The sequence below is a fragment of the Rhinolophus ferrumequinum genome, chromosome 2, assembly GCF_004115265.2.
Source record: "Rhinolophus ferrumequinum isolate MPI-CBG mRhiFer1 chromosome 2, mRhiFer1_v1.p, whole genome shotgun sequence".
In the NCBI taxonomy this organism is placed as follows: domain Eukaryota; kingdom Metazoa; phylum Chordata; class Mammalia; order Chiroptera; family Rhinolophidae; genus Rhinolophus; species Rhinolophus ferrumequinum.
Genome location: NC_046285.1, coordinates 75,877,754 through 75,949,842, shown reverse-complemented (window position 1 = coordinate 75,949,842; position 72,089 = coordinate 75,877,754). Strand labels below are relative to the sequence as shown.

At 33.5% G+C, this 72,089-nt stretch overlaps 1 long non-coding RNA gene across 1 annotated transcript; it reads left to right on the top strand.

Annotated features, from left to right (window-relative positions):
* Positions 1–12,626: 12,626 nt before the first annotated feature.
* Positions 12,627–60,287, top strand: LOC117032003 (uncharacterized). The gene is made up of 3 exons (XR_004424669.1): positions 12,627–12,709; positions 15,303–15,465; positions 60,184–60,287. It is a non-coding gene; the product is annotated as an uncharacterized LOC117032003 (long non-coding RNA).
* Positions 60,288–72,089: the final 11,802 nt, after the last annotated feature.

The window sequence follows — 72,089 nt, the reverse complement described above, 5'->3', positions numbered from 1 at the left end:
AGCCAGAAATATGAATAACCATAGTGTTAGAATTTTTGACAGCTCTGGAGGTGAACACAGAATTCTTTAGTATAACCATTTTCCACCTTAACTTTTGCACATGAATGAAATATGTCAAGAATCTTGCTTTTCTTTTTTTTCTTTTTACCACTTTATTGAGCTATGATTGACAGGTAAAAACTTATTCATATTTAATGTATACAACTAGATGAATTTAGGAGTAAATATACACTCATGAAACCATCACTACCATTGACATAGACATAGATATATGCATCATGTCTCAAATTTTCCTCTTGCCTTTTTATTATTTTTATTATTTGTGTATGCATGTATGTGTGTGTGTGATAAGAACACAACATATGTTCAACCCTATTTTAGGTATACAATACAGTATTGTTAGTTATAGACACTATGCTGTATAGGAGATCTCCAAAATTTATTTATTTTGAATAATTGAAACATTCTATCCTTTGACCATCACCTCCCTATGGCCCCTGGTAACCATGATTCTATTCTCTGCTTCTATGAGTTTGACTATTTTAGATTTCACATGTACGTGAGCTCATACAATATTTACCTTTTATTTCTGGCTTATTTCACTTAGTATGATGTCCTCCAGGTCCATCCATGTTATTGCAGATGGCAGGATTACGCTTTTTGGAATATATATAGATATAGATATAGATATATATAGATATATATCCCTGCATTTTCTTTATCCATTCATCCATTGACAGAAACTTCTGTTGTTTTTATTTCTTGACCATTGTTGAGTAATGCTACCATGAACATGGGAATGCATGTTCATTGGGAGTGCAAACTCTTCAAGATTCTAATTTTAATTTCTTTGCATAAATACGCAGAAGTGGAATTTCTATGAGTGTATATCATAAGGTAGTTCTATTTTTAAATAGAACTATTTATTTTTATATTTTTAAACTTTTGTATTGTTTTTTATAATGGCTGCAACAATTTACATTCTCACCACCAGTGTGCCAGGGTTCCCTTTTCTCCACATCCTTGTCAACACTTATAATTGTTTTGTTTTTTGAATAATAACCTCCTAAAAGTTGTGAGATGATATCTCATTGTGGTTTTGAGTTGCATTTCTCTGATGATTAGTGACATTAAGCACCTTTTCATATACATGTTGGCTATTTGTATATCTTTTTCTGTGACATGTCTATTCGGGTCCTTTGTCCATTTTTCAATTAGATTATCTTTTTTCTATTGAGTTATAATAGTTCTTTATTTATTTTGGACGTTAACCTATTATCAGATATATGGTTTATAAATATTTTCTCTCATTCTGTGGGTTGCCTTTGACTTTGTTGATAGTTTTGCTGTGCTGAATTTTTTTTTAATTTGATGTAATCTCAATTATTTTTGTTTTTGCCATGCTTTTAATTTTGTACCATATATACATATATATATATGTGTATATATATATATATATATGGTACAAATATATATGGTACAAATATATATGGTTCATATATATGTGTGTATATATATGGGAACAATGTCAAGGAGATTTTTTGTGTTTTCTTCTAAAAGTTTCACTGTTTCAGGTCTTTAATTCATTTTGAGTTGATTTTTGTATATAGTGAGATGTAGGTCCAATTTCATTCTTTTGCATATAGATATCCAGTTTTCCTAATATCATTTATTGAAGAGAGTGTACTTTCCCTATTTTATATTCATGGAGCCTTTGCGGAAGATCAGTTAGCCATATATGCGTGGTTTTTCTGTGAGGTCTCTATTTTGTCCCCATGGTCTATATATCTGTTTTGATGCCAGCACAATATTATTTGCAATACAAAAGCTTTGTAATAGAATTTGAAACCAGGAAATGCATTCTGGTCCTCTTTCTTTTTCTTTCTCAAAATTGCTTTGGCACTTTGGAATCTTTTGTGGGTCCATATATATTTTAGGATTTTTTTTTCTGTTTCTGTGAAAAATGCCATTACAATTTTGATAAGGATTGAATTGAATCTCTAAATCGCTATGCATAGTATGGACATTGTAACAATATTAATTCTTCCAATCCATGAGCATGAGATATCTTTCCACTTAGTTGTGTTTTCTTCAAATTATTTCATAAGTGATTTACAGTTTTCAATGTATAGATCTTTAACAACCTTAATGAAATCTATTCTTAAATATTTTGCTATTTTTGATGTTATTATAATGTGATTATTTTCTTAATTTCTTTTTTGAGCATTTGTTGCTAGTGTACAGAAACAACTAATTTTTGTATGTTGATTTTGTATCTTGCAACTTCACTGAATTTGTTTATTACTTCTAACAGTTTTTTAGAGGCTTCTTTAGCTTTTTTTAATTTAAAATAATTTAGTCTCCAAACAGACAATTTTATACCTTTATTCTGATTTGGATGACTTTTATTTCCTATTCTTGTCTAACTGCTCTGGCTAGGACTTCCAGTACTACACTGAATAGGAGTGGTAAAAGTGGGCATCCTTGTCTTGTTCATGATCTTAGAGAAAAAATTTTCTGCTTTTCCCGGTTGAGTGTGACGTGAGCTGTGAGCTCATCATATATAGCTTTTATTATGTTTAAATATATTCCTTCTATACCGAATTTGTTGAAAGTTTTTAATCAAGAACTAATGTTGAAGTTTGTCAAATGCTCTGTTTGCATCTATTGAGATAATTATATAATTTTTATCTTTCATTATGTTCATGTGGTGTATCCTATTTATTGATTTGTAAATGAAGAGCCACCCTTGCATCTAAGGGATAAACCCCAATTGAGCAGGGTATCTGATCCTTTTAATGTGCTGTTAAATTCAGTTTTCTTATAATTTGTTGAGTACTTTTGCATGTATGTTTATCAGAGAAATTGGCCTGCATTTTTCTTTTCTTGTAATGTCCTTGTTTAGCTTTGGTATCAAGATAATGCTTGTCTCATAAAATGAAATTGGAAATGTTCTCTCTTTTCCCCCTTGCTACAGGCCCTCTCCCCTTTCCCTTCCTTCTATCTACCCCCACTGATTAAACTATTCTGATTCCCTCAGTGTACTGGGTGGGGTGAGACAAAAGTGGGCCTCCTGGGCAGTGCTTCACAATGCTAGGAAAGCCAGACATTCACTTAGCTCTCTTCTCCATGGGATAAATCACTGGCTGGGGGAGTCTCCTTTGGCACTGAGTTGTGTCACCTTGGGGGAGGGGAACATAAATAAAGTGAAACTTCTTTTTACCTTCTTCCTGTATCTTTTCTTGGATGTTTTGCTCTATTGACATGCTTGAACTCCCAGATGGACTCCTGAACCCCCAGAAAGTTATTCTTGTCTGTGAGTTATTGTTCAAATCGTTGTGTCTGTGAGTGTGTGTATGGAGGGGTGAGACCAGAACTTCCTCTTCTACTATCTTGTGATGTGACTCTGAGTTTTTCTGTGCCTTTCATATTTTATTAATTGTTATCTATTTATTTAGTAATGATCTATAAAATATTTTTAAACTGCAGTGTAATTCCAGTTCTGTCAGAATTACATTTCCCTGTAATTTTATTTTATTTTTTTAAAATTTTTATTGGTTTCAGGAATACAAAACAACATAGTGGTCAGATATTTACATAACTCCCAACGTGATAACCCCAACAGGTCTACTACCAACCTGACACTGTGCGTAGTTATTAGAACATTATAGACTATATCCCCAATGCTGCACTACACATCCCCGTGACTATTTTTTTAATTGTAGTTGACATTCAATATTATTTTATATTAGTTTCAGGTGTATAGCATAGTGGATAGACATTGATATAGTTTATGAAGTGATCCCCCCAATTAGTCTACTACCCATCTGACACTATACATAGATTTTACAATACTGTTGACTATATTCCCCATACTGTACTTTATATTTTGGTGACTCTCCTGTAACTACCAATTTGTAATTCTTAATCCCTTCATTCTCACCCAAAGCCCATCCCCTCTCCTATCTAGTAACCAGTCTGTTCTTTGTATCCATGCGTCTGTTTCTGTTTTGTTTGTTCGTTTACTTTGTTCTTTACATTACACATATAAGTGAGATCATATGGAATTTGTCTTTCTCAGTCTGATTTATTTCACTAAGCATAATACCCTCTAAATCTATCCATGTTGTTGCAAGTGGTAATATGTCATTCTTTTTATGGCAGAGTAATACTCCATTGTATAAATGTACCGCAATATCTTTATCCAATCATCTATTGATGAGCATTTTGGTTGTTTCCATATCTTGGCTATTGTAAATAGTGCTGCAGTGACAATAGTGTTGCATATATCTTTTCAAATTACCATTTTGGATTTCTTTGGATAAATACATAGGACTGAAATTGCTTGGTCATAAGGTATCTCTATTTTTAATATTTTGAGGAACCTCCACACTGTTTTTCATAATGGCCGCACCAATTTGTAATCACACCAACAGTGCACAGGGTTCCCATTTCTCCACAACCTTGCCAACACTTATCATTTGTTGATTTATTGAGGATGGCCATTCTGATATGTGAGGTGATAGCTCATTGTAGGTTTAATATTTCCCTATAATTTTAATTTGTGTTTCAAACCAAGTTGCAAGCTGCTTGAGAGCAGGACCGTTGTTTGTTATTGCTCACAACCCCAAATTACCTCAAATGGTGCTATGCCTAATGAAGTGTTGAAAATGTATTGTGATTTTATTTATAAACATTAAAGTAACGTAGATAAGATTAAAAATTATAAGCATAAGAATTAAATTTATGTTTTTATATATAATGATATAACACAGCTTTTAAGTATTTTTGTATAATGAGCTATTAAAAATGTCTAATAGCAAATGATTATGCATTGCATTAAAGAAGAAAAAGTGAAAATGTGGAGCTGATGCAGTGTGTGTCATTTGAGAATGCTGATAAAATCAAGTAAATGTTTCTTTATATCTTTTTATAACTCTTTTTGTAGAAAAATCCCCTTTTTACCACAGCAACTGATATTCTAACGAGCTATACCTTCAAACCAAGTTTAAGCAGTTATTGGTGATAATTTATTCCCTTTCTATTGACCTGCTTCAATGATTCAGATCATTTGAGTCTCAGTTTTAGTACTGTTTTCCTCTGCTTCCTTACTTTTCACTACCACTATGTTAGGTCATTGTTCAAAAGAATAATCATAGTTGAGTTTATCTAATCTAAAGCAGATTTAGATGATAAATAAGAGTCTACTACAATTTGTAAACACTCCCCGGTTCCAGAAATTCAGTTTCATTTGTAAACCCCCACAGCTATGGCTGTGCAATCTATCATAATCTATAGTATGCAAAGCCAGAATGTGATTACACATATTTTATAAAATAGGAACTGCTGAACACTGAATCCACTAGTTATTTCCTAGTGAAAAAACATCCGTGTGTGTGTGTAGATATATATATTATATATGATACTGTTATACATGTAGTAGTTTCTTAATGACTGACTAAATATAGTGTTTTTTTTCTTACAACACAATCTTCAATTTCTCCAAGTTATGCTAATTAGGTAGATTTTAAAATAGAATCACTCATTATACTTCTGTTTTAGTTGTCTTGGAAACAACATAATAACACTAGTAAGATGTTTTCTTCTAGAAATGAAAAATAAAACATTTTGAGATGTTTAAACTGTTTATAATTCAAATTTGGAGGACAATATAAACCGACAATTGATTATAGATAATATAACAATTCATCAGGTGATAAAAAGATTAGATAGATAGCTGATATATGACAGATAGATTGATTGATTGATAGATAGATAGATAGATAGATAGATGACCGATGCTGATGAATTTCATTATTGTGGATCTAATGATTTTCCATTCAATTGTTTTAACTGCTGAAACAGATTTTCGGGTTGGAACTCATCAAATGTATGCATGGCAATAATAGCAGCATTTTCAAAGAAGTCCTTAAATTCCCTATGGCAATGAAACATCTATTCTACTAGATCTCTTAATGCAAAATTTTGCTTAGTGCATGGTCTGGATAACTTTGCTGCATTTCCTACTCTTGGAATAGTACTAATGGTGTTTCAGTTCTGCTCTCAGAAAATCAACTGTTATGTCTTAATATATCAGAAATTTTATGGGGATTCTTTATAGAAAACAATCGGGGGGACAGAACATACCAGTTGTACTTCCTCTGAATGATGTGACTTCAAATTTTTGCTCTCACAGAGTTAACTACTTTAATTAAGGACATAATTCCAATATATGTTTTTGGTCTGATCTGTTAGTTTTTTTTCTTTGATTTCCACAGAACTGTGATCTGTATATTCTCAGAGGATACTGAAGCTCCCTGGATATGCCCACTTCTCGAGACATAAAGTAATTTAGATATTTATAAACTTAAAATTTTCAAAATATATGTATCTTCCAGGGTTTGGTCCTAGGTCAGCCATTATTCCCTATCAACTTTGTTCCTGTACGTGACCTAACCAGTGCCATAACTTCTAATGCCATCTATACTAAACACTTGCCAGCCTTTATCTCTCTTCTCAGCCTCAAACTTATATGTCTAAATGTCTATTTGATCTCTCCATGTGGGTCTCAAAACATAGTTATGCTCACATCTTCCTGTAATCTTCCCATTTTCTTTCTCCAGTCTTCCTCCTATGAATAAATAACATCACATCCACTCTATTGATTAAATTGACCTAGGAATTATCATTAATTTTATTTTTCTCAGTTCCTGTACCTTACCCACCAGCAAATCTTGTTGCTTCTTTTCAAAATACACCTCATTTGCATTGCTACTATCCTAATCCAAGAAATTGTTGTTCATCTGGGCTAATTGCAATAGTCTATTTAATGGTTTATCTGTTTCTACTTTTGCTCCCTAATTAGCCATTCTGCACATAGCAGCCAGAGTGATCTTTTAAAATTCATGGCATCCTTCTGTTCTAAACCCTCCAAATGGCTTCTCATTGCACTTAGACTAAAATTCAAACTCCATACGAGCCTCTACATGATATAGTCAGTGCCTTCCTCTCCAATCCTATTGCTTCTCTCTCTCACCTCCTTACTTCCTTTGCTCTAGCCACACTACAGTTCTTTAAGTTACTGGAAAACACCAAACTTATTACCACCTTTGAAGCTTTGTTGCTTTTCCTTTTACTTGGAACTCTCTGATCTCTGATCTTCACATGTATGGCTACCTCTCATTATTCAGATCTCTGCCCAAATGTCATGTTCTCAGACCTTCCCTGACAATCCATCTAAAACTCTCAGCTCTTTCCATTTATCCACTGTTTTATTTTCTGTATAACACTCACCGTTACCTGAATTTACCTTACTTGTATGTTATTATTCTCTCTTTTAAAATAGCTCTATTTGAACAGCAATATGTTCTGCCATTTCATCACTCTATCTCCTAACCCTAGAAAAATAATTAGAGCATCCTAAACATTTATGCTGGGAAAATATGGGCGAGAGAGGAGAGAGAGAAAGAGAGAGAGAGAGAGAGAGAGAGAACGAGAATGTACAATATGATATTGAAGTGATTGACATTTAATGCACATTCCCCTTAATCTGGTTTAGGTAAATGCTGGTCTAAATGATTCTCAGACAGAAAAAGATTCTTTAGGCAAATCAGTTTGTAAGATTTTATTAGAGACTTATCATTTTTTTAGTTGATTTTTCTATGAAGTTTTGCAGTAAAGAACCTATTTAATAATATTTAATCAAATGAATCCCAAAGTTTATTGGCCCAGGAAAATTTTATCCCTGCTTTAACAAATTAACCTTTGGAAATGCTAATCTAAATCAGCATAGTATCCTACTTGGAAAATAATTAAAATCACAAGAGGGTAATATCATTTTTTCAATGATGTTTAAAATGAAGCCTCAATAAATAAAAATATATTTGCTGGGGTTTTTTTTTTGAGAATTCAATAGGGAATTAGAAATAACTGCATTGAGAAAAGAGGAAAAAATACGCTAAAGAGAAAATTTAGTACACAACACAGAAGTAACCAAGAGTAGAAATCCACAAAAAAAGAAAATAACAATGGCAAAAATGAAAAAGGAAAAAAAGGATACTTTCAAATAGTTCCAGATTTAGAAGGATGTTATTGGGAAATTTTGAACAGAAAGCAATGTAGTCAGATAAAAAAGTATAATTATCAAACTTGTTTTTTTTGTTTGTTTGTTTTTTTTGTTTTTTTTTTTAAAGATTTTATTGGGGAAGGGGAAGAGGACTTTACTGGGGAACAGTGTGTACTTCCAGGCCTTTTTTTCCAAGTCAAGTTGTTGTCCTTTCAATCTTAGTTGTGGAGGGTGCCGTTCAGCTTCAAGTTGTTGTCCTTTCAGTCTTAGTTGTGGAGGGAGCAGCTCAGCTCTAGGTCCAATTGCCATTTTTCTAGTTGCCGGGGGCGCAGCCCACCATCCCTTGTGGGGGTGGAATCAATCGGCAACCTTGTGTTTGAGAGCCCACACTCCAACCAACTGAGCCATCCAGGAGCTCAGCGGCAGCTCAGCTCAAGGTGCCGTGGTCAATCTTAGTTGCAGGGGGCGCTGCCCACCATCCCTTGCGGGACTCGAGGAATTGAACTGGGCAACCTTGTGGTTGAGAGCCCACTGGCCCATGTGGGAATCGAACCGGCAGCCTTCGGAGTTAGGAGCATGGAACTCTAACCGCCTGAGCCACCCGGCCGGCCCCCAAACTTGTTCTTTAGAAGTCTATAAAAGATGGTATAACATGAACATGAATATTCTGGTTATAGTTAGGGAAAGTGATGTAATACCAGAAATTGAAAGTTAAATAATGGAGAAATTAGGGAGGTTAAATTGTGAGGAAAGAGTCTGTGAAATGAATATTTAACCATAATATGGGGGGTTAGTTTTTAAAGCTGCTATTTAAAATAGCTGATTTTCAGCTACATAAAATGTTACCAGCATGGCTGTAGTGCTTAGAGCTTTCATCATAATATTTATACTTTGCTTTAAGGCTTAGATGAAGAGCAAATATGTGTGTTAAAAAAAGTTTGTCATAGATAGGCAATGTATTTTAACTCCCCAAAGAAAAAAATGTAAATTTGAATCCCCATGTCTCTGTATACCTATCCACAGAATCAGTTATATTTTTAAACCTTATTCCTGGAAGCACTGCAGATGTCAGATAGATTTAGAAAGCCAAAGTGTACCTCTGGGAATGACATGGCAGCAACTGAAATTGTATTTGGCCAAATTAAGAGTGTATGCCAAAGATGCCAAAAATCACAGTAATCTGGCAGGTGCGTAACTATTATTTAACTGTATGGTCATTACTGGTTTCTCTACTGAAAAAGTATTATTGGCTGTTTATGCAATGAAATCGAGCCCATTATTTAGACAGATTATCTCCTTTTAATGTCAGTACTTGCTGTTTGGAAATTGTATCCATTCACAAAATAGGATTTCTCAAGAAAACCATTTAAAAAAAAGCTTCCAACAAGGTGTGTTACCACTCAAACAAAAATGAGAGAATATCAATTTAGGAATTATTTTTGGCTACAGTTTAACATTTATATTTCATTTATATTTCTTTCAGTACCAAATAGATTGGCTTAATCTCAGTGTTTATTGAATATCTCAAATCTAGATGTTTATTCTGTAAGACAACTAATAAGATCATAACTGTTTTAAATAATTTTCTCTATATGCTCATGGTTCCTGGATCTCAGCTTCCTCATCAGCATGGCAGTCTTGTGGTCAATGTTGTAGTTTAGAAAGAATTCCATTCCCATGGTTCTTAAAATCCCAAATTAACCAAAGTTGTCCGTGTGCATGAAAATATAGCATGTGTTCTTAAATTTAGGAGAGTTAATAATATGTATAGTCTCCTTCTCTGTATCTACATTATTGTCCTCCTGATAGATAATGCTCAGTGAATTATATTATATTTTAAAGTGGGAAAATATGCTGTTTTGAAAGTGCTGGAATTTTTCTATTTTATCATTTGAGGAAGAATTTTATACAAAAAAAATTTCTTCAAAAATTAAAGAGTTTTTGAAGCTAACTGAGCTCACTGGCTGCCCCAAAGTTTATTTTTTAAGCTTCAAAAGTAAACAAATAATCCAATTAATCATATCCATATATAATGAAAAAAAGCCTTAAATTTGACCTGTGTTTGTATCCTGCCTCTTCCAGTTAGAGTACGAGTATATTTCGTCAAATCACTTCTCTTAAATTAAATTCTTTGATTAATAATGTAAGTTTAATAATACCTATCAAATGATGTTATTTGTAAAAAAAAAAATGCAAAGAATTATTACTATTATCATTGTCACTTCATCACCACAGATTTACATCATTATGATTCTCATCAAATTTTATGGAGTCCACAGAAGATTCCAGAATGTCCACACTCACAATCATACATATAAATCTTAACCCACTATTTATGGGGTTAAAAGGTATTCAGAATTAATATACCATCAAGTAGCAAATATAATTTTAGCTATTTTTACCTATTCTATACTTACAGTTGCCAACATTTCTAAATAGCTACCTTGGACAAATAAGATACAGAAAGTATAAAATTCGGAAGATGAAAATATATGATTCAAGTAAAATAAATTATTGCTTGCTTCTAGGCTGTTTTATGACGAAGTTGAAATCACAGTACAGGTTTTGGGGTACACATACACAAAAATTGATGTTTTATGTTGAAATTTAATCCCCATAGTGTGTCTTAGGTAAAAGAGTTATATAAGTTATAGAACTGAACAAAGTAATTACATTTGCTAAAGTTATAATAAAATAATACTGATCAAAATAAATGACAATATAATAGAAAAATTAGCTTTCATATGCAGAACAGTTTATGCCATTTGTGCTGAACAATGATGTAATGTAAAATTAGGTTATTAAATAATCCAGAAACTCTCTAATTAAATACACAAATGAAAGTGTTCTTGACAGAATCAATGATCAACATTATTGAAGGCAAACTTCCAAATTTAGGAAGAAAACATAAACAAACAAATAAAGCATGCACATTTGGCAAATAAAATTGTGGATCATTTATCATTCATTCAGTTTAGTTTTTGTGTTATATATTTTCTGAGTTTTGTATTGTATTGCTTTTGCATGGTTTTGTATTTCCATAAGAAACACATAACATACTATAATATAAATAACTAGGCTTGGATAGTCTGTGAATAGTCTGGTCTTTCATTTATCCATTCATCCACTAAGAAAACAAAAATGTCTGAGTATCTATTTTCAATTGGCATTGTAATACAAAAATAAATGTCATGGCTCAGTTTCTCTCCCTCTCCCTCTCCCCCTCCCTCTCCCTCTCCCTCTCCCTCTCCCTCTCCCTCTCCCTCTCCCTCTCCCCTCTCCCCTCTCCCCTCTCCCTCTCCCTCTGTCTCTCCCTGAGTGTATAGCGTCAAAGAAAAGTGTAATTTCAACTTTGATAAGAATTGATAAGAAAGGCTTTCAAGAGAAAAAAACCACCTGTTCCAGGTTTCTTGAACTAGGTGTTGAAGCTTAACAAGGGCATTCACAAGCAATTAAGATAGAGTTGTTTACTCCAAGAAGAGGAAAATAATCATGCAAAAGACCTGAGATAAGTGAGGTGTGACAAGATATATGAGTATGACGAAGACAGAAAAAGAAACTAAATCATGGGATACATTGTAATTGCATTTAAGAAGATTGGAGTTTAGACTATGGCTAATATAGTCCTCTTGATGCGAATAACTGCATTTAAATAACAAAAATAAAGATTTTCAGTTTTAAAAACTCATATGAAAGCAGTAGGTCTAATGAATTGAGAGTGTGTTAGAGTCGAAGCAGAGACTTGAACCAGGAGGTTACCACATAATTTTACAAGACTTAATGAGGACCTACATTAAGTCTATTAAATGAAGATAAACAAGAAAATGTGAAAAAAAATGGTAGGTTATAGTAGTAGTAATCTATTGCATGTGAAGTCAGGACAGTGAGAAAAAAAGACTGCCCGATGGCTCTGTGATTCCAGGTCTGAATAATAAACCTATCTAATTTTTTTTATCCAAATCAGATTTCTGAAAATGAAAGCGGGTTCTAAAATAATCAAACTTTTAAAATATGAACATTTATTTCTTAATGAATTTGTTGGATTTTATATTAGTTAATGCATAAAGTACTTTCATTCAAAAACTATTTTTAAAAAATAAAATTATTTGTACAAATAAAAATGTGTATTTGTAAGCCAGAAATATTTTTAATAAAGAAACTTTTCACTATAGAAAAACTAACTTCCAAAAGCTTTACTTAAAGTCCATGAATTAGATGAAAATATAAACCCTCATTGGGATTTAACCTTACTGACTTGCTGTTTGAAACAACTGTTAAGACTAATTTAAGACTAATTTAAGTATTTAACCATTTGCAAAGTTGTTCTTCGGAAAATAGAGCCAACCCATGAATGGTTGTTGCTACACTTTTTGTATATACACAAGAAAACTTGTGATGGAAAGCGAGCGAAATTAATTTAGGATAGTAATTTAATCTAAATGAAATGTCAAATTTCACGGTGATACATAAACCCAGTTTCAATAACTATATTAATTAAATCATGATCTACTAGAATAGGTTTTCTTTTCAAAATTTTAAACTAAATGTTGTTGCTTCTGCAGATTCATGATTTTTTTTCATGCGGTCTGCAATATCAGTATGGCCCCACATATGGTGGATGATAAACGTCAACAAGTATATTGTGTAAGTAATAGATTTTTTATTAAATTTCTACTTGGAATTTTTTTGGGGGGGTTCTTTATGGATAAAAGAGTTTATTGCAAAATGAAAATTCCAGCAATCAGTGAAATAATTAGTTGCAAATATTCAGCATAAACTATAGGACAAAAATCTTTATATATATGTACTAAATGTGTTGAGGCTACTGTATACTCTATGGCAGGTCCTTGCAGCCTCTATTTCCTACATATATTTCATGTACACTTAACCTATACTTTCCCACATTTCAAAACCCCACTAAGTGAAGGGTTAACAACTTTGTGAAATTACAGACCAGGGGACAGGACAGGCATAACTGGTAAGGACATCAAATGGCCTGCAAGGGAAATCATGTCAAATATTTCTTTCACTGCTACTTGAAACTAAAAGGAAATACCTTTCTGTTCTGTTTATGTCTAAGAACACTTTGTTTTATCATGGATATAATACTGTGTGTAGTTAACTTGTCTCTGGAAAGGATAAGGAAAAGATAGAAGTGTAAAAACTAGTTTTGTTTTGTTTTTTTCAGATTAATTACATGTTAAAGTGAATAGTCTATTTACTTAATTGATTCTCACACACTGCTAGATGACAGCAAAATAAAACCTGGAAGTAAAAAAAAAAAGATAATGGAGGTTTACCAAACCCAAATTATTTTAAGGCAATTATTAATAATCATACTTCTTAATGAAAAATATGTTGAAAAGTTGCCACAAGTAGTAAACTGAATAGGATGCAGAAACAAAGATAAACTAGTGCCGGCTTAAGCTAACCAATAGGTAAAGTCAGCCTAGATGTGGGTGACTGGTCTATTAACTGATCTAGGGAAGAGATAGTTTTAACTTTTGATGATGAGTTAGCCATGATCAGTTATTGATCACTGTAGTACATCCAGGTGCCAGTGTCCAGGAGATATTTGGAAACATTACTTTGGAATACAGGAGAGTGATGAAAGGTAGAAATAGAAAATTGGAAGTTTTGGCATATGCGTAGTAGTTGAAACCATGTGAGATGGAAGATTAGATAAAATATTTTTAGCACTAGTATTTGTTGAGCATTTTATTGGCAGTTTCTGGGAATAGTACCAATGGCCTTTGTCTAGACATTGACAACAAAGGACGGAACGTAATGTAATTACTTTACTCTAAATGACTTGTGTATGAGTTTCTTATAGCTGTTGTAACAAATTACCACAAACTTGGTGGTTTAAAACAACAGAAATGTATTCTCCAACAGTTCTGGATGCTGTAAGTCCACAATAAGTATACCTAGACCTGAGTCAAGGTGTTACTATGGCCACGTATCCTCTGGATGCTCTCAGGGGGAATTAGTTTCTTACCTCTTCCAGCTTCTGGGAGATGCTGACACTTCTTGGCCCATGGCCACATCACTCCTGTGTCTACTTCTATCATCACATTGTTTACTTTTCTTCCTCTGTGGTAAAATCTCCCTCTGCTTCCGTCATATAAGAATACATGTGGTTGCATTTAATGCCCACTCTGATAATCCAGGATAATCTCCCCATTTTAAGATCTTTAATCACATCTAAAAAGGCCTTTATTTCGATATAAGGTAACATTCACAGATTCCAGGGATTAGGACATGATTATCTTTGGGGCAGGAGGTAGAGGTTATTATCTGCCTACCACAACTTGTATTTATCTAATCAAAGTCAATCTGTGAATTATTTGTGCTATCTCTATTATCCCCCTTGTATTTGGAAGACTTGTGGCATACAGGGTATCATGAGGGGTCTCAGCTCCTGCTCCCCACATAAGAACGCAGGATATAGTGAGGCCGAAAAGGGACACCCCCGGAGCCATAGATAGGGGAGTCATACCACTATAGTCTCGCTGGGGCTGGGTTGGAGACATAGGAAGCAGGAGCCACACTATCCGCGACCTGCCATCCACTCCTCTCTGCCAACCAACCTCACTTGCTAGCTGCAATCCGCCCTGCTAACTGCAATCCACTCTTGCTAGCTCAGCCACCATCTTCTTGTTAGCCCCCATTTGCTGCTAGCATAGCCACGGCAGTTATATTAGTGGCCCATGGCTCACTCTTTACAGCTGGTGGCCAACTAGCCACAGCTGATGACCATCCAGTCACAGTTGATGGTCATTTACTACCTGAGCCAGCAGCTTTCCACGTGAGGCCGAGAGCCTGGAAACTTCACTCCTGGCTCTGTCCCCACAACTTGGTACAAAAAATGTAATGTAAAATATCTCATAACTTTTTTGATTGATTATGAATTGAAATGACATTGTGGCTATATTGTATTAAATTAAAGGTCATTAAAATAATTTCGCTTTTTAAATTTTTTCAATGTCTATTCAAAAATTATAATTGCGTATGAAATTAACATTACATTTCTATTAGCGCTGTTCTAGAACGTGTGTGAGTCTAATTAGCTTCATCTTATAGGAAAATTGATGTTTTCTTACAAATAAATAATTACAATCCTGAAAGCTGCTCGCCAAGTTAATTAAAAGCTCAATTTTATTCGATAGCTGTTCTTTGCTCCTTTGTAATCCATACGTACTCAAACTATTTACTGCTGTCTTTCTTGATTTCACAGAAACAGACCAAAAGCACTTCATGTGAAATTACTGATCACCATGGGCTCCGTTAGACACCATGAATCTAGATTCTAGGCACCTGAGAGCCAAAGCAAACCACCACGAGGCACAGGAGCTCACTCTCTGCCCTGAGGAAGCATCTCACAGAGGCAGTCTCGCATGGTGAGTGCCAGTCCAACTGGTAATCTCTTAGCACTGAGAGGAAGTAATGTAATTTTGAGGAGTTTGACATTTTCTTTCAAAAGAAGTCAGACTCTAAACGGTGATGGGTGGTGAGGAAATAAGGGGGGAATGTTTATGGTCGTGAGGGATCCAGGGAGAATTTATAGGAATGGAAAAGTCTTCCAAAGAAGGAGGCTTGAGATTTGAGAGCAGACCTGTGTGTAGGTCTGAGGGAAGAGTTGCGGAGGAGTGATCAGAGGAGAAAATCTAGGAGGTTCTCCACAGTGAAGGTCTGTTGAGAGGGAGAAGCCACTATTTGTCAAGCCTCTACTGTGTGCTGGGTAACTTCTTACATGTTAATCAAAATCCATTTATAACATTCATTATGCAGGCCAAACATTTGTGGTGCAGAAAGATTAAACGATTTTCCCAAGGTCAAAGCAATTAAGTATCAAGGCCAGATTTAGGATCCATTGATTACTGGGTGAATATTCTTTTAGAGTGTTAATGTTAGATTAAAAGGTGAAACTGTGAGGGTGAAAAACACTGAGAAAATTTAGGTGATGGGGCTGAAGGAGGGGGGTTGCAGGCCGGAGAAGTGTTTGTACTTGGAATCATTCATGTCAGCTGTAGGAGTACATCACATCCAAAGGGCTCAGAAAAAAATGGGGTATCGGTTGGCTTTTTAACTAGTCAAGGTTTTGAACTTAACCAGTTTCCTAGCATCCCACAGTATTTCTGGTAAGCATAGACCTTCAGATTTTTAGATACGTGCCTGTAAGAAATATAAACAATATTTAAACTTCAACACCTCACAGATCTGAAAGAAACATAGTCAAAAGACAGTTCAAGTTTTAGTTCATCTGTAAAAATGAAGGTATTGAAAGGACCAGTCTAGCTCATATTTACTGTATGTAATTTAAACATACCATGACTTCACCTCAGCTTCCAGAATTCCCAATTTTATACTTCCTAACTTATGCTCTTGTCATTAGAAATCATTTCATTTTCATTTTTACCCAGAACCTTCAAGGACTGAACACCTTTTCTTCAAATATTAGCATTCTCCTCATTTCAGTGGACTCTTCCAGCCATGTGTTCTGAGATAAGTTACTTTATCGATGCCTTTTCCTGGCACTGTTGGTCTATAATCACTGAAGCATTCGATCTACAGCACATATAAGTAGATGATAGAGTAAATCTTGGAGATGAAGTGGGAGAAGAAGAAAATCCTATGCTCTAACAGACTTGGTTGACCATACATTTCCAAAGTCCAAATATAACCTTTATTCTTGATACTCTTTGGCAATGTTATATTAACTGCCCAAGGTTTTCCTTATTCTGATTTCACAATATCCTTCCTTCCTTCTAGCTGTTAATCTTGCCTCTCATTTAGCCAAAATCAAGACATTTGTCTCAGGCTCTCTCATTTCACCTCATTTCAATCCATCACATAACAGAAAACAAAAAGTTGCTACATAACAGACTTTTTCATCCTTTCTTGAAGTCTGAGGGGGGAAACTGCTGTAAAGTTAATATCTTTAACTAAGCTCTATCTGAAATCCCTTTTTGTTTTTTTTAAAATGGCAACTGTAATTTTTACTTTTCTTCTGTTATCTTTAATTTCTCCTTTTGTATTGATTCTTTTTCATGTCCTGATCATGGCTTTTTTTTTTTAATTTTGGTAAATCGATAGGAAAAATAATATATCATTATTCTTTAAATTAACCTTTATGAATCATGTGAATGAAATTTTAAATATTTAGTAGTTATTTCATTTCCTACCCAGTGCATTGTCTTTTAAACATTTATACCACATTTTTATTTATAAATCAGTGTAAATTTTGCATTTTAAAAAACAAAACTTGTTTATGAGTTAACATTAAGCATTTGTCTATCATATTTGTGACAAGTACTTTTCAGTTTATTGTATCTTACTAATGTCAAAGAAATGGCAGAAATTTAAAAGTTATACAAATTTAAAAGTTAATTTTTATATATCAGATGGGTCACTATTTCCCTTTGTGATATCTTCAAATTCTTCTATACTTAAAGTGTTATGTGCTTTCTGTATTTCAGATTAATATATTTTTATATATTTTTATATTTCTGTTTTTATTTTATTTAAAGTTTTGAATTCATATAACATTGTTTCATAATATTACCAGTTTATCATAAGTGTAAAAAATAGCAAATCATCTTTAACTTGCTCAGTTCAATTCCTACTCCATGTCATTAATTTAGAAAGTACAATTTTCCAAAATTAAATAAAAATTGACAATCTTACTGATTCATTCTATTAGACAACAAGCTTAGTAAGGATAAGAATCATGTCATATTTGTATTCTCACCATATAACATAAACCTTAATATATTATTTAAGACTATTTATAATACATAATATGCTTTCAATAAATGTTTGCTGAATTGGATTACAAAATTGTGTTATCATATTAAGTCGATGTCATGGTAATTATTTTGTTAATATAATACTTTGCAGTGTCTTTTAAAAATCATACTCTTAACCAAGCCAACTTATATGTCATTCAGTTGTCATCATTCCTTATTTCTATATTCTTTCTTTTTTCTATCCAGCTTTAGATGATGTTGGCATAGTCTCGCTGCTTCTCATTCTAGAATCAGCTGCTTGATTTCAAAGGGCATGTATTTACCATGTGTCTCTTATTCTTTCTGACCACTTTGAATGACCAGCCATCTTCAATCCCTAGGACTCCCTATCCGCATGAGCTTTTCTATAGGACTGGCCTTATCCATTCACAAACATGTCAGGCTTCAGTCCCTTTATCTGCAGTAAGGAAAACACAGAGACATAGTGTCCTGGTTTTATTTTTCTTAATATTAGAAAACAGATTGATCAAACTTTCTGGATTGCAGATTGTGTTTACAAGTTTAAAATTTCCTGAAGCAAATGTAGAAGATAGAGTGGAGTGACAGACAGAGATGAATGCATGAAACTGACAAGACAATTGTATGAAAATCTTAATAGAATAAAATGAAGCACCTAGGTTGCCTTCTATAATTTTTTTAAAGAAATAGACTTGAAGAAGAAATAGATGTACATGTTGTTTTAAGGCTAGTCAGAAGAAAAATAAGTCAGAGACACATTAAAAACTTTTACATGTGGATATCTAGTTTTCCCAACACTATTTTTTGAATAGACTGTCCTTTTCCTATTGAATAGTTTCAGTATCAAATCATTTGACCATGTATGTGAGAGTTTATTTCTGGGATGCTCTATTCTGTTCCGTTGGTTTATATGTCTGCCTTCACATGAGTATCACACTGTTTTGATTATTATAGCTTTGTCATAAATTTTAATATCAGGAAATACGAGTCTTCCAAGTTTGTTTTTCTTTTTCAAGATTGTTTTGGCTATTCAGAGTCTCTTGAGATTCCACATGAATTTTAGGGTTGGCTTTTCTAAGTTTTTCAAAAAACATCATTGGGATTTTGACAGAGACTACATGAACTGTAGATCACTGTGGGTAGTATTGATATCTCAAAAATATTGAGTACTCCAATGTATAATATGGGATGTGTTTCCATTTATTTATATCTTCTTTAATGTTTTTCATCAATATTTTATAGTTCTATTTTACAACTTTATCACATCATTGCTTAAGTTAATTTCTACATATTTTATTCATTGTGATGCTATTATAAATGGAATTGTTTTTGTAATTTCCTTTTCAGATTGTTTATTGTCAGTGTTTAGAAATTCAACTGATTCTTGTGTTTTGACTTTAATCCTACTGCTGTGTTAAACTCATTTATTAGTTCTAATAGTTTTTTCTTGTGAAACATTTAGGATTTTATACATATAAGGTTTCATCATCTTCAAACAGGTATCATTTTACTTCTTCCTTTCAAATTTGGATGCATTTTTTTTTCCCCACACCTAATTGCTCTGGCTAGTACTTCCAGTACCACCTTGAATAGAAGTGGCAAAAGTGGACATCCTTGCCTTGTTACTGATCTTTGAAGAAAACTTTCAGTATTTTATAATTGAGTATGATGTTCACTGGGGTTTTTCCTACATGATTTATATTATATTGAGGTGGTTTCCTTCTCTTCATAGTTTCTTGAGTGTTTTTATTATGAAAGGTTGTTGAATTTTATTAAATGCTTTTACTGCTTCCAATGAGATGATCATGATTTGTTTTGTTATTTTTTATCTTCATTCTATTAATGTGATGTATGATGATTTTTTATGTTGGACCATCATCTCATTCCATTAACAAATCCCACTTGGTCATGTTGTACAATCCATTTAATAAGCTGCTAAATTTGGTTGGCTAATATTTTGTTGAGTACTTTTATGTTCGTGTTCATAAAGGATATTGGTCTGTAGTTTTCTTTTTTGGTAGTGTCTTTGTCTGGCTTTGGTATCAGGATAATGCGGGCCTCACAGAATGAGTTAGAAAATGTTCCCTTCTGTTTAACTTTTTTTTTTTTTTTTAAAGAATTTGAGAAGGATTGGTATTGTAGTCCCCGCTCATTTGCAGTTTTGATTTCCATAGTTTCAATTACCTACAGTCAACTGTGGTTGGAAAATATTAAATGGGAAATTCCAGTAATAAAAAATTTATAAGTTTTAAATTCTGTGTCATTCTAAGTAGCCTGATGAAATCTCCCATTATCTCATTTTGTCCCACCCACAATGTGATTTATCCCTTTGTACAGCACATCCATGCTGTGTATGCTACTGTCCCATTAGTCATTTAGTAGGAATCTTGGTTATCAGATCAGTTATAGAAAGAGAAGCAGACAACATTCAAATACATTTTATTACAGTATATTGTTACAATTGTTCTATTTTATTATTAGTTTTTACTGTTTTCCTATTACTATATCTAACTTATAAATTAAACTTTATTATAAATATGTACAAATAGGGGAAAAAACACAGTATATACAGGGTTTGGTACTATCCCTGGTTTCAGATACCCACTGTGATTTTTGGAACATATCCCCCATGGGTAAGGAGAGACTACTGTATTAGGTTTTTAAGTGTTTGGTAGATTCACCAATGAAGTCATCAGATCTTGGAGTTTTCTTTGTGAGGAGAATTTTGATTACCAATTCAATCGCTTTACTAGTTATATGTCCATTCAGATTTTCTATTTATTTATGATTTAGTTTTGGAAGTCTTTGTGTTTCTAGGAATTTATCCATTCATCTAAGTTATCTAATTTCTTGATGTGCAATTGTTTATAGTACACTCGTATATTCCTTTTTTATTTCTGTAGAATTGTTATTATTTTTCCCACTTTCATTTTTTATTTTAGTAATTTGAATGGTGTCTCTTTTTTAAATCTAACTAAAGGTCTGCCAATTTTGTTGACCTTTTCAAAGAACAAATTTTTGGTTTTATTTATTTTTCTCTTCTCTATTTTGATTATCTCTGCTCTAATTTTTATTACTTTCTTCCTTCTGCTAGCTTTGGGTTTAGTTTGTTCTTTTTCTAGTTCCTTAAGTGTAAAGTTTTGAGATCTTTCTTTTGTTTTTATATGTTTTGCATTTTTTTTCAAATTTCAGCTTTATTGGTGTATAATTGATATATAAAATTATAAGATTTAAAATATACATTGTAGTGATTTGATATACATGTACATTGTGAAAAATTCCTTCCATCTAGTTATTTAACACATCATCGCCTTACATTTTCTTTCTGTGTGTCTGTGTGAGAACATTTAATTTTTACTCTCTTACCAAATATAAATTATGCAATACAGTGTCATCAACTATGTTCACCATATTTTACATCAGATCCTTAGATAGTATTCATTTTATAGCTGAAAGTTTGTGGCTTTTACCAACCTCTTCCTATTTCCCCCACCCTCACTTGTTTTTTAATGTAAGTGCTTATACATTTCCCCCTTATTGCTTTCACTGTTTCCCATAAGTTTTGGTGTGTTGTATTTATGTTTTCATCTGTATTTTTTAATTTCCCTAGTAATTTCTTAATTTATCTCTTGATAGTTTAAGAGTGGATTATTTTTTTAATTGCCACCAATTTATGAATTTTCTTTTACCTCTATTGTTGAATTTTAGCTTCTTTGTGTGTGTGTGTGTGTGTGTGTGTGTGTGTATGTGCGCGTGCTTAGAGAAGATACTTTACATGATATTGGCACTTTGAAATCTACTGAGACTTCATTTGTTGTCTATCCTGGAAAATGTTTCATGTGCACTTGAAAACAATATGTATGCTGTTGTTGAGTAGAGTGTTCTGTGTATGTCGATTAGTAGTTTATTGTGTTGCTTAAGTCTTCTATTTCTTACAGTCTTCTGTCTAGTTGTTCTATCCATTATTGGGAGTGGGGTATTCAATAGTCTCTAACTATTATTATAAAATTGTCTATCTCTCCCTTTAATTCTGTCAGATTTTGCTTAATATATTTTGATAGTCTCTTTCTACGTATGTAAATGCTTATAACTGCTACATCTGCTTGCTGTTTTGAAGATTTTATTAATATATACTAATGTGCTGCTTTATTTCTTGCAACCTTTTTTATTTAAACTCCATTTGTCTCATATTAGGATAGTCAGTTCTTTGGTTACTATTTGCATGGAATATCTTTCCCATCTTTTAACTTTCATTCTATTTGTGTCCTTGGATCTAATATGAGTCTCTTATAGACAGAGTATAGTTTGCTTGTATTGTTAGCCCTTCTGGCCATGTCTGTGTTTTTCTTGGAAAGTAAATCAATTTACTTTTACAGGAATCTTTGATAAGGAAGTACTTACCTCTGTCATTTTGCTATTTGCTTTTTATATATCTAATAACTTTTTTTGTCCCTCACTTCTTGCATTATGTTCTCTTTTTGTGTTTAGATGATTTCTTTTTGTTTTGGTAGTGAAATGTTTAAATTAATTTCACATTTCCTTTTGTGTATATTCTATAGCTATTTTATTTATGGGGGATTACTATGGGGAATACATTTAACATCCTAAAGTTATAATACTCTCATTTGAATTTATACCATCCTAATTTCAATAACATACAAAAGCTGCTCACTTACAATAGTTTTCCTACCCCTTTTAGTTGTTGGTGTCACAAAATTACATCTTTATACATTGTGTGACCCCAAAATAAACTAATAATTCTCTTAAATTTATCTTTTAAATAACATGTGGAGTTACAAACCAAATTTACAATAATACTAACTTTTAGACTATTTTTTGTATTAGTCTCTTATATTATGTATAAAAAAATAAAGTTACAAGCCATTGTTACAATATAACACACTTTTATAATTTTCATGTATTATATTTTTTGAGACCATTATTTCGTCATATGGCTTCAAGTTACTGTGTAATGACCTTTCTTTTCCCCATGCAGGAGTCCTTTGAGCATTTCTTGCAGGACAGATATAGTGATAATCAACTCCCTCAGCTTTTGTGTATCTGGGAGTGTCTTAATTTCTTCTTCATTCTTGCAGGACAGTTTGCCAGATATAGGATTTTTTAGTTGACCGTTTTTATTTGTTTGTTTTCTATTAGCACTTTGAACATACTGGCCCACTGCCTTCCCGCTTATAAATTTCTGATAAGGAATATGCTCATATTCTTATTGAGGGTCCTTTGTATGTGATGAGTCACTTCTCTCTTTCTGCTTTCAAAATTCTCTTTGTATTTGGCTTTGGAAAGTTGATTGTAATGTGTCTTGATGTAGGTCTTATTGAGATCCTTTTGCTTGGAATTTGTTGAACTTCTCGGATATTTTTATTCACAGCTTCTATTGAGTTTGAGAATTTTTCAGTCATTGTTTCTTCAAATGTCCTCAATGCCCATTTCTCTCTCTTTTAATTTTCTGTGACTCCCAAAATGCCCAGGTTGATGTACCTGATGGTGTCCCACAGGTCCCTTAGGCTCTATTCACTTTTTATCTTTTTTTGTTTTGTTTGTGTTTTGTTTCTCAGACTCAGTTTCCATTGTCTTCAAGTTTACACATTTTCCTCTGCTTGCTCAAATCTGCCTTTAGATGTGTAATTTTATATCTAGATGGGAAGACCAATTCCTAGTGCTTTTTACTCTTCTATCTTCCGAGAACCCAACTCGCTTGATTTTTGTTTGTTTGTTTGTTTTGTTTTGTTTGTTTGTTTTTAAGATTTTATTGGGGAAGGGGAACAGGACTCTATTGGGGAACAGTGTGTATTTCCAGGACTTTTCTTTTTTTCCAAGTCAAGTTGTTGTGCTTTCAATCTTAGTTGTGGAGGGTGCCATTCAGCTTCAAGTTGTTGTCCTTTCAGTCTTAGTTGTGGAAGGTGAAGCTCAACTACAGATCAAGTTGCCGTTGCTAGTTGCAGGGGTCTCAGCACACCATCCCTTGCGGGAGTTGAAACCGGCAACCTTGTGGTTGAGAGGACGCACTTCAACCAACTGAGCCATCCGGGAGCTCAGTGGCAGCTCAGCTCAAGGTGCCATGTTCAATCTTAGTTGCAGGGGGCAGAGCCCACCATCCCTTGCGGGACTAGAAGAGTTGAACCAGCAGCCTTGTGGTTGAGAGCCCACTGGCCCATGTGGGAATCAAACCGGCAGCCTTCGGAGTTGGGAACACAGAACTTCAACCACCTGAGCCACAGGGTCGACCCTCGCTTGCTGTTTTAAAATAGCGACAGACTTACTTCAGTTACCACAGTAAAGACAACGTTTTATTGAATGCATTTTAAGTATAGTAATTATATTTATGTTCATTATATGCTCAAGAATATATATCATATCAGTAAAGGTTTTTTTATATATTATTAAAATCCACACTTCTTTTACCAGTAGTACAAGGAATTATGCATTTTTCTAATCAATGAAAAAGAAAAGATGTGTAATAAAGAAAATATTGAGTATGAATTTCTAGCCTGAAATTTTTTCTTGTCTTTTTCCTATAAAATACAAACCACTGAAGTTGGATTAATTAGAGGAAGAAACATTTAGTTTTTTGACAGTTCCCTCTGTTAATCCAGTTATTCAGTTACATCAAGTGCAATCACTTTTACCAAGTTTGCTTCTTCAAACATTTTCCTGTTGAGATGTAGAACAGTGCCATTTATCCTAATGTGCTTATAAAGTTTTAATCCTAAATCAGAAACAATGACAGTCTCAGCCTATGTTATCATACTGACAGGTTGGCAACTTTGCAACCCATAGAAGACATTTTAAAGGAATGTTTATTTTCCATTCCTCAGGTATTGAATTGCTAAAAAATGTAAGTGCCTGTCATGTATATATGTAATATTTACATATAAAATATTACATATATACATGTATATATTTACATCTTGGAGAACTATGGATGTAGAAGAGATCAAGATGTGATATCTGCCTTCATTCTAGACCAGTAGTGAGAAGTGAATTTGGCTACCAAAAAAAAAAAAAAAAGTTTATTGAAGAATCATGAATTCTTCAATAAGGATTGAAAGAGGAGCTTACATTCTAAATAGAGGGATTGAAATGGGTCAAGGCAAAGAATTAAACCACATGACAGTTAAAGGAACTGTAAGTCATTTAGAATGGCCATTAGTATAGGTTACCTAAGAGAGGAATCATGGCAAAACAAACACTATGCCTGGAGAGGTAGGCAGGGCTCAGGTCATGGCAAGCCTTGATAACAAGCTAAGGTGTTTGGGTTTTTTGTAGAGATAAATGAAAGATTTCATACATGGAAATACAATAAACATATTTGAATTCCTGGGGTTGCTAAATCTGAAACATTCTCATGCCTATTCAGAGAGTCTCTAGTGGAATCAAGCTCAGTTACCATGGAGGTAACTCAGTGGAGGTAATTGTCCACCTCAATTACCATCCTGGGATTGGGTTTCCCTCTTTGTTTCATTCTTCCCAGTTTCCTACTGTAATTCCTTTGGAAACATTTTCCCAGATAAACAGCTCCATGCAAACTTCTGTCTCAGCTTTCCTTTTTGAACCAAACTAGGCTAAGAAAAAGTATAATAATGGAAGTGCTTAACCATAACCACACAAGGAAATTATAAGATCCCTCAAATTTTCCAGAACACCTAGTGAATGTTACACCACAGCTGAAAACAATTACTTTACATGGATAGGTTTGGGAATGATATTTGCAAAGAAAATATATGTATTTTCTACATGTTGTATATGCTGTTCTAAATATGTCCTTCAGATTAAGTTTATTGATTTTGCCATTCAAATTCAGATTATCCATATTGGTGTGTCACAACAGTGATGTTGGTACCATCATTCTGAAAATATGTAGGAGAAATATCTATTTTAGTTGTTACAGCTATGGTAGGGGAGTCTTGTCCTTTTATCGGTGGAGGAGGCCACGGATGCTAAATATTATTACAATGCCTATGAGAGTGCCCAACAATAGGCAAAATGCTATATGACTAAACTTCAATCCTAACTTCCTTTGACATGCACAAAGTATTTAATTGGTGTTTTATACAACAATGAGTTTTACAAGCATACAATTACCATGAAGAAGAAGGGAAGATATAGTCAACACTGAGGAGGCAGAGAGTCAGAAACAGCTGAGTCAATGATGAACTTAAGTGTCTAATCAACTGATTAAAAATTTGTTCTCATTTGTACAACTGGCTATGTTTGCTAATATATTCCCTGATTGGTTAAGCGTGTTTGAGTTTTTTTGCTTGTTTGTTTTATATATGCAGCCAAAAGCAACCTAACATTTTGACACAAAGATTTTTATTATGAGTTGTTATAATTAGCATGAATGATCACCCCCATGATATAATCCATTAGGGGAAAAAAAAAATCTTGTCACATTTATTTTAAATCTAGGCCCTTTAATAAACTTTCTAAACAAAGTACAATCAGTTTTCTTTATTTTCCAGGTATATAATTATACACATACTGATAATTATTCACCGTTTTCAAAATCTATATTTGAAGTGAGTATTGAATTTATCAATTGCATGATGAGCCTTGAGATTATGACATTATTATTTTTAAAAGGATCTTTTGTATTTTTCTAATTTTAAAAGCATTCGTGTATTCTGGGACATTACATAATTCAGTTAATAGCTTTTTATTTGCTATTTTTAAAATCTGTTTTAATCAGGGAGTACCAAATGATTTCTTTTTTACACTTTATTTGTAACATTTTGTAATATATTAAATTGGTTTCCATGCTTTTCTATACCATAGAAAATTTATGTAGCATTTGTATTTTCAAAATTACCAGCAGAATTATATTCTTTATAATTAAGAAAGTATCCTTCTTATCTCTCATGATTTTATTATCCTATGTCTATTTCTTAATTTTATTTAATTTTCTATTTCTCTTAATTATAATGGCCAAAGTTTTGTGCATATTTTTTATTTGTTTTAAAGATCCTGCTCTTGAGTATATTTACTAATTCTGCTCTTTTATGCTTTTTAAAAAAATTCCTTAACTTCTACTATTGTTTGATTATTTTTACACAAAATGTAGTTCATATTATATTACTATTTTGTTTAACATCATTCTTAATTAGTTTATATTTGTATAAATATACCATAACTTGCTATTTACTTGTTTTGAATTATTTATGCTATTTCTAAATTTCCCCCTTTTTTGCTATTATATATAAAACATTGTGATAAATATTATTATATATACTTCCTTGAGACTTTCTTTATTTCCTGAGGATAAATTCCTATAAGAAAAATTACTATGCTAATTAATTTTTCTTTTTCCAGCTTTGTTATGCATTGGCAAATTAATTGCCTCTTAGAAAGTTTGTACAATATCCATTGTGTGCATTCATGTTTGCTTTTGAATCATATGAAAATAGATTTAAATAACATTTGAGCTTTTCATATCACTCTTCTTAAAAATATAAATGGGACTGGGTGACCCTGTATTTCTTTTTTGTAGTTTAAAAATTTTTTTGAAAAAATATCAAAGATATTTAGTTTTAGAATTCTGTTAATGAGGATAAAAACAGATATGAAAATAGTAAATTTCCATAGAGATTTTGGTGCTATCCACAGAAGTGATTTAGCACTGAATTATAAACTTTTAACTCTAACTTTTCTACAAAGTCATGCTTTTACTTTATTATGTAAGTAGGGGCAGGGAAACTTCTCTGGGGTTGTTAATGTTTTCACTAAGATAAGTAAAAGAATATCAATGGAGAGAAGCAGAATGAGACTATTCTCTGTATGTTTAATAACCTCTCCTCTGTGATTTTCAATTTCACTTTGTTTCTTGTCAAATTCTCTGAACTCTTCTCGGACACTCTAACAGTAGAAAAGCGCATTTCAACATAATTTAGAACAACAACAAAAACAACACTCCTGGCCTTCCCTGACATAAAACTTCTCCAGTTTTATGTATTGAAATGATTGCTTGGAATGAGGGGACATAAGTTTATACTGAGACCCTTAACTGTTTATATTTTTTTGGAATCTGAAGAAAGAGATGGGAGGCGTGGCCGGTTAACTCAGTTGGTTAGAGCATGGTACTAATAACACCAAGGTTGCGGGTTTGATCCCAGCATGGGCCACTGTGAGCTGCACCCTCTTTAAAAAAAATAAATAAATGTAAAATAAAATAAAACAAGGACTGCAGGGGCCACCCTCACCTCCATAATTAAAAAAAAAAAAAAAGAAAGAAAGAAAGCAATGGGAAGAAATAAGCCATTGGCTTTGGAGTTAGAAATACCTGTGTTCAAATTTGTGTTTGTTACGTATTGATTTAGTAACTTTGGGAAAGATAGTTAATATCCCTAAGTCTCAGAAAGATTTAATGATAGGATGAAAATTTATATAAATTTCCAATCTATTATTTATGATGTAAATATGTTTTCACTGTTCAATGGATGTGCATGTGTGGTGGTATGTGTGTTTGCACACACAATTTAGTAGGTTCATGAAGCATAAGCATATGTAGTAGCCATTTTTTTCTGAAGAAGAGAACTTATTGAAGGGAAATTTGTATACAAATTTCATATCTACCGTCGATTGGCTGCATGACCTTGGATAAGTTAATTGCTCTTCTGTTTTATGCACCATGCATCTTTTTTCCCTATACTGGCCAATTGAAGAAATTGCTTGGGCAAGGTGAGGCTTTTCCCCCCGCTGGAGCAGATTCTTTATCTTTTTCAGATCTTATACCCTAGCTAACCATCTCATTATACACACTTCTAAGGTTAAAGAAAGAATGTCCAACGGCAAAAACTTCTTCTGTCTTTTAATGTCATTATCACTCATGCAGTATATTGTTTACATTTACACTAAACTGCCGCTTATTTAAATGTCTTTATCTGTCAATACTGGTATAACCACGATATGGCTTTTTATTTTTATTTGTGTACTAATCTACTTAGAACATACGTCAAACTGTTCCTGCAAAACACTGGCTGAACCAATCCTCAAGAGACATCTATATTGGATCAAGAATTCCCTGGAGCTATGAACGTTTTTTGTTTTGTTTCAGTAGTTTCTTTTTCCCCTTCTTAATCTTTACTTGGGAAAATTTTGCATTCAGTTCACAATCAGGCTTATTCTGCTTTTCTCAACACAATAGTGGAAATGAAATAAAATGTATAGTTAGCATATTGTCAATACACAGTTACTGTAATGTTGCATTTACATGCCTGACAGATGTTTGCCTATGTAATTATTTAAAAGTATATTTTACATTGCTTTTATATAATGTTTATCAGCAGAAAGCCAAGAGCTAAAAATTTAACTCTGGATACGTTTTTCACTAAAAATGTATAACAGATAATGTCGCCTTTATTTCTATTATCATCAGTTCCATCTGATTGTGACATTAAGTGGCTGCCAGAAGATTGACCTCCTTACTCTCCATCACCTTCTTGAGTTCTTCACACCCTTCCTCCACTAACCGCCATTCCCAATAAAATCTTTTCTTCTTCCTCAGTAAATTACATTTTATATATAAACTGTATTCTTTACTTTCACAGTTGTTTATTGCTTATATAAATATGTTTTCACTGTTCAATTGATTTAATTTTCTGTGAAAAATTATTTAGATATGTTGGTTTGGGATGTAATGCGTCATCTTTTCCTCATTAAAATGAGTAGAGATATACACACACACACACACACACACACACATATACATACATACGCATACACACATATGTATATACAGGCAAAATTTTCAGGAACAAATAAAACTTTTCAACTAAAAAATGTGTATAAATTTATTCTCGAGAGCTTCATAAGACAGTATAACTTTTATTGCCTATAAATGTAACTTCCTTGTTAAAAATCATAAACCTTTACATTAAATGTCATTACTTGTTAAATTCCATAAGTATCATGCTACATATATAATGTTACAAACTATACATTTAAAAGACATTTGTATCACTTATAAATTTCAAATATCATCATGTAAATGACATAAGAATCTTAATATACTGTTTTAAAAATCTATACTTTAAAAATGCCAAAATTTGATAATATATCTAAGTTAAATTTTATTGTGCCAGTCTGTAGCATATTTTTTCAATTCCCATCCTCCCCACCCCGCTTTATAGCTGTGGGTCTGTTTCTGTTTCGTTTATTTTTTAATTTGTTTTTAGATTCCACATATCGGTGAGATCATATGGTACTTGTCTCTCTCTGACTTACTTCACTCAGCATAATACCCTCTAGGTTTATCCATGTTGTTGCAAATGGCAAAATTTCCTTCTTTTTATTGCTGAATATAATATTCCAGTGTGTGTGTGTGTGTGTGTGTGTGTGTGTGTCTGTGTGTACATACCTCATCTTCTTCATCCATTCATCTATTAATGGACATCTAGGTTGCTTCCATGCCTAGGCTATTACTGCTAATGCTGCAATGAACATAGGGGTGCATATATCTTTTCAAATTAGTGTTTTTATTTTCTTTCAATAAATACCCAGAAGTGGAATTGCTGGATTGTATGGCAGCTCTACTTTTAGTTTTCTGAGGAATCTCCATACTGTTTGCCATAGGGGCTGCACTAATTTACAATTCCACCAACAGGGTACAGAGTGGGGTTGTAAATTAGTGAAGCCCTTGTTATTTGTTCATTTGTTGATGGCAGCCATTCTGACAGATATGAGATGGTATCACATTATGGTTTTAATTTGCATTTCCCTGATGATTAGTGACGTTGAGCATCTTCTCGTATATCTGTTGGCCATCTGTATGTCCTCTTCGGAGAGATGTCTATTCAGGTCCTTTGACCATTTTTAAAACGGATTGTTGTTTTTTCTGTATTAATTTGTATGAGTTCTTTATATATTTTTGGATATTAACCCAGTATCAGATGTATCATTTACCAATATCTTCTCCCTTTCAGTCGGCTGTCTTTTTGTTTCATTGATGGTTTCCTTTGCTATGCAAAAACTTTTTATCTGATGTATTCCTGTTTGTTTACTCGTTTTTGTGTTTTCTATGCTCAAGAAGGTATATCCAAAAAGATATTACTAGGAGTGATATCTAAAAGTTTACTGCCTGTGTTTTCTTCTAGGAGTTTTATGGTTTCAGGTGTAACAGTTAAGTCTTTAACCCCTAAGTTTGTTTTTGTTCTAATTCTGAGAAGAATGCCATTGGTATTGTAATAGGAATTGCACTGAATCTGTATATTACTTTAACTAGTAAGGACATTTTAGAAAGTGATTTTTTTTTCTACATCCCACTTTTTACAATAATGGTACCTTCTACACAGCCTTCCTTAGAATATATATTATTTGGAGCAATACTGAAGTCTTGAAGTCTTCAGCAGCACTTGTGCCTTTGTCCTTGTAAACTTAAATAAGCCATAGTTTGGGTGGTGACTTTGTATGTCTGTCCATCCGTCCATCCATCCATCCCTACCTACTTATCTACCTAATATTTATCTACATTAGGTTTATTAATCTCATTAAGGAAATATATATATATATATATATATATATATATATATATATATATATATATTTACTTGAAGCTCATTTAAATATAATGAACTGTAATCAACCTTGCTTGAAGAAGAGCTCCATAGATCTTCCCAAATGCTTCTATACATTATTATTGCATAAGTTGTTTAATTACAACACTTTAATCTGTTGAATAAAAATAGGCATAATTTTTTTGACCAAATTGGTGACTGCATCAACATCTCAGGTAGAGGCTATGATTGTTAAAATATAAACCCTTAAAATAACCAAGTTACCAGAATCAGAGAAACATAACAAGAAATATTTAGTGATTTTGTTAACATCTGAAGGGACCATAGATTTTTTTTTCCAAACCTAGAAAATATCCACTGAAGCTAGTAAGTTAAAACTAAGATACCAATTGAATGGCTTTGGCATTAGAAGAACCTGACTCTTGCCCTGATAGTAATAATAATATTGATGAATCATAACAATATCAATGCTAATACTAATTACCATTGCTAATACCATAGCTAATGTTTGCTAAACACAAAACTGACAAAACCATTTTCCTTTAAGAATTTTATTTGATTTTGCATCCCCAGTGTAAAAAATGCTATTACCCTTTTTTTACCAATGAGGAAATAATCTTTAAAAATTAAAATAAATATACCAACAGTTTCGAGCTCATAAACTGAGAATTTGGCATTCAAAACCAGGTAGTTTTGACTATAGGATCTACCTTCTTAATCGTAATGACCTATTATCTTGAAAATAATAAACTTTTTAGCACTTTGGTTTCTTTATATGTAAAATGAGAATATTGGATTAACAATACAATTCCTATGTAAAATATGTAATTTTCTTAAATATTAAAATGTCACTGAACAGTTAAGGAGAAAAACTTTACTTAAAAAAATTATTTGTGGTGGTAGCATAGTATGTAATATAAATATTTGTGTTCAAAATACCTTATTTCTTTCCTTGATTAATGTTTATGGAATTAGAAAATCACTTTATGAATGTGTAAAGAACACTAAATGCACAAAGTAGTCTCCTCTTTTAATTCTGCTTTCATTTATTGTTTTATAATAATGTTTCTTATTTCAGTCCACTTGTTCATTTTGAGATTTATTTTTTTGCAAATAGGTTTTGTAGCCTATTATTTATTATGTTGTTATCTACCATGAAATCATATATATATTTGTATATTATTTTTTGGGGGGGGGTTTGCAATTGCTTTTTTAATTTTTCTTAAATGTATTAGGGTGACATTGGTTAGTAAAATTACATAGGTTTCAAGTGTACATTTCTATAATACATCATCTATGTATTGCATTTTGTGTTCACCACCTAGTCATTTCTCCTTTCATCTCATATATTTGACCCCCTTTACCCTCTTCTACCACCCCACTCCCTTCTGGGTGGTTTCTTCTGGTAACTGCTAAACTCTCTGTGTCTATGATTTTTTATTTGTTTATCTTATTTGTTGCTTTGTTTTATATCCTACATGTTAGTGAAGTCACATGGTTCTTGACTTTTTCTATCTAAGACCCTCAACCCAAGTCTTAGCAAGATAATCTCAAGATCCATCTATGTTAATCACAAATGGCAGTATTTCATCTTTTCTTATGGCCAAGTAATATTCCATTATATATATATATACCAGTTCCTCTTTATTCAGTCATCTAGCAATGGACACTTCGGTTGTTTCCATGTCTTGGCCACTGTAAACAATGCAGCAATGAACATAGGGGTCCCTATATCTTTATGTATAAATGTGTTCAGATTTAGATACCCAGAAGAGGGATTTCTGTGCCATAAGATAATTCTATTCTTAATTTTTTGAGGAAACTCCATATTGTTTTCCATAGTGGCTATACCCATTTACATTTCCACCATCATTGTATGAGGGTTCTTCTCTCCAACCTCTCTAGCACTTGCTATTACTTGTCTCGCTCATAATAGCCATTGTCCCAGGTGTGAGGTGGTATCTCATTGTGGTTGATTTGAAAAAAAGATGCCATCTGCGCCAACATGGATGGATCTTGAGATTATCATGCTAAGTGAAACAAGTCAGAAAAAGTTGAGAGCCATGGTTTCATTCGTATGTGGGATATAAGACTGAAAGCAACAAACGAACATGACAAACAAACAAAAACTCATAGACACAGACAACAGTTTGGTGATTACTAGAGGGTATGGGGGTAGGAGGGATGGTAGAAGAGGGTAAAGGGGGTCAAATATATGGTGATGGAAGGAGAAACGACTGGGTGGTGAACACACAATGAGATAAATAGATGATGTATTATAGAAATGTACACTTGAAACCTATATAATTTTACTAACCAATGTCATTCCAATAAATTTAATAAAAATTTTAAAAAGTGATTGTTTTAAATTTGATAAAAACGGGAATTGGTCACTATATAAGAGTTTTAAAGTAAATGTTTTGTTTTTATTTCTTCTTTCTCATTGGCTGATATAATGGCCCCTATCACTATTTGACTTACAAAATCGATTACTAGGTAAGGGATTAAAATCTGGGAGATAAATTCTAGATGATACTTTTAAAAAGTATTGTACACCTGAAATATATGTAATTTTACTAGCAATTTTCACCCCAATAAACTTTAATTTTAAAAACAAACAAACAAACAAACCAAAAAAAACAACACCCTGTGTTGAAGACTTGATCCTCTAGAGTAGCCATTCACTGTTATTAATAAAAGCTACACTTAACTATTCTATACATATGCAATTTATCTTGTTCCTTGTGTAGTACATGGTAAATCTCTGCTTTGATATTTCTGTGCTAGCAAACTTTATTTGTTAAGTGTATGTAAAGTGAGTTGGAGTTTTTATTTTCCAGCTGCTAAATAGTTAAACTGGGCAAAAAACTAAAATGTGAAACAACCTTAGTCAAGATAACATATTTCAAGTCCGGGGTTTGCTTTCCCTGATCACAGTTAAACAATGTTAGTTTTACAGCAAATAGGAACAATTTCAGTACACTCCTGTGTTTTTGTCGTTCCTCTTCAGAGTTATTTTAAACAACTGTGTTTGTAAGGGGGGCGGGGGATTAGGTAGAAGAGGGTAAAGGGGTCAAATATATGGTGATGGAAGGAGCACTGACTCTGGGTGGTGAACACACAACATAATATGTAGATGATTATAGAATTGTACATATGAAATTATATAATTTTACTAACCAATTTCATCCCTATAAATTTAGTTATAAAAAATCAGAAATGACATGTGTCTTAAATTTACTGTATCATCTTTATTACTGATAGTAGACACATTATTTAAAATATTACACATAAACATTTACTGGCTATAGTTTTTAATTAATGAATTTTATTTTTAACCATAATATATTTGTGTTAAAAACCCTCAAAAGGTAAATATAAATTCATAGGTGAATTAATATCATCTAAACTTATTGGATATAACTTGTTATTCTATTTAAATATGCTCAAGACATCATTAACTATATATTATAAATATTTTTATTAGTAGTATAGTTAAAATATAATAGAATGCAGGTTCAGATGGCCAAGTCTGTTACAATGATTACAATAACTTTATTTGGGATAATTTTTATTAGCATTGGCTAATTCAATGTGAGTAAAATTATTTCATTCTCTGAAATAAAACCTATTGGCCAAAACAATTAAGTTTATCAAATAAATGAAGCAAATTATCAGAGAACTCAAAAATACCTCTTTAGTTTTTAATACATCATGTATTTTATATTTGTTCCATGCTTGCTATCAAAAGCTTTTGAGGCGACATAAAATTAGCTTGTGTATGTCTGTTTTAAAATTGAGTCAATTTTCAAAAGTGGAGAAATAATGCAACAGATAGCTTAGGTACATTACTTAAACCCTTAGTATATTAGGGGCACTTTGAGAACAAATGAGATCATATATTCAACTCTCTCCCTATAGGTTAAGTTATAATAAATATAAGTAATTATATTCATAGATAATTCCCAAGCATGTATTTTAAGAAATATATTTTTCTGATATAAATTCCTCAGTTCCCTTTTTTACTGCTTATTTTCTTTCACTGGGAGTTCAGTGATCAGAAGATGAAATTGAATAGAGTTACAGACTCTACACTTAGAAAGATTACTCAACACAGTGAAGACTGCCTGAAGTATACATGCTGAATTCATAATCATACATCAACCAGTGGGGAGGGTGTTCAGATATGTATTCAACATGAAGGTACTGCTTTCTACAGTAGCCTGTTCATGTGAGGGACCTGGCAAGGGTGGGACTCAGATGGTTAGAGCATAGCTGGAAGAATTATAAACATGTAAATAGCAATGACATTGATGGTGGACGATTTATAGTCACAACTTTCAAATAAGAAAGAAAAGGGGGAAAAAATTAGGCTTCCTCTGCAACTTAAGCCATTGCTGGAATCCTCGCTTTTGGAGAAACTCATTTTTCTACCAGGAGGAAAAAGAGATGTCTATCAAAAATGTGAGAAGACAAACCACAGACTGGGAGAGAACATTTGCAAAATACATATCTAATAAAGGACTGTTATCTAAAATATACAAAAGGGTCTTAAAATTCAACAATAAGAAAAATGTACAACCCAATTTTTAAAATGGGCCAAAGATCTAAATAGTCATTTTCTCAATGAAGATAAACATATGGCAAGTAAGCATGTGAACTGATGCTCCACATCATATGTCATCAGGAAAATGCAAATTAAAACTACAGTGAGATAGCACTGCACACCTATTAGAATGCCCAAAATCTGGAGCACTGAAAATACCAAATGCTGGTGAGGATGTGGAGCTATGGGAACTCTGATTCACTGCTTGTGGGTTTGCAAAATAGCACTCTGGAAGAGAGTTTCCAGTTTCTTACAAAACTAAACATATGCTTACCATATGATTCAGTAATCGTGCTTCTTGGTATTTACCCAAATGAGTTAATAACTTGTGCCCACACAAAAACCTGCACACAGATGTTTAAAGAAACTTTATTCATAATTTCCAAAATTTGGAAACACAGTAGGTGAATGGATAAAACATTTTGATGTTTGCTTATACCACAGTTTGATATGCTATCAAGCCATGAAAATACATTGAACAACCTTAAGTGCATATTAATAAGTTGAAATAAATAAATCTGAAAAGATACACATGGTATGATTAACAACTATATAACATTTAGGAAAAGGCAAAACTATAGAGACAGTAAAACGATCAGTGGTTGCCAGGGTTTGAGAGAAGGAAAGCATGAACATGCAGAAAGCAGAGGATTTTTACGGCAGTGAAATTAATCTGTGTGGTAATGGTAGATACATGTCATCATACATTTGTCAAAATCCATAGAATGTGCAACACTAAGAGTGCTCTCTAGTGTAAACTATGGGTTGGGGTGAAATGATATGTCAGTGTAGGTTCATTGATTATAACATCACTCTGATTGGGGATATTGATAGTGGGAGAGGCTGTGCATGTGTGGGGTAGGGGTATATGAGAAGTCTCTGTACTTTCCACTCAATTTTGCTGTGAACCTAAAAGTGCTTTGAAAAATAACAGTCTGTAGAGACAGAGAGAGAGAGACAGCGAGAGAGAGAGAGAGAGAGAGAGAGAGAGAGACTGAGACTTTTGCAGAGTAAGGCCAACCAATTAAGACCAGAAAAATTAAATCAGAATAAACCAAGGGATTCAGAAGAGATAAAAATTCTGCCACACTTTTGAAATCAGGTTGGATACATACATGTTCTTATTGGACTAGGAAATATGAATTATTCAAACCCGATCATGAGACCCCTTAGAGACTCTTTCAAACTTTTTGGATTATCACCGACATACAAATACATTTTACATTGCAATCCATCATACGCAGACGTGCGTCATACATCTGTACACACAATTGGAGGAAAACATTTACTAAACAATTCTATACTTAATACATGCAATGCACTCTATATCTTCTTTTATTCAACATTATTAAAAATATGCTGGACATGATTTAGTTAACGGATTTTTTTTTTTCTTTTTACAACTCCAGTTTACAAAACATAGCCTGGAAGCCAGTCTAGTGTTCAGAGCAGAAACTGATAGGGTCAGTCACACAGAACGATTGCTGTATTTTTGGTGTTTTTGCAGATCCCGGAATAGATAGGCAAAACTAATTGAAAACTTTCTGTTTACCTGGACATTTAGGGGTTGACTTGAGATGAGGCACTAAGGGACACGTTGTGGTTGAATTCACACATGAAGAACAGGTCCTCATAAATATCCCATCTCCCTCCTCTGCCCAGACGCATAGTCACTAGAGACTGACAGCTTTTGAATCCTAACTTCCAACTGCTGCTTTCCTGGGTATGGATTAGATTAGCCCGAAGAGTTTCTGATGGACACACGCAGCCAAGGGAAGCCACACATCATTCCCTGGGTTATCAGAAAGGAATCCTACCCTATACACAGAAAAAGAATGAAGAGTCAGTGTTGGGCCATTGAAAAAGGACAAGTTTATGACATGTTGCCCTATATTTTAAAAAATAACTATATTGATGTTTTCTTCAGAAATTGCATTGAAGATTAAATTGCTTTCAATCCTATTTTGGTTACCAAATTGTTGTATTGTTGCGTTGTTATTTTTGTAGTAGTACCGTGTTTCCCCAAAAATAAGACCTAGCAGGACCATCAGCTCTAATGCGTCTTTTGGAGCAAAAATTAATACAAGACCCGGTTTCATATTATATTATATAAGACCCAGTCTTATATAAGACCCGGTATTATTATATTATATTATACCCTACCTTATATAATATTACATTATATTATAATGTATTAAATATTAAATGTATTTAATATTATTATATTAAAATAAGACCAGGTCTTATATTAATTTTTGCTCCAAAAGATGCATTAGCGCTGAGGGTCTGGCTAGGTCTTATTTTCGGGGAAACACGGTGGTAATAATAACAGTTACTACTGCTATCATTATTATCTTGAGAATGCTGTATGCTATGACTTACGTACAAAGTGATAGGAGTTAGCTACAAACTTAAAATTAGCATTAAAATCTCATATAGCTAAATTTTTGAATAATGTATAATACCTAGATTGTTCTTTAATCTACCTGTGGGTCTCACCTCACATTTGGAAGTTGCTGGCAAAGGGAAGGAATTAGAATACTAGTAAACCTAACTATAGCATAGGAATAAATGCCAGGAAGCTAAATTCACTTATTTAAAACACATTTTTAAATGAGTCATTTCATTTTTCTTTGTAGGAATGCAATTCAAAGTTCTAAAAGTAGTATACAATGACACTCAACAACCCTGGGAAAAGATTAAGGCTCAAATCTTTCATTAATGATTTTTTTTAATTGGGGAATATTGGGGAACAGTGTGTTTTTCCAGGACCCATCAGCTCCAAGTCAAGTCGTTTTCAATCTAAGTTGTGGAGAGCGCAGCTCACTGGCCCATGTGGGAATCAAGCTGGTGACCTTGCTGTTATGAAGGCTGAAATCTTAAAGCAACAAAACAGACAAATATGAGGGTTTAGATATAATTCAGTTTTACAAAGTTTTCTTTTAATCTCTCAGTAGTTGATGGCATTATTAGACATTTTTGTTATCTACCAGCCCCATTAAAAAGTAGAGAAGACAGAGAATGTGAATGGAGATCACTATTCCTTGGATTTTATTTGACATGATATACTATGGTGTTTTGAATATCCAGTTTTATGGGTCTCTGCTGAGAAATGGAAATCTTTGTCTTTTTTTGTCTGATTTAACACACTATGAAATACAGAAATTGTACTCAATCCAATATGATTCTTCATCTCTCAGTTTAAATATAACCAAAACAAAATAAAAATCAATGACTTTTTAAAAAATGAATCAGATATAGCCCTCCCTCTCATATTAAAAAAAAAAAAAAAAAAAAAAAACAACAACAAGAAAGAAAGAAAATATTTTCTTTATCAAATATCTTCTAGCCAGGGAGAGTCATGCTCCAGGGCATTGGTTTAGTCGATTCCAAGGTCTAGTTCAGAATTAATATTTTAGTTTTAGTTGTGACAACTTAATATTAGCAAAAATTGTCATGTGACATATAATCATAACCCTTCCTCTGGTCCCATATATTGAAGTGACATTGCATCAATTGTCCGTTGGGCTGGACTGGAGTATTTTTGCTTCCTCTTTTGAGGCGTTCTATGACTGTTTCTCAAAGACTATTCTGGAGACTGTTCACATTAATTGCTTGTCTAAAAAATTTTTCAATCCTATCCCCAGTCCTATTGACAAAGAAAGGATTTAGGATTCAGAAACTACATTTTTAGAAAGTGCCTCTTGATTGTGAAATACTGGCATACTGGCCTATATTTCAGAATATATCCATACTCCATAGATAACTTTATTATTCTAAGTAAATAGATTAACAATCAAGAATGTTGCAATTAATAATAGCAAATTACTTACAATTAATATTATGCAAAATTTAAATTACATATTTAATTCAAATTGAAATAATATCTTAATATTTTAAGAAATATTTTAATGTAATGTGGAAATATTTATTATTTTCATTGTTTAATTAGTAATTGGGAATCTAGTTAAAATTAAGAAATATATATGTGATATTCAAATTTACTAATATTTAACAATATAGTGACATTATATATTCCAAAGTAGGATAGATAGTGTTTAATGTTCTCTACATAAGATTTGTGCCAAGGAATTTATTTTTAAAGAAATGATATAGTTTATCAGATACTATGAGGAGAAGGAGGCTATGGATCCACTAACCCAAAATTTCCCCTTTATTGGTGAGAAAAGAGAAGCAGAGCTAAGACCAGGGCTTGGCTCCCCAGGGCATTTTCCATTAGTGTCATTCTGACTTGTTATACATGTGCCTGTCAAATCAGGAAGAGGATTTGGCTAACAGCATAGACTTTGAACTCAGATTGATCTGGACTTGGGCGCTAATCTATTTTTGTAACATTAGAAAAGTTACTTAACTCCCTGTGTGTCATTTCCTCAGCATATTGGGGAAAATAGAACCTACCTAATTAGATGGAAATAAATATTAAATGAGATACAGATTATCGAGTATCTGACCCATTATTGCTATCTGTCTTATATATATTTACATATATTTATATTTATAAATATTTATAGTTTGAATTTAATATTTTCTGTAGATAATGTATTCAAATAATTTTTAAAATTAAAGCACTGTGAAAAACTATATAGTGAAAATTTTCCCACCCAGCAAGTCTCCTTCTCCTTGCCTATAATAAAACTACATTTGTTTGTGTGTATCTGATTGTAGATTTTCTTTATGCAAATACTAGCAAGTATGAATCAATATCTATTCTCTTTTTTCTTCATACATTAATGATGGCCACACTATTTTATACATTTGTTTTGTTTTGACTGAACAAATTATATCTTGGAGGTCACTGCATGTCAAAATACGGAGAATGTCTCCATTTCTTTTTTACAGCAAATCATCATAATAGTAAACATTTTATGGCAGTTAGCATACATGAGTCACTCTTTTAAATGTTTTACATATATTAAGACATACATAACAGCATATTCTTCAAATCCACACTACGAAATGTGTATTTGTTTCATCCTCCTTAACAGATGAAGTAGCCATGTTTGTGACTCTTGCCCCAAACCTTAGAAATATCGAGGGGTAATGTAAGAATTTGAACCTGTTATTCTCACCACAATCTGTACTCTTAAACTTTGCACTATAATGTATTTCGGCTTTATAATCTCATTCTGTAGGTGAACCATTATTTATCCAAAAGCATGTTGTTTCCAAACTTTTCTTTTTATTAAAACCAATGCTGCAGTAAATAATCTTGGACAGAAAAACATGCAAATAATAATTCGGATCAATTTATAGAAGTCAGATTACTGGGTGAAATTGTAAATGCCTTTGTGATTTTGATAGATGTTACCAAATCACCATCTTTAGTGATTTTTAATATGTAGTTCCACCAGCGATGTATGAGAGTCTTTATTTCCCCATAGCCCGGCTAACAGAGTATATTGCCAAACATTTAGATTTTTATCCCAAATAGGACAAAAATACTATCTCACTGTAGTGTTAATTGTTCTTATTAAGAATTAGGTTGAGAATCTTTCCATTTTTTTCAAGACCAATTTCCATTTCCTTTTCTGTTCATAACCTTTACCAATTTTTAGAAATTGTAGTGTTGGTCTTTTTCTGATACATGGGTAGGAATTGACCCTTTGAATACAATGTAATTTGAATTTTTTTCAGGTTTTTATTATTTAAAATAGACTTTATTTTGGGGAGCAGTTTTATATTTACAGAAAAAAAATGTACAGAGAGTTCTCAAATATCTTGTACCCAGATTCCCTTATTACTAGCACCTCACATTAGTATGGTACAGTTATTACAATTAGTGAACTAATACTGATACATATTTTTTTAACTAAAGGCAATATTTTCTTTAGATTTCTTTTGTTTTTATCTAATGTTTTTTTTGTCTGTTTGTTTTTGTTTTTCTGCTTCAGGATCCCATCCAAATGATCACATTACCTTCAGTCATCAGGTCTCCTTAGGTTCCTTCTGTCTTAGTCACTTCAGCTGCTGTAATGAAATACCATAGACTGGGTGGCTTAGTCAACAAACATTTATTTCTCACAGTTCTGGAGGCTAGAAGTTCAATTTAAGGGTGCCAGTGGAAAGGTTCTTGGTTAGAGCTGTTTTCCTGGTTATATGTTCACATGGCCTTCCCTAGGTGCATGCACTGAGAGGGAGATATCTTCTGACTCTTGTTTTCCTTTTTTAAGGGTATTTATACCATCATGGAAGCTCTACTCTCACGACTTCATGTAAAATTAATTACCTCTCAAAGTCCCACCTCCAAATACCATCACATCAGGGATTAGGAGGCTTCAACATTTGAATGTTGGGGGGAATACAATCAGTTCATAACAGGCTCTTTTTCACTATGAAAGTTTGTCAGATTGTTGTTTTTATTAACTTTGACAGTTTTGAGTTCTGTTCAAATTGCTGATTCTGTTCTATTGCTGATTGTCATTTTTCTTTTTCTTCCTTTTCTTTTCCTTTTTTTTTTTTATGATTAGACTGAGGTTAGGGATTTGGGGAGGAAGACCACAGAGGCAAATTACCATTTTCATTACATCATGTCATGAGTACATACTGTCACATGATTTGTCATTGTTGATATTGACTTTGATCACCTGGCCAAGGTAGTGTTTGTAGTTGTTTCCATTTTAAAGTTACTCTCCCACCCCACCCCCTTTCCATACTGTATTTTTTGGAAGAAAGCCACTGTGCCCAGCCCATACTTAAGCATGGAGAGTTACGCTCCCCGAGGGGATAATATCTACATAACTCACTTGGAATTGTTCTGCATGGGAGATGTATTTATTATCCTTCCTTTATGCATTTATTAATTTATTTATATCAGTGTATAAAATCATAGAATTTTTATATTTTTGGTTGTAGTCCAATGTTACTTCTCATTTTATATTTTGATAGCTCAAAAAACCGTGTTTTTGGGAGCTCTTACAGTTGGCTCGGGTGTCTTTGACATAACCGCATTAATGTATAGTTGGTTTGTTTGAACTCACCTTCTAGCATTACAAGATACACTAGCCTCATCTTGTATATTTACGGCTCCAGTCCCAGAATCAGCCATTTCTTCAAAGAGTCTTGGTTTCTGTTATTGTGGAATATTAGAAACCAAGATCTGAGCACTGTGTGTGCTTGTTGCTATGGGGTGTTATTGCCTTTAGGTTTTCTCAGCTGAGAAAGCAAGAAAATTACCACTTCCTGTACGTATTTGTGTATAATTTCTATATCCATAAATTAAACATAAGGTCATATGGATGCCTTCCACTCTAATCCATTACCACATGGGTCATTCTAGTCCCCTTCCTTGATTAGCCATAAATCCCCACTTCAACATTGAAAAACCTGACTTCTACAGTCTGCCACCCATTTATTTATTACTCAATTCATATACATATGTATGTATATATATATACATATATATATATACACATAGACATATATGTGTAATTAGTACTCCCATAAGAACTAAAGTACAGTGTGCACGTGCATTCCTTTTGCCTTTAGTTTTAAAGACTCAACTCAATTTCCAGAGTTAATTAGGTCAGCACTTTTTCTCCTCATCTCCTTGAGTGAAGTCATTTCATATATTTGCAGTACAGTTAGATTCTCTTGTCTTCCTTCCTGGGATTCCCCAACCTCCTAAATGATTTTTTAAATTTGCATATATTAAGATTCACCTTTGTGCTTTAAAGTTTGATGTTTTGACAAATACATAATTTTATAACCAACATTACAATATTATACAGAATATTAATAGTCTAAACAATTGCATGAACTACTCCTATTTAATCTTCTCTCCAGAGCCTCTAGAAACCACTGATATTTTTATTTTCTCTATAGTTTTGCAATTTTCAAAAATTTATATAATTGGGATTACATAGTATACAGGTCTTTCAGACTGGCTTCTTGCACTTAACAATATGCATTTAAGGTTCACTCATTCTGTGTGTGTGTGTGTGTGTGTGTGTGTGTGTGTGTGTCCTGATAGATCACTTCTATTTTATTGTTGAATAATGGAGGTATCACTGTCTAACTATTCACCTATTGAAGGGCATCTTAGTTAATTTTAGTTTTTGGTAATTATGAATAAAGTGGCTATAAACATTTGTGTACAGGTTGTATGTCAACATCAAATAATTGGGGTAAGTACCTAGGAGAATCATTGCTAAATCATATGGCAAGCGTTTTGTAAGAAATTACCAAACTGTATTCCAAAGGAGCTATACCATTTTTAGTTCACATAAGCAATGAAAGGAGTTGCTCCAAAACCTTGCTAGCATTTGGCATTGTCAAATTTTTGCATTTTCGCCATTCTAATGAGTGTGTAGTTGTGTCTTACTGTTCTTGTGGTTTTCAATTTCTTAATTACAAATGACGTTGAATATCTTTTCATATGTTTTTTTGTCAATGGTATATCTTCTTTGGTGGGTCTGTTTAGATCTTTTGCTCATATTTTCAATTGGATTGTTTGTTTTCTTATTGTTGACTTTTAAGTGTTCTTCATATATTTTGAATAACATTCCTTTATCAGATATTTATTTTGCAGATATTTTCTCCCACTCTGTGGCTTTTCTTTTCATCCCCTTAACAATGTCTTTTGCAGACTAGTTTTTAATTTTATTGATGTCCAGCTTACTGATTTTTTTACTTTTATGGATAATGGTTTTTGTGTTGTAGTGAAAAAACCATTGCCAAACCCAAGGCCACCTAGATTTTCTCCTATGCATCAAAATATTAATAGTTCAGAATATCTAGTATATTCCTCTCCTTAAGGTGCTGGGACTGTTTTTATTAAAGACAATAATTCTAGTCTGTGATTTATAGTAGAGCCTCTGGTAAGCATCAATAAGGGGAAACCTATTTGATAATGAGATCATTCATTTATTATAATAACCAATAATATCAGAATGGAGAAAAGTAAATTTCTCTATCAGAATACAGTATAATTATTTTCTCAGAGTTTGAGCAATAATTTCACATGAAAGGCAAGAATATTTTATGTATGGTGAGTACATTAATAAAACTCCATAACCTTCTCAAAAGGAATACAATTTCTGAAATAGTAACGTTAATAACATTTTTCCTATAAACTCAACCTAGGAAAGGCAAGTGTCTCTACTGGTTTGACAGTTCTTCCTATTTAGTTCTTACAATGGAATTGAGCTAATTAGGAAATATGAAGCCTGTGAAACAAGCCTAATGATTCTAGAACACACCCCATTTGGTAAGATGAAATAACAAATCTTTGTGATTTTTCTTGGGGTCCTCTGAGAAAACTCAGATAATATTACTAGCTGTGAAAGATAACTTGCAAATTTTAGTTTAGTTTAGTTTTTAACTTAGGATCTGATCTCGGAAAGGAAAAATCAAAATAGTTTTCAAAGGAGGTTTGATCACTTAATAAAGTTATATCTTAGATGACTCAGAAACTGTACTTGTGTACCTATTTAATTAAAGTGATGAAATGTTTTAAAAAAAAACATAGAACAAAGTAGCAATATTATCAGGAACTCTAGTCTTTCACAAAGGAGAAACGTTTGTTCTCTCTGTTTTTTCTTATTGTTATGTTTATTTTAAGTAATCAAAAATATGATAAAGTTAACGTAAAATATAGAAAATTATTCTAGAGAGATCTGAAATCTCATGTGTGTCTCGACAAATTATGTAGAAAGTAAAGTGTAATTTTTAATATTCTATTTTAATAACTGTTAAACCAATTTACCATTTTAACAGCGATATAGTCAAATATAACATTTGGCAGTAAAGGATACAGGCTTTTTTTTTCTTATGAATAAACCCATCAAAAGAGAGCAATCTTTGTCAAAATGTTAACACATTTCATTGTTTCTTTTCAGACATTAATATACACATATGCAGCTATTTTAAACTAAGGCAATTAAAAACTCCCTCTACAAACCTACAACTTTAGAGAGCTATCTCAGTTTTGTGTTTCATTAACCTCTTTCACATTCTAGACTGCAGACAATTTAAGACAAAACTACTCTCTTTTTATCTTGATGAACAGAAACATATTCCATCACTTTGTCTCCACATTCATATGTCACTGCCACTATCATCCTAAGTATAGTCTCAACTGTCTTTGTTAATTATAACTTTTACCAAAATAACTATCCTCTATTTCATACAGCAAACTGAGAAGTAGGTAATTGAGATATTCCATGTATGAGCATTTTACCAGACCACCAATGCTGACTCAATGAACTATACAAGTCAATTGACACCATTTTACATGAAACTCACTTGTTGTCATGACCAAAAGATATGGCCACTTTATAGTATATAAAAATAACCAAAAGTATATAAATTTAAAATGATGCTTAGTAATCAGCGCTTCAATATTTAGTCACACTCTGAAATGAAGATTCCAATAATTATCCATAGTTTTAAGTTACACAGAATCTTGCAATTTATGGTTAGTCTGGCATACTACAAATATAATCATTGTTATGCAAAAAGTTTGACTAATTATGATTTTATTTAGTCAAATGCAAATTTGGTTTTTTATAATATTACACATTCTGTAAGTAATATTAGTTTATTTGATCAATAAACCAATATAAGAAGTTTAGGTAGTTCAGAGTCTAGTAACTAGTCTCTTTATGAAATAACAAGCCCAAATCTTTTAAAAATAAAATGGATGCTTACATTATACCCATACTGGTAAACCCAAGTCAAAGACATAGAGTCATTATTTAAATTTTTAAAACCAAAGTTTTAAATACGCCTGATTTGTTCAAAGATTTATTTTAATTTTGTGACTTGGATTTTTAAAATAATTCTGAGGTAGTTTCCATAAGAATTTTTTCTTAAGATGTCTAGCATTCTCAAGGTATTAGAAGCTCACTTTTCTTATTTTCTGTGCATTTCAGAAACATTACATTTATGTATAAGTGTATTTATCTTTATAAAACTTTAAGAAACCTAATCATCTAATTTATTTTAATGCCCTCTGGTGGTAGAAAGATGTCAGTTTCACACCGGGAAAGGTAAAAGCTCTTCTGAATTACAGACACGTAGAGTTTATAATTTTAATTCTACAACATCAATCACACTTCAGAAGTAAACCATAAACACAAAACTCACCAGTTCAGATATCAAAAAGTTATTTCCTTTCCCAGTGGGCACAGTATCCTTCAGAGATTTAAGTTCATAAGTGGATAAACATGTAAGAAGACTAGCAAAACATTGTTCATTATCTCTCATCCAACAGAAAATCAACATCATCCATCTGACAGAGATCTTCAAAGGGTCAAACTATAAAATCAAATTCCCAATTACTGCAGTCATGAATGTGAACAACTTACCAGCTCTGTGCAAATCAGACACAAACACAAAACACAAAATTGCTAGGAAAAAATAAAAAGTACAACTAGAGAGTCAGGAAATGTAAAATTCTGGGCTTCACTTTGAGAGTCGAAAAAGGTTTGCTAGGGCTTAAGGATTCCACGAGGTGCAATTTCCTGGCAATGCAATTTTTCTTGACTTCAGCAAGTACGTTTACTTGGGCATCAAAGTAAATGACTTCCACGATTGTTAAAGGTTAAACACACATGATTCCCATGCAAATATAAAATAAACATATATCAAATATTTTATTTAACTCAATGAGGAAACCAATGTTGCTATAAAGTCATACCAAGGAGCATTTAAGAAGCTAGGAGTTTTTGATAACGCTAGCCTAAGATTGCTGTTTGACTCAGACTGGTTAATGTCCATAATCTGTAAACTTTGGGGAGATCTTTTTTAACGGAAAAATATTATCAGAATTTCTACCAATCAACAGTTCATATATTAAGCTAAGATCTTTTAAAGTTGTGAAAGAACCCAGTAAACAGAAACTAGAAAGTCAAGGCCAGTGCTGCACCAAAGAACACTTGGTAATCTCCATGTTTTAGCTATCTTGTTTATCTCCATGCTTTATGCAATATTCTTCACCAGGATCTATTTCAGATTGTTCCTTTTCCATTAATCATTTTCTTGTTTTATGGTTTTATCTTGGATCTCACTGAGTGTAGTAATTAGAACATTTTTATGTTATCTTTGTGTCCTAAAGATTTTCAATCTCCTAGTGTCACTTTTTCCATTTTTCATTGTTTTTCACATTTATTTTATTGATTTTTTTTTCCTTCAGTGTCCAGTGATCCTTGATTCTTTATTCACATTGATGGGTAAAATATGTTCATTTGTGTAAGGGATTAGCAAGCTTTTTTTTTTATTGTAACATTATTATAACTATCTCTTTAATAGAGTAATTTTTGCATGGGTTGGTGACTATTCTGTGTTAGGGGATTGTACAATTTGACAATCAGGGTTTTCTGTAGGATGCATGGGCAGCAAGAGGGCAATTAATTTGATGACATCCACCATTTCAAAAGTAAAGTGGATTTGTGAGATAGTATTCTTTAATGTTATTCTCTCCTGAATGCCTTTGTTTTCCTTTTATTTTAGGATTTATTGCAAACTGGTGAAGCGGCTTATTTCTGCTCTACTTTTCTTTCAAGTCTCAGAGTTCTAACCAGGAGTCCTCTACAGACAAAGATTCCTCCTTCTATGGAGGGTTAGTCCTTAAGACAAAGTTTGTTCCTTTCTACTGGTTGGTTTAAGAATGGAAAACCAGCCAAAGCCCAATTTCATAATCTGCTCTGAATGCTCTAATTCCTCAGTCTCCTCTTCTGTATATTTGTTGATTTTGAGGTTGGAATACTTTAAAAACTTTCTTGGGGGGGAAAATCTCTTGGGAAGAAAAATACATACCTTGCTTTTCTCAGTCTAAGATTTTACTGTGGTGATTTCTCTACTATCCAATTATGTATGCCTTTTATCTTTCAGATTCTCTAATGAGAGTTCTCCTTTTCCCAGTGCTAATGTGGTTTCATTATTTTTAACTTAATATTATTTTTAATAATATGTTTTTGTCATTTAAATTCAAAATTAGAATGGAGGGTAGGAAAACATTTTGCTTAGTCTGCCAATTTTAACCAGAATTTAATCTGCAATAATCACTTATTTTTATTTTAGTTACAGACTGAATTATATTGAAATAAAGTCGTTAAATATACTTGAACAACAGAAACACATATTTTGTAATAATGCCATGTTTCCCCGAAAACAAGACCTAGCCAGACAATCAGCTCTAATGCATCTTTTGGAGCAAAAATTAATATAAGAGCCGGTCTTATATTATATTATATAAACCCAGTCTTATTTACATTATATTAGACCCGATCTTATATAAGACTGGGTATTATATTATATTGTATTATATTATATTGTATTATATTATACCCGGTATGATATGATATGATGATATGATATGATATGATATGATATAAGACCCGGTCTTACTTATAGTAAAATAAGACCGGGTCTTATGTTAATTTTTGCTCCAAAAGACGCATTAGAGCTGATTGTCCGGCTAGGTCTTATTTTCAGGGAAACAGGTTATGTAATTTTTAAAATATACATTAAGATGTGTTGAGAGAAAAAATATTTTCCCTCTTCCTGCTTGGTCCCAGTGTTACAGGGTCTGAAAATTAATTGACAATAAACAGATTAACAAGCAAAAAAGTCAGGTTATTTACACTTTCAAGCTCTCAAGAGTTGCTCAGTGATGAATAACTCACTGAATAGCAAGAAATAAAGGTTTGTATACCAAAATTAACAAAAATGGAGAGGGGCATTTAGGGTTTCAATGGGAAGGTATAAAAGGTTCTATTGGGCTTTTTGATGCTGATTGAAATGGGCAGTTTGTCTCCAAGACAGCTGAATTCACAGGGAACTTTCTCTGAGGGAGGTTAATGGCAGTATATTTAGGAAGCTCTGCTTTAGTCAGATCAAAGAAGTTCAGATAAGATTTCTTTTTGCATCTTCTGTAGCTTAAATATTTTCACTTTGCAGTGATCTTTATACCAGCTCCTGCAATCCAAGTGGGTCCTTACATTTCCCCATTTGAATCTTCCCTATAGGTTTCACAAAAAAAGAAGCTATATTGACTGGTATGGAGAGAGATTTAGATTAGAAATTGTGAGGTAAGAAATCTGCAAAGGGGAAAATGAGCATTGGTTAAATAAATAAATAAATAAAAATAAATAAGCTGAAAAGACAAATCTAAGGTGATTGCCCATAAACCAGTCTCCCAGTCCTGGGACTAGGTAAGATCAGTCAAGTTAAATGGGTGTCTTTCACTTAAGGAGGCAATGCTGCAAGAGATAACCTAGCACACATCAAAGTTAGGCTTCTATGTAATGCAAGCAGTCAAGCATCCAATTAGGGGCATTTATAGGGGAACAAAATGATAAGAAAAGAGCAACAGCTGGAACAGACTATAAGCCTAGTTTTTGAGTCCAGAGTACAGATAGTCAAGAAGATCCTAGATGGAAGGCTCAATGTGTGTTTAAATGATGGAATGAGAACAGCAGTGGCAATCTGGTGGATTTCCCAGTTGGTAGTTTGTGTTTTTGGTGATGGCATAGACATCAGTATCATAGTCATAGTAATTTTCAGGGACAAAGCGTGGAAGATGCAGATGTTTGGTGACCTCCCTGAGTGGCCCGGGCTATTATGGTAAGTCCTTTGAAGTTTCTGTCAAGTTGGCTAGCTTCGGCTTCCAGGGCTTTGGGAAAAGAGTAGCTACTATACAGCTTAGAGTCTCAGTAAAGATCTGGCTAGTTTTTAGTTCTTAGTGATACCAAGTCAGGAGAGTGGGAGAAAAATTGGAAGCATTAATTATTGACAAATCAATTTCTGGCAAATGTTAAAGATAGCAGGATCCAATTTACAAAGAGGTGAAAAATAACTCAAAGACAATGAAAAGGAGCAGAATCTGATAACCACATGGTGGGTTATAGTTTTCCATTAGAACATAAAATTTATCTCTATAGTAACTCCCATTTTGATCAAAGATAATCAAAGTAAGATAGTTTTTGTTTACAAGCTAAGTCTGATTAAATTTGGCCTGATTATTTTCATAAGTGCAGCACAAATAGTAATTGACTACATGTGCTTCTTTTTAAATTTGGTTTAGTGGAACTTTCTATATAGGGCCTCAGATTGGACATTTAGAAGCTAACCCAAGACAAGACCTCATCATTATATTTCACTTGCATTACCTCTAGATTTGGGCGAATTTCTCTCTTGTCAAAGAACCCCCAAATAACGTAAGATTCCTGAGCTTGCCAGGGAGTGACCTTCTTCACTTACCTGTAAGGCTCAGAACCCGTATACGCCAAGTATCAGGCCAGTTTTTCCAAAGAAGGCTTTGTAAACATTGGCTTATAAAGTCATCTTAGTTCCTTGAAACTTTCTAGTCACATCACATTCTTGTGGACAAAAAAGGGCCACATACTAAACCTGACAAGTTCAGGGGAGGCCCACATGGTAGGCCCTACAAACTCACAGACCGAAAGTAACCACATAGGATGGTCTGAACATAAAAATCCCTAACTAAAAGCAGGTCATGGTAGGTAGTCACATCCTTGGTCTGTATCTTCCTTGAAAAAGGTCTTTCTTTACCTTAAGTAAGCCTCATTTTATTTTCTTTTTTACATCTAAGATAACATACCCTTGGAATGTCAAAATACTCTTTGCCAGACCCCTTAGGGTACAACCTCCTACAAGAACAGGAGACTACAGAACCCCTCATTGTTATCTAGTTCCCTAAATGCCATCTCTATATGCTGTAATAGTTAACTATCCTATACCCAGCAACCTAAAAGAAGCATGTGTCTTTGTTTTACTTTTTATCCAATTCCGGAGATTTCCCCACTTTGCTTTCTCACCCCTAACTAATCTACAACCCATGGATTTCATGTAAACTTCCTTGCATCTTCTCCTTTGATTCAAATATGTAAAATAAGCTGTAAAACTACCATTCTTGGAAGCATTTATCAATCCAGAGATTTTGCTTCCTGTCAGTTGTCATCTGTTTGGCTCAAATAAATGCTTGTAAGATTTTTTTCTTAGGCTGGATGTTCTTTCAACATTCTGTGTATATCATTCTCAAATATGACATTCCAGTTAAATCCTTGATAACATGATCAATTTTCCTAAGTATGTTCTGTTATAAGAACAGATTCTCATTGAGTTTATGCAAATCACTATATTCCCATGTATGAATACTTAATAAGAATACTTAATGAATTCTAGAGGGAGAAAAGATAAATATTTTACTTCTGTGTGCAAAAGTATAATCTACATCTCTCTGATTTAGAGATAGCTTAAGAGAAAAGAGAAAAGGGGTGCCTTAAATCTGGAAAATAGAACATTAAAGAACAAGTAATGTTCCAAAAAAGAGTTCATAAAAATTTATAATTATTTATCACTTCATTTAATCTCATGTAATTAGTTGCTGTTCTTCATTTAGTAGTTTTATGAGCCTATCAGTTTCTCCACTAGAGTTCTAGAAATCCTTACTCAGCCCAGTGGTATAATTTCAAAGTTATTAACATTATTAGAGGCATATACCTCAGAATACCTGTCATTGTCCTTTCCATGGGTCTCTGAGGCAGTCCCTTTTGTTGAAGATGGAACATTCTGGCTTGTAGCTGACTGCAAAAAAGTTTCAGGAAAGCATCAGAGTAAAATAATAACTACCTGTGGATGACAAGAAACTTAAAATAACTGTGTTAAAGATTTGACCAGAATTAATTAAAATAATATAATTGACAAGGAAATTTGGTGTTTTTGTGATGTACAACATTTTAAATATGTAGAATTATGAATGATAACAATTATACCATTGTTTTCTACCATCAGATAAAGCAGCGTAAGGACATATTATGGACAGAAAGACATTAAAAAAATTACAGGAATTTTATATAATTCCTGAAATATTTATATTGATAACATTTACTCATACAAATATAACCTATAGAAGGTTAAGCCTCTCTTCTTATTTGACAATTTTTTTCATGACAGTCAACATATCAAATAAACTTAATTATTTTATAAATACCTCTTCTTTTACAAAGTGAAAGAACAAACTCTTTGAGATTTTAAAGTTCCCCAGGGAAACCTCAAAGTCAGCTCAAGATCAAAATTTGATTTAGGATATGATTTTGGGAACGCAAAATATCAAAAGTTGTCAAAAATTTCAAAAACTATGAAAACTTGATTTAATAGGATCACATGTCCTAAAACAATTCTTAGTTATCTGTTCAACCAGATATTGTCTCTCCCCTACCCTACCCCAACATTTTCCTTTTCTTTATTGCAGACCCTTTAAAACTTTCTATATCTATTCAGGTTTTTGTCCTGTACTTTCCTTTTTCTCCTTTTGGAACTAACTTTAAACAACCTCTAAATAACTACCTTATGACAAAATTATTCTTTTTATTGTTCCCTTAATAAAAATACATCCTATATTCCTTGAGTACTTTTTATAATGGTTAATTTTATTTGACAACTTGACTGGGACATGGGGTACCCTTATTAAACATTATTTCCGGATGTGTCTGTGGAGGTGTTTTTGGATGAGATTAGCATTTGAATTGGTGGATTGAATAAAGCAGATCTCCCTATGCAATGTTAAAGGACATCATCCAATCCATTGAGGACCTGAATAGAACAAAATGGCAGAGGAAGAATAAATTCACTCTGCCAGACTAATAAGCTGAGATAACAGTCTTCTCCTGCCCTCTACTGGGACTTACATCATTAGTTCTCCTGGTTCTCAGAACTACATCATGGCTTTCCTGGGTTTTCAACCTATACATGGTAGATTATGAGATTTCTCAGCCTTCGTAATTACATAAGCTGATTCCTATAATAAATTTATGAGGCATATATATTTATTTATTTTATATACTGTTTCTCTGGCGAGTCCTTACTAATATACTTTTCAGTTTTGTTTTGTTTTGTTTTCCCCCTTCACCATAATTGCTGTTTTATTTGCTTGCATTGATTATAATTTTTTGTCCAATAGTAACCTTCATTTTACAAACTATGAAACAAACAATTATGAATTACATATCATATGTCAGTATTTTGTAGATTAGCAAATTTCATGAATATATAAATTTCACAATTTCTAGAGACATGTACTTCTTTATAGTACAATTTTTCAATGCGATAGAAAGACCATTAACTGACCATTAAGTTCATTAACTGACCTAAATTTTCTTAGTTTCTCTGCAAGAAGTCTATATGTCTACATATATGATTAGCAACTAATGCTTTTTAACTTAGTTAGAAATAATCTAGATATTTATTAAATAGCTATTATTTAGAATAATTCCAAGGTTTCAAGTTACCAAAAAGATTTTGGAAACTACTTTTACACAGACATATTATCAAACAAATTATTGTTGAAATAAACTTTGTCAGAACCATGATTCAATTTTATTAAAATTAAATCTGTAAGTTTTATAATCTTAAGTATCTAGTAGATACAATATTAGCATATTTGTCTAGTAAGCCCCGGTAGAATAAAAATGCATGTCTGTATAACAGCTAATGCTGTCAGCTCTGAAGACATGCCAGTTTTATTAAACCAACTATATTAAACTACTCTTACTTACCAAGGGCTTATCCAAATCACATGAATTTGAAAATCATTTGAATTAGTTCCTACATTTCTGTGAGTTTTAGAACTATATAATTTATATAAGGGCTTATTTTTCTCTAAGCCAATTAGAAGAGAGCTCCTTTATTAATTTGGTAATTCCCTCCAAAGATAGGTAGATATCACCTATGCATAATGTAATATACCCGTATATACATACAGATAGACAAATGAAAGTAGAGATTTTAATGGCTTTCATTATAAAAGTTTAGTAATGAGTCAGTCATAAATGCAGTAATATAAAATTCACTCGTTTTTATATGAGTCAGTTCTCTTCTTTGCCCCAGTTTAAATTTTTATCTGAATTTCTGGCAGAGGGAAGAAGTTGTTACCTGTTCAATATGAATTCTAAAGCTTTCCATCAATATTTGTAGATACTTTATTTAACATTTTCTTGTGCCCTGACATGTAATATTATGGAGACTGTGGAATAAATTTTGTTTCCAGTTAGTCCATTTATTTTCTTTGAGGGTCACTGAGTCCCTTAAGAGCCCCTGAAGGGTATTGGGGTACCTACCCTAAAGTTTGAATAACTGGAGATTTGAGGGGCTAGAGTAGGAAAGGGAGGTCTTAGTGGAACCAGCTTGGGAGATTTACGTTTTCTCAAAGAAGCCATTGACCTTCTAAATCATCCTTAGAGGTACCTTCCAAACTAAGAAGCCTGGGATTCTAACCTAGGTTCAGAGAGTATACTCATTTTACATCTGACTCAAACCAATGTTTTTTATGGCTTACCCATGGACACAAAAGGTGTCCCCAAAGAGGGCACAAAAGATGCAGGCCCCACGCCTAAAAATAGCCAAAGAAGAAAAAAATGAACAACAACAACAACAAAAGCCTTAAAAAAAAATGGTAAGAATAAAAAACAAACAAAAGATTGAAAAAAAAAATAGCCAAGGAGAGAGAACGCAAGAATCCCCATAGCTACAGGCAGGAAGGAGACAAGATTTTCTTTTTTAGACTGAAATGAAATACCTGAGAGCTGGTAATGTTCAGTAAGATGCCAGACGCGAATGGGGTGTCCAGGCTGTCCATATTTCTGCCTGGCTGGCTGCAAATTCTCAGGCACACAACCTGACCTCCAATCACTGATGGGGATGAAAAAAAGGAGTCTATGGAAAGTAACTTCACAGGGTGATCTTAACTGGGCAGGTTACGGTGGGTAGTCATGCCCCAGGCATCTATAACTTTTTAGTAAAAGGTTTATCTTTGCCTTCAGCAAGTCATGTCCATTGTTTCTGTGCATCTAGCTTAACACAACTTTGAAATAAGCCATTACCACCCTCAAGAGAGCACATAATCTTGCTAACTGTTCTGTAATTCAATCCCTGCCTTGCTTTCCCCGGCTCCATGTACTCATTCTCTTCCTTAAATTCCTTCCTTAATATCAAATGCATAAGAGAAGGTGCAAAACTGTTATTCTTGGGAGCATTTGAGATCTTGCTTCCCAGCACATATTGTCAGTTTTGCTCCAGTAAACTGTTTAAAAAAATTCTCTCCAGGTTTGTATGTTTCTTACATCAACACAGATCTGACCATCTGCTCCCCCAGCCTACCCCAGGCAGTCAGAAAAACCAGAGCGAACTCTCTCTCTGGATCCAAAGCCAAGTTCTTAGGACACAAAACTGAGATGGAAGGAGAACCTCATCTACTTTTATCAGTGAGTCACAAATTCAGCAGCCTGTGATGTGGGCTAGAACCACAGGTTTATAAGGCCTATGATTCTCCTCCTTATGATAAGCAACAACACAAAAGACAGACAAACAGGATACCATGGCTATATATAACGAGTCACAGTATCCAGAGAACTAGTTCTAATCAAAACTTTCCTGCTGTAATTCTAAATTTTGAAAAACTTCCTTTTAGAAAATATAAGAAGCTCTTGCTGTCCTTGCTGAACCAGACCCCAAGCAGAGATCTAGGAGTCTGACTAGTAATAGTGTTTACCTTTGCTGGATTGGTCAGAGGTCCTAGGATCTAAGCTGCAGTCTCTGGTTCTATCAGGGAGTCCCAGCCCTCCTACCCTAGTCATGAAAACTTTGGGGAAGAAAAACTTTTTCCGTTTCTAACTTGGGTCCAGTGATGGGGACCTGCAAATTAGCTGACAAAAGACAGCTTAACAGGAGAAGAAACAAAGTTTATTCACATGGACATGTGGGAGTTGGTTAGTGACAAGTAACTCACTGAATGGCCAGAGATAAAAGTTTGTATACCAAACTTAACAAAAGGTGTGGCAGAGTTTAGGGCTTCAATGAGAAGCAAAGGTTCTATTGGGCCTTTTTGATGCTAATAGTAGTGGACAGTCTGTCTCCATGGCAACTGAATTCATAGGAAACTCCCTCAGAGGTGGGGTAATGGCAGCTGTATTTTCTGAAGGCTCTGCTTTCGTCAGATAAGAGAAGTCCAGATAAGATTTCTTTGTGCATCCTCTGTAGCACAATGTTTTCCCTTTATACTAATCTTTATACCAACTCTGGAGTTTCAGTAGGTCACAACAGTGACTTTATATAACATTTCAGAATGTTTTATTTAAATTTGGTTAAATTTAAACAACAAAAACAAAAGCATATAAATTCTGGGGTAGAGATGAGAATTGAAAACAAAAGTAATTGCTCAGGATATAACAGAAAATATAGTGAATTATTAGATATATATGAATACATTCTTGAAAAATTTCCTCCGATACTGTTTCTCAGTTTATCTGAAAATAAGAAATAATGATAAATATAAATGAATTGAATGCTAGCTAATTCTTATCAATAACAATACAAATGTAATATTGGTAAAATTTTTGACTGTGTGATTTAAAAGCAGGTTTGTTTTACAAGACAATTTACAAAATTTTAATAAAGCTTAATTCTTAAGAATAGAATGATGACCATGATGAGAGCTTGAGTTTGATTCTTTCTGCTCATATTCTGTTATGAATAATATACTTGGCAGAATATCTGGATATTCACTTTGTAGTTGTTTTTATTATTTTTACTACTGTTTTTTATAATATGAAATCTGTAATTTGAAAAATGATGAGAAAATAATTTCAAATAGGATGATTCATGCATTTTTTTGTGTTACACATTATTCTATAGATAAAAAGACAATTTCCTGATAATGAGACAGATTAGTAAGCATGTTGTTAGGTAAACCGGGAGGTCCCTGGTGGAATAAACAAAAGGCAGCCATATGCTGAAACTCCAGGTTCTGGAATGTCTCCTTCACTCCAGGACAAAGATGTGAGAACACACCTTGAGGTTAATAAATTATCTCATAAATCCCTTTTGGCTGGACAAAGGAGCAGATCTGATAGCTAGGAATGGGTTTGTTAATCCTTTCAGAATGGGCAAACAGGACAAACCTGATAGATGAATTCCATTAGAAGGTGCCAGCCCCCTTCCCCAAGCAGGCAAGGGAAAGTATAAAAGTAAGAACTTTTGTCTCAGTCACTGGGCAACCCAGTCGAGACCCGCCGCTCATTCTGCGAGCAGTGACTCTTTACTCTTTACTTTTAATAAACTATCCTCTTTTACAATTCTTTGCTTCTCCTTGGTCTGTGCTTGCATTCTTCAGTTTCACAAGACACGATCCCGGCATTCACTCACAAAGAAAATATACTACATCAATAATATATTGGAGCTTAATAATCTGATTCTTTCCTTTAATTATTTTAATTTACTGTTATTTTCCAAAAGTCTAAATCTTAAGAGGCAGGAAAGTGTCAAAGTATGTCCTCTTAAACATTATACAAGACAGGCCACCTTGGGTAATATAACAATACTCAAACCCATATGTATCAGCTGAGTTTTATTTCTAATACTGATAAAACAATCATAGTCTCTCCTTACAAAGACACAATTGGAACGGTATGCTTCTTGTTTTGTTTTTGTGTTAATGTTAAAATATGGAACACAATCTCCTTGTTAATGTATTACACTTCAACTTACACTTTCTTCTTAATTTTTTTTTCATACTTCTAAAATTGAAGGTTTACTGCATTAAAAAACAATGCTGACTGGCATTGAATCTCTTTAAGAGATAATAGTTGAAAGGAAAGGAGAAAGATGAGTGAGGAAGATGGAGTGATGCCAGGAAAAATAAAATCCTCATTTTACTCAGGAGCATGTGAAAGTGAACGTGGTGGATAAGCGTAAAGAGGAATTGCAAGTATATGACACTTAAGAGTAATCTGAAAGGAAACGTGACTTTCTTCTGTTTCTGTTCATTTTCATCCAGTGTTTCCTGTGTGGTTTACCTCATCTTGCATTTTTAAAGAGTATTTGGGACTTATCACTCTTTCATTCACTTTCCTCTGCCTTTAGAACTTACAGAGGTAGCATTTGTTGTCATTGACAGGCATTTTATTGTCTTTCTTATCAGATGCTTTTGATAATTTCTTTGTTAAATTCATAGTCTCTACATCTGTAGGTTCCTTTTGTTTCCTCTTTGCAATAAGTTACTGAACAATATCTCTTCCCTCACTTCTTTCCCTTTGTTTTCTTCCTCTTTGCACTGGTCTCTACTCATTCTGACATTTTGTGCAGTTCTGTGTCACAAGTACATCTGCCTTACATCTCTCTTTGTCACACTTCTTGGCTATTTTATTGCTGGGAAAAAAAATACCATCTCTCCTGATTGCTTATCCTGTTCTATCAAACCACTTTAGTAACTATTTGAAAATATTTTTGTAATGTCTGTTAGGGTAATATTAAAAGATAATTTTCAGATAAAGGTAAAATGGACTGTTGTGTCTGCTAACTCTCATGAGGTGGATTTCCTCATGTGCTATTTAATAGTTAGGTTTGAGCGGTATTTATGGGAGACCCATGTGCTAGTGGTTTTATGTCTATCTCCTGGGTCCCTTGGTTTCTAGTATTAAGTGCAATGTAGAGATTCTGCTGATTGTTTCGAGCTAAAGGCAAGCAAGCTCCTGTAGGCTCAAGAGAACCTTCTGCCTCCCCTTAACTACCTAGAATTTGAATGAGAGGCCTTGCTCATAAGGAGGTTAGAGATAATCTGTCTGTAGGGCAGGGCAAATTACTGGTTACTGAACATATGCTCTGCCTTCAATTACCTTCTGAAGCCTCAAGGTCATTATCACATCTCTAGCTCCGAATGCCTTAAATACCTCATTTTCCTTTTTTGTCTCTGAACCTCTTATGTACTTGGGGTCTCTGACTCTCTTATGTATGCAAATGTGCATGGAAAAAGAAGGGGTTCTATGGAAGGTAACCTCCCAGGGCGATCTGATTTTAAATTCCTAACAGGGCAGGTCATGGTGGGTAGTCACACCCCAGGCTTATAACTTCTTTAGTAAAAGGTTTATCTTTGCCTTAAGCAAGCCCTGTCCATTGTTTCTGTGCATCAAGGTTAAGAAACCTTTAAAATAAGCCCTAACCACCCTCAAAAAAGCACATAATCTTGTTAACTATTCTGTAATCCAATCATCAGCTTCCTTTTGCCCACCTCCAAGTTATTTTCCTTTCATTTCCTTAATTTTACATGTGTAAAAGAAGCTGTAAAACTGTTATTCCCTGGAGCATTTGAGATCTTGCTCCCTGGGATATGTTGTCAAATAAATTCTTAGAAAAATTTTCTACTGGTTTGAACATTTTTTACATTGACATTTCCTTGTGTAGTCAGCAGAATTCCCAAGAAGCCCACCAAGAGCACCCTTCAGACCTGGACCTGGTACTAGGTACAAGCAAGGGCCCACTCTGCTGCACTGGCTCCCTGCTCCACATCCGGTGAACTTGGGTGAGTTTCTCTCAGAATTCCAGCCCTCCTCGAAGTAGCAGGACATGACTTTATTTGAATTGTTTTTAGAAAATCCTCCGTGTAGATAAGGGTTTAGATAAAATAAGGAAAGGAAAACAAAAATGGGTTGCTGCTTTTAATTTCGCCTTTTTTATTTGATTGCTTACTGAGAGTCTGAATAAAGTCTTTGCAGGTTAAATGAGAAACTGAACTCTCTTTAGCTCTGAAATAGGACACTCGCTTCCCCAATCCAAATAACCAGTAGGTGACAATAATTGTGCAGATCCCCAAATCTGGAGTGATGGAGATGGGCACGAAGAAGCGGCCAGTGGGGTAGCTAAGTGATCCCAGAAAAATCAGCGGGAACCCTGGGGGAGACAGGCAGGGTCCCTCGGGATGGGTTCACCCTGAGAGAGGGGCCTGAGAGAAGGGCCTTTGCCTTGGAAACCATCAATGTTCTGGCGGCATTAGGTAAGCTCTCACTGGCCCTTGCCTGGGTATTCCTAGGTGACTAAAAATCTTTGTGGGGTTGCCTGAGGAAAAATATCCTCTAGGTCATAAAGGTCATATACACTGCATTTGGCTCATCCAGAAACATGCATGTAAAGACTGGTTTTCACTAGGAGTTTGTTCAGACTCTACAGATCTCAAAATTAATACGGGAAATCTGTGCCTCTGAGGCCAACAAGCCCCATGAGAGTCAGTCTCTTGTTAATTCTACGGTGGCTGAAATGAGGATCCTTTGATACTTCTAAATTAATTTAGAAAGGGATGGCTATAAAATTAGGGAGAATGAATGGAAAGAAAAATATTAGAGACTGTCTCAGAATCTAAAAAGGCCTTCTCCTCTAAGCTAATGAAACTATGTAAAATGATTTATTTAAAAAAAAAAGAGGGAGAGATAAAGTATTTAGATAAATGGATCAACCTATGAGGTCATTTAGGTGTCAACCCAATTTTTTGAGGTATTAAAAATGGCTGTCCTTTTTTTAAAAGGGGACAGGTCATTTGGAACTTGACTTGTCAAGGACAGATATAAATTGTAAATGCCTCCAGGGTAAAATTAGGATCCAAATGTCCTTTTATAAACTAGTGAGTTTTTCTCCTGGCTCCAATGATTCTGTTTGTGTCTGTCTATATTGTGTATGTTGTAAATATGAGAGAATTTTCTACCTCCACATGGTATTATTAAAATGAAAGGCAAGTGCTCATAAGGATTGAGTGTTCTAAAATTCTCAGAAATGTAGAAACTAACTCAAATGCTTTTCAAGTTCATGTGATCTAAGTTCAATCCTTAGTAAACAAAAGCTAGGTTAAGTTTGTTGATTAAACAGACATGTCTTATTTTGCCTAGGTTTTACCAAAATAAGTCTATGTTAATAATTTACTTTTATGTCTATGGAAAATATTTCTAGAGGTTTTAAAATGTCCAAGCTAAAAAATACTGTATTATTATTATTATTATTATTATTATTATTAATTTTATTGTTTTTGATACCTCTGGTCATTCACAGAATTCACAAGACTCAGAAAAGTAAGAAAGCAAGAAAAGATTTATTGAAAGTTGGGCAGCAAGGATGCCCGTGGCAGTGTCTAGAGAAGACAGCTGCTGTGTGTTTCTGTTTAGAAAAGAGAAAAGCACCAGCAGAGCAGTTGACGGGGGCAGAGTCTAATGTAGACAGGTGCCCCAAGGCAGAGGGGCATAATTCAGAAAGAAGCACTGACAGAGAAGTTGTCAGGACAAAGTCTAGAATAGATAGCTGAGGTGGGTTTCTGTTTAGCTGGGGTTTTATATTTTTCTATTTCTATGCAAGATGTAGGGTACTTGTCAGCTTGCAGGGGGCTGCTGTTATAATTGGCCTTCTCTGGGAACTCTCCCGTTCCCATCCATGATGGATGCAGGGTGCTTGTCAGCTTGCAGGGGGCTTCTTCCAGGAAACCGTTCTGTCCCCATCTATGATGAGTTAGCTTGCAGGGGGTTGTCGTTGCAGTTGGCCTTCCTTGGGAACTATTCAGTTCCCATCTAGATAGATGTAAGGTGCTTGTCAGCTTGCAGGTGCAGTTCTAGCCAGGGGATTCAGAGCCAAGCAGTTAATTTTTAAGCTGGGTCCTGCTAACTCACAAGCTCAGTCCTGTTAACTCTTTGCCTGTCTCATCCTGCTAGCTCACAAGCTCGCTCAGGTAAACTCTTTACCTTGTTGTGGAAAACGGCGAGGACTGAGAAACTCAAGCCACACGCAGAGATCAGGGAGAACACAGCTTTATCTCGCTGGCAGGCTCAGCGGGATCGTTCCCAAAGACTGAGCACTGGCTGGGGTTGTGCGTTTTGGTTACATAGCGTAGGGCTTCCGGGTTTGGGAGGGTTCCCGCCAAGGCTATTGCAGCGCTGAGGGATGGGTTAGAGCTGGCCGGGGTGCCGGGAGGTCCGTCCTTAACAGCGGTGATCACCAGATACTGCTCTGACGGGAAAGCCCCTGACGGCTGTGCCCGCAGGAAAACTGCTCTAATAAGATATCAGAGGAGGGAGGGGGACGGGAAAGCCCCTAAAGGCTGATATCACGGGTTGATATCACTCTAACATGCTGGGAAAGTTCCTAGAGACTATGGTCGCAGGAAAGTGCTCCAACAACCTATCTCATCAAATATCAATTGATTACTTCTTAGTTTTCATTAGACATTGTTGTTTTAAGGGTTAAAATACCGTGTTTCTCCGAAAATAAGAGGTAGCCAGACCATCACCTCTAATGCATCTTTTGCAGCAAAAATTAAAATAAGACCTGGTCGTATTTTAATGTAATATAAGACTGGGTCTTATACAATATAATATAATGTAAGGATGGGTATAATATAATATAATAATACCAGGTCTTATATTAATTTTTGCTCCAAAAGATGCATTAGAGCTGATGGTCCGGCTGGGTCTTATTTTTGAGGGAACATGGTCTTAATATATGTAGGAATAATTTTGCGCTGTTTCAGAGGGCCCTGGAATACCTCCAAAGATTTGAAATTGTATCAGAAGCATTGTAAAATAAGTGATGAAAACTTGTAGGGTACACTGTATGGGTAAAAAAATGGTTGTAAATTAAACAAATAGTCGGAGCTATGGGAAACCCAAGACAGCTGCCTGGTTCTTCCCTGCTCCCTGGCTTTCCATTTTTCAGTTTTTGCATTCCTTCGTGCATCACAGTGTATTTCAGCTGAACTTAAATTAAGGACCTTATGAGCTGTCATTATTGAAAGGTGACATCTTACACTATTGCCAAGGTATTGTCAAGAAAATGCCAAGTTGGTAATGCATTCTTTCACAGCAAGCTCCCAGGAGACAAAGACTTCAAAAGTCATTAACTGCCACTTGCAGATTTTGTTTATTAGAAAGGACACCAAATAAAAAACACTTCCCAACCTTGCTGGAAAGGACCTTACCAGGCACCTAACTGCAAATGAGTATCTATTCCTGCCTAGAAAATCAAAAACTCCTTGAGGACAAGAAGCTACCAACACCAGAGATAGACAACTATCCCAAGACATCGGCAAGGACTGCATACCTGTGGATTGATACTGAACTCAGAATCCATTTTTGTTTGATTGTCTTTACCTGTTTGCTAATGATATTAGTCATAATAATAGCTATACTTGCTCTTTGGGTTTTTCTATATAGTCCAACTGTTCATGATTACTGACCATATATAACTGTTAATACTCTTTTCATTGGCTTATATATTATACCAGATGCCAAATACAGAAATAAGACAGAATTCAAAACTTGGATCATGGTAATTCATAGAATATAAATTATCCAGAGTGTTTTTTGTTTTGTTTTGTTTTGTTTTACTTTGTTTTTATTTCCTGCAATGAATGCCATAAAACCTGACTGCCTTCTGTTTACCTGCCCTTCCCTTTTGGGCAAAATTTGGCCTCAACTCAGATCCTATGGTTACAGTATTGTCCCATCCTCAATGGTCAACAAGAGGATGTTGATACTGAGACTTTCTACGAATTAGCCTTTCTACCACTGTGAGACCATACTATACATCCAAAAGGTTAGTCATCAGTGCATCCTTTGGATTGATCTATGGCTATAAAGAACAACTGTGTACAAATAAAAAGGGGTTCTATGGAAAGTAATCTCACAGGGTGATCTGATCATACATTTTTAACTGGGTAGGTCATGGTGGGAATTCACGCTCCAGGCATATAACCTTTTAGTAGAACGTTTATCTTTGCCTTAAGCAAGCCTTGTCCATTGTTTTTGTGTATCTAGGTTTACACACCTTTGAAATAAGCCATAACTACCCTCAGGAAAGCACAGAATCTTGGTAACTATCCTGTAACCCAATCCCTGCCTTCCTTTTTCCTACCTCCATGTAATCTTCCTTAGATCCCGCCTTGATTTCAAATGCATAAAAGAAGCTACAAAACTGTTATTCTCATTTTCAGGAGCATTTGAGATCTTTCTCCCTGGCATATGTCATCAGTTTGGCTCAAATAAAGTCTTATAAAAATTCTCTAAAGGTTTGTTCCCATACATATGTATGTAATTATATTTTTTCATGTTCTCTTACTAATCTGTCTCATGTCTATTTGATTATTAGACAAGCTGAAAGAAACTTGAGGGTAGAGGAAAATTTCTTCCCATAGCAGAAAATCCTGAAAAAGTAGTCAAGTTGTCACTAATGTTTTAGATTAGCTTTTAAAATATTTCATATACATATTACTTATTTTTCAGGGAATCACTATGATTAATATGTTGGGATTCATTTTTATGTGTTTTTAGATAACTTTTAAGTCCTCTTCTTCACAACTACAACTGATTTATGATTAAAGTATTTCATTTACCAAAATATTTACCTTAAATTCTTTATATATTCCAATTCCCTTTTTAAAAATCATATAACCACTTTTAATCTCACAACTATTTTTTTCAAAAATCAATCTTCCTATTTTTAAAATAGAATAATATATGTTCAAATATTAACTACCTTAAATAATGCCATTTTATTAATTTTTGTAGACATAGAAATGATATAAGAAAAATGTTTTTCAAAATTAAAAAAAGGAGAAAACAAAATATTATCATAGATTTTAAAATGTTAGAGCTGGAAAATTCTGCCTTAAAATTTTCTGTTATTCTATTTCAAGTCCATGTATAAAACACTTCCACCATTATTAAACTTTTTAAAGAGGTTCTATTCATTGCATACTTCTTGTTTCTAAATTTGATATCTTGAATACAGCTAAAAGTTATTTAATGAGATTTGGATCGCTAAACAAAAGTTGTTCATGAAAATCCAACTTATTTATATTTACATTACTTTTAATCATAAAATATATAATATACAGAGGGTGCCAAAAAAACTATACACATTTTAAGAAAGGAAAAAAAAACTACTAAAATTGTAATACTCAATATATATTGATAACAAAAGATGAGTACAAGTCATGTTTGACTTCTGCAATTACAAGAGGTGCTCAAAGTGGTTACCATCAGCATCCAGACACTTCTGATTATGGCGAAGTACTGCTTGACCAACGTTGACCAAGTGTCCACTTGTATATAGTTTTTGGCACCCCCTAGTGTGTTTGTGTGTGTGTGTGTATGTGTGTATGTGTGTGTGTGTGTGTGTGTGTATACACATATTTATTTATATTTATATTCAAATTTATACTGAAAAAGTTTAGACTTGTAAGCTGAACTAAATAATTTAACCCTAAGATTTGGAAAATATTTAAAGCTTCCCACAAAATTAGTTATGATACTGTGAGGGAAGAAGAGAATTTCCTGTACCTTCAAGGTTCTTTTGGATGGTCTAATAGTCAAATAGACACGGGACAGATTAGCGAGAGAAAATAACCAAGTTTGATATGTTCATATGTATGGGAACCCCTCATGCATGAGAGAGTGGGAGATCCCACATATAGGAAAGACTCAGAGGCAGAAAGGGCAATTGAGTTATATAAAACATTATGATCTAGGGATGAAGTAATGCACCTTGATGGCTTCAAAGAGTCATTGCAGGCTGATAAGAGAAGATATTTAGTAAATAAAAGTTTGCCCAGCTATATGGGTGGGTCAAAAAAAATTGTGCCTGACAATGTCTTATTCTCAGCAAGGACGATTATTCAAGTTTTTCTAGGTAGTTAAAGGGAGGGGTAGAAGTTTCTCTTCAGCCCAAGCTAAAATCGCCCTTAGCTCAAAACAATCCACATACCACAGAAGCACATCTTGGAGTGACTTATTTGGAATTCCCACAACATCATCATCTACACTTAAGCATTATAAAACATATCAGCTGAATGTTTAACTGAATTCCGTTTTGTAATTCTCATATAAACCAAATTAGTACTTCTCTGTAGTAGAACAGTGCATGGCATAAAGTATACACAAAAATGTTTATCAAATAAGAAAGCACATGAACAACTGGAACTATGATATATATATATATATATATATATATATATATATATATATATATATCTCATAGTTCCAGTTGAGAATGCATTTGTTCATGTGCATATATATATATATATATATATATATGCTTATATATTTGTTCATGTTCGGATATATATATATCTATATCTATATATAGATATAGATATATATAGATATATAGATAGATATAGCTATATATCTATATATATATCCTGGAAAGGGAAAAAAAAATAAATACTGATTTTTAAATGCTAGTTTCCCTCTGAGTTTTCTTTTTTAGGATGATAATACATTCCATATTATGTGGGACAGTCCTGCTTTATACTTGTGTTTTACTGCAATTACTAATATCTCCTTTCACACTCTAAAATGTCCTGGGGTGGGCAAGTAAATTATATGATTATCCTACTTATATTCAAGTGTATGTGAGAGAAAATAGAGAAATGTCCAGCTTGCTTCACTATGTTCATTTCTTTCCTGGACCCTGAAATAAATGGATTTACTATACGGATATGACCAGTTGCTACCTCAAAATATTACTATGGTTACAAAAATCTAATGCCCAAATGTTCATATAATTAACTTATTTAAGTCAAAGCATAGGATGCCTATCTCTGGTTGACTTACATGATCAGGTAAACTTGTTTATCTTCCAAGAGGACACTAGTGAAATGGAAAAGGCAATAGGTAAGATTTAAAGCACAGCATTCAAATTATATAGGGGATGCGCGCTTATTTACGAGCCATTGCCAGTAGGGCTTCTTATTTTCATCAGTAATGAAATAATGTGTAAGAAAGTGATTTGTAACATAAAAGTGCGTAAAACAGAAAGGACGTAACAATAGTAGTCATTAACAACTGTTTACTAAATATGTCCAGCTTTCCAGCTTCTGGACATAGAGTAGAATTGTCCTTTGTTGCCCCTTGGAAGCTAAACAAATAGCTGAAGCAGAAACTTTAAAGGCCAGTCCATGATTTTTCACCACCTTCCCTTTCCATGAAAGCTTAAATCAAGATTAAACTTTTGTGTGACCTGGGCTGCGAAATATCTGAGGGGAACACTTGCTGTTCTGTTATGTAGCATGAGTGAGAAATCAATTTTTATGTTAAACCGCTGATATTTTAATGTTACCATAATATAACATAGCCTAACCCCAATTATGTCAATTACTAAAATAATCTTACATAGTACTCATCAGCTTTCTGTGAAAAACAATTGCACTGTTTGATGTATACTGTTTCCCAGTCCCTCTCAGCAACTTGAACCTTACTCTTCTGAAGTCAGATGGTCATCAGTACGTTTGTTTGTTTGTTTTGTTTCAGTTTTGACTACATGGTCTGCAATCCTTTTATGTGGAAAAAAGTCATGGAATTTTAGAGCTAGAAGAGATTTTAGAGATTATGTAGTTCAACTCCACCGTTTAGATAGGTCATATGTAAAAGCATCACCTAAATAGTTTCTGGCAGTTACTCATGTGAATTGAGCCAAGGTACTTAATCTTTCTGACTTGATTTTCCTTAACTGCAAAAATGCTGATAATTACACCTTCCTGTCAGATTTGTGTAAAAGATAGAGTGAGTACATTTAAGTGAACTAATCAGATATGTGGTCACAGGGCATCTATGTGCCCCTTGATTCCTTACAATTTTCATCAGGTTACACAGGTAAAGAATTGCAGAGCTAGGACTTAAAAGGAACATTTATAAAGAGCTTTACGATATTTTTATATCCATTAGCCATTTCCTACAAACTTCACAACCAACTTGTTATTCAGGCAAAACAAATACTATTATTATATCTATTTTACAATAGTCAGGTGAGACCCAGAAAGGCTATGATTTATCCAAGATCATCTTGTTAGTGTATAGCAGAGTTAGCGCTCAAACCAATGGCCTCTGACTTGAACATCACACTCTTCTCTTTTCCATCACCTTAAAGCATAAATTTGGGACTGTGGACTTACTAGCCAGAGCTTTTCCACTATAAGTAACCTTTGTGAAAGTGGGTATTTCTGATTTTCTCAATACAACAATTATAGTTAATATAATATTGCATAATAATGAATATGTTTTAGAATACATTGATTGGAGAAAAAAAAATCAAAATAAACTTCCATGGAATAAAACATGTGTATCTTTTTTCAAGTTTCTGGGAGGTAGCCTCTAAATCCTTGGAATTTTCTTAATGATAGGAGTGTCTTTGTTATTCACAGGGAGCCCTGATGATAAATTTATGCTAAGGAGATGACTGAAGGGTGACTCCTAGGTCATTTGTGCTAATGAAGTAACTCAGGATAAGGGTGGGCCAAGCCAGAAAGACCAATCACTTAATTATAAAGTTGGGAATTTTGAGCCATGTGGTATCAGTCCAATCTCTGAGTAGGAGAGAGTGGCTGGAGATGGAGTTTAATCTTTTAGCCAAAAATTGTATCAATCATACCTGTATAAGGAAACTCCAATAAAAACTCGGAACTAAAGCTCAGGTGAGCTTCCCTGGTTGGCAATCTGTATATTGTCACACATGAATGTTCCAGGAAGGTGACATCCTGACACCATGGGGAGAGGACAATGGAAACTACCTACTTGGGATTCTCTTAGGCATTTCTCTATGCATCTCTTTTTTTAGCTCGTTCTGATTTGTATCCTTTTGCTACAATAAACCTGTAATCATAAGTATAGCACTTTCCCGAGTTCTTTAAGTCATTCTATTGAGTTATTGAACCTGAGGAAGTAGTGGAAACTCCTGAATTTATTATAGTCAGCTAGTGAGAAGGGTGAGTGGCTTGGTGGCCCCTTAACTTGCAGGTGGTATCTGAATGAGAATACTCTTTTGGAGGAGTACTATGTCCCTAATCTGTGAAATATGGCCCAACTCTGGGTTGTTGTTGCCAGAAGTTATCTCATAATCATACTTCAAACTCACAAATATATATGTCTATATAATGTAGAAAGTACCATTTTTCTTATCCTTTTGACTCACAGGTAAACATAAATAACATCTGGTGTTACCTTATTTTTTTTTAAGTTTTCAATTATTTTTACTTTAATCACGGATATTTTCAAATCTTACAATTTTTGTCTTCATTTTTTTTTCAAAAATTGTGTAGGACTAATTTGTTATTCCCAATGTTCTTTAGTTATTTTACTTATTTTATGAGAACATAGTTTTCAAAACCTATGACATTATCTGAAGGAAATATGACAGAAAGTTAATATTTTTCTCTGGGACATGGACATGTGTTTCATTATATTGTCTCCATCTTTCCGCATGTGTGAATTATTTTCTTAAGTGCATCTATGTTTCAGTAATAATTTTGCTTTTTTCCCTGGCAAAGCTGAATAAATAAGTCATTACAATAATTGAACATACAAAATCAGAGCATCACAGAAATTTGCAAATGCTACAATTCAGGGCTTTCTCTCTGTTTGTGGAGAGCTGCGATTGCATAGTTGTCTTTTTCAATCTCCTGGACAATGCAAACACATTTTCTACCAGAAACACATTCTCTCAGTAATTTGCTCTGCAGAATTGGTATCTTACTGGATGTAATGTTATATTGCCTGCATTGTTACTGATTAGCAATCTCACCATGTATTCTGCCCGGTCATTACCTGCCAACTCCATAATGAAAAAAAGGCTGCCATTCACAGGTTCTCAGTTGGTGAAATACTTTATTTTTGTATAACTTCATAATGCTGAAATTTGTTTTTTATGAATTCGTTAATGTCTCCCTGCTTTGCACCAATAACCTTAATGAAATTTGAATAGATACAATCTTAAATTCATGACTAATAAAACTATTCATCTTGAGAGTACGTCAGTATTAGTATTTAATTTTCCTCTTGATAATAAAACATACGTATATAAATATTACTTTTTAGTTACTATTTAAACATCAACTTGACGACACTCAATGTGCTAAGTAGTCTTCATATTTTCATTTTCCTATTTCTTTCTCAAAATCTCTACCAAGGAAACAGGATCTGTATATATCTTGCACTGGGATATAAACCTCACCAGAGAAAGTGTTGTCTGCTTCTTTTATCACATATCTAAAGAGCCTAGAATAATACTGGGGACATAGCGGACACTCAATAAATATTAGTTAAATGAATGAATGGTTTTTACTATTGTGTGAATTAAAATTACAATTTAACTTATCAACATCACACAACCTATAAACCTAAAATGATAATTTCAATGAGTATTTTAGTTATGTCACAATATTAGTTGGACAACACTTATACAACAATCATGTATTCACTGACTGAGAACTCTGTCTGGCAATATTTTTCTTATTCTGGAGTTTGCAGAAAGCATGGTAAGATTTATGACCAATGAGAAATAGTGAAAGGATTATACTGCAGTATCCTGCCAGATGATAATTCCAAAGAGATATTTGTGTATTTTGCTCCATGGTGTATCAAATGCCCCTAGAAGAAGCACTAGTACATATGAGTAGTTGGCACTCAGATCAATTAATATTTTTGAATAGTGAATTTTATTTTCTGTGTATCTGCAAAGATTAACAGAATTATGGTACTTCAAAGTGAAAGCCACAATTTAAATGCATTTTCCATTATACCATGTTTTGTAACACTTTTCAGTACTCTCTTCTATATTTTATTTGATCCCAAAAGTAATTCCGAAGATGCATAAAGCAAGTGTGATTATCTTTTAATAAATGTGCATGCTAAATTGTCTAAGAGCAAGTGAATTTTCTGAGAATATAGAATTAACTGAAGAATCATTGATAAATTAGTTTTAATAAAACAGCTTTTTAAGGCAGGGCTTTTTAAGAATTTACTGTTGTATGAGAAATTTTCATTATTTTAAATAATCATCTGAGAGCTATTATACAAACATCGTTATCTCATTTCATGAAAATAATGTATTAAAAAATAGTATACCATATAAAATACCCAATTCTTTGTGGTAAACAGATAAAAAAGTAGAAACTTTATGGCTTCATGAATTTGCCTTTCTCTACTGTTAAAACTACTTGAGAACAGGTCCTATCTATTGCTTACTTAGTTCTCTGAATCAAGGAGAGTCTAAGGCTAGTACTAATTATTAGTAGACTCTTATTTAAAAATGATAGCAATGCTCTATCTAATCCTCAGTAAATTTTAGTTCTTTTAGGCCAAAACTAAAAATTATGACCCAATTTATTATTTATTAGTCAAAGCATGTTACCGAGAATCCTTGCTCTTGTAAATTGGGGGTATGTTGAAAATAATGGTCCATTGTTAATAATGCTTGGAGAGTGTCTTTCTAAATGTACACTGAACAGTATTTCCCTGATCGATTTGAACTTGAAAAAGAGATTCTCCTCTGTAGGACATCTTGTG